Source organism: Amaranthus tricolor, chromosome 1, assembly GCF_026212465.1.
Source record: "Amaranthus tricolor cultivar Red isolate AtriRed21 chromosome 1, ASM2621246v1, whole genome shotgun sequence".
In the NCBI taxonomy this organism is placed as follows: Eukaryota; Viridiplantae; Streptophyta; class Magnoliopsida; order Caryophyllales; family Amaranthaceae; genus Amaranthus; species Amaranthus tricolor.
Genome location: NC_080047.1, coordinates 35,315,323 through 35,383,780, shown reverse-complemented (window position 1 = coordinate 35,383,780; position 68,458 = coordinate 35,315,323). Strand labels below are relative to the sequence as shown.

The following is a 68,458-nucleotide window of genomic DNA, read 5'->3' as shown; positions in this document are numbered from 1 at the left end:
GTATTCACGTTGCATTTTCCCCCGTAACCCACATTTTTGTGTCTTGGTTGATGTTGGTCACAACTATATTGGTGAGAAGGCAATATGGCCTTTGCCTCTTCATCATCATATTATCTTTTTTATGTCTTTGTATTGCCTTTACTCTTATGTTCTTAGTTAATAAGCATATTTATTTGTTTTATGTTTAGTTTAAGCGTAAGTCTTTATTTGATTGCTTTAGTTAATTATACCAACAAACACCTATATATACGTCGTTGAACCAACTAATTGATTGATCCCTTGATATACACCTCACTCTTTGTGAATTTAACCCATACTTGCTGCGTGTACTACGCTACTTCGTGCACTTACGGTACTACCATTGAAAGATGTAAAGTCCTAATCAGTGAATGAGGAGGAAAGTTTTTTGTTTTTCTTTTAACATTTTAAAATATATTTAAATTTCCTTTTTTTGGGGGTAAATTGATGTTAATTGGTAACCCCAATTTACCCTAAGCAAAGACTCGTCATAGTTAGGATTATTCATAGTTAAATAATAGATGGAATCATTGTAGGGAAATGAAAAAAAATGTTTTATTAGTATAGGCAATTTTTCCATTTTAAATTGGGCATTACCAAGACAATTGATTACCAAAAGGAAAAATTGTCCTAAATAATCCGACCTATTACCAATTTGCTGTGAATAATTCCTACTATTGATTATTTTTAAATAATCCGGTCTTTGAATTTTTTACTCACAACACCCCTTTTCACATTTTAACAGACTACTATTGCTACCTACCACCAAAGAGAAGTTAGCGTAGACCAACAAAGAAGCATAAGGAGGAATTAGTGAGCTTTACGGCTAGTAGGTATCTACAATAGTCGGTTAAAATGTGGCAAGGGGTGCTGTCAGCAAAAAATATACCAAGGTTGGATTATTTAGAAATAATCAATAGTAGGGATTATTCACAGTAGATGAGCAATAGGTTGGATTATTCAGGACAATTTTTCCTTACCAAAAATGTATTTTTTCCTATATCAAAACCAATCAATGATGTTTTTGCATGTGATTAGTGATGTTCAAAACAGACCAAACAACATTTATCCGATCTTGTAACCGAACTTGGCTATGACCCGCCTTAAAAGTGAAATCAAAATTATGTAGAAATCAATGTCAACACAAGACTGGATTTTAAACTGACCCGAGTAAACACCTCTACAAAGTAACCAAATCTATTGATTGGCGTGAGGTTCATTATCCTTCATATCCTAATTCCTATCCTATCATGTTCTCTAGCAGGTAAGTGTCACTTTACATTCAGCTTACTAAAACAATTTAGTCAATGATACATACAATGGCTTAAACGTGACAAGCATATGTTATCATACATTGCAAAATGTAAAAAAACATGGAATCACTCAAAATTGAATACAAACTATAGTTTGCAGTATGAGTGTTATGTAGAATAAGTACTGTGCAGCTCATCCTTTTCCACAGAAGCAAAAAATGAGCCTGGGACTGTTGTGTGCCTCAGGAAGAATCTTACATCAAATTGAGGTGAGCTTAATCTTCACAAATTTTGATTACTATTTTTAGTATTCAAGTTGTGGAGCTCAATATGGTCCTGAAGTTAGAAGCACGATCAGGCAGCAGGATCGTGATCAACTCAACCACTATAAAACGTCTTCAAGGACTCAGGAGGCTTCTCTTCCATTATACCAGCACCCGTGGTTGCCAGGTATTGACGAATGGTTGTCTGACGATCAGCAAGGTATGTGTGATCTAAAAAGTTACTGTAGGCTTCATCTCCAAGATTCTTAGCCGCCAAAACACTGCATAATACTTTTCGGATCACAATTTACATGGTGATATCTTAACTAAGCAGAGAATCAGTACATCTGAGAACAATGCCTTAGTGACAAGATGACATCACAAGGCCACATAAAGAGGTTTAAATCTATACCAATGGCGCAGATAATTTCGGCAAGGTAACACATCATCCCTCCAAATCTTATCTATGTTATATCGTCTATAATGCTGATGGTAGACTTCTTTACTTCCTGAATTGAACAAGAACGGAGTGTGATGAAGTCGTTAAAAATTAGAAGTATAGAAAGTTAAATAGATATCAATTTACATTCTGTTCCATTCAATTTGCTCCATTTGTCTCTCCAGTGTAAGAGCTTCTGATAGCAAATGTAGCAAACTAAAGATGATGGAAGGGTATGCCAAACAAACTATCTCTATACGGATTCAAGCTTTCTGCAGTGGTTGAGGGGATTGAATATTGATTCTTGTAGGGGAATTGGACTTATCCCCTCCATCTTGATTCTTGATTATGAATCAACATTGCGTTATGTCAAGGAAATCAACGAGGTAAAATCTCTAGGGTTACACAAGAGATTCACAAATCTCTCCGATAAACTGCATGATACTGCCTCCTCATTGGGGGGTATTATACTATTATGGAGATCAGTAAATGTTCAATTGAGGAGATTTGTAAATATTCCCACATCATATAATAATTTCGCTTTATGCTTGATCTAAATAGTTATTTCAACAGTGATTTACAGCGTCAAACAGGATATGGCTCAGTTAATCAATTCAGATAACTTGTTGGAGTGTTACTTTAAGAATCAAGCATGAGAAGTGGATCAGTCAATGAAAATAGGGGGAATGAGTCACAGAGCTACATGATTCAGTATAAAAATTCAGAACTGACATAATTAAGAAAATTACCTTTACATCTTTCATTAAAAAATTCTTCATCGCTGTATTGGGTACTGAGGACCTATATATATTTTACAAGAATCATAATCAAATTCCATCAAACCAATCCCTAATTTACAAGTTCACAACTTCATAACAATGATTTTGATAACTTCATTCGAAGGTTCGAACTCACCGCCGGATATTTGAATAGCTTGCCTTCTAATGTTTCTGGCAAAACCTACAAAATAATAGAATACGATAATGAGATAGGAATCGGACTACCAATAATAAGAAAGAAAAATCATGACAGTTTTTCAACTTACAACTAGAAATCGGAATTCAAGCTCCCTCTCTATAAAAGAAGGCACCTGAATTAATTAAGAAACTATGGTGATTGCAATTGATTGCTTAACCAAAACAAGGCAGGAAAACCAAGTAATTTATCCTAAATACCTCTGATTTTTGAATTTCAAACACAGTGACTCTGAGCTCCTCCCCTTCACAAGGCTCTACACTTAAACTTGAGATTTCCTGATTTGTTTACATCGTAGTCATAAATATGTTGTGCCAGAAAATAACAGAACAGAATGAGACGAACTACACAAACAGAATGAGACGAACTACACAAGAAACTATCGAGAAAGAAAATGAGACAGCAGGAAGTATATGTTCGGAATTGCTTCTTATAGTGGTACTTATGAAAGTTGGACTTAAACTGTGTTATAAACGTATACTCCCTACACTGGTAATCTACCGCTCATCTTGTATGATCAGTTTAATAGACTAAATGTACATGAGTCAGTCTAATAGAGATATTTTTCCTTCAATCCATCTCCACGGTTGTTTCAAAGGTACAACCTTTGTGAAGAAAGACCATCAAGTACGATTGACAGAAAAAAGACCCGAATTCAATGATCATTTACTTAGAATCATCTCTTAACGCTCTTAAACTTTGGAGTAACTAAAAAAGAATCTCCATTTCAAGGAAACCAGAAGCACATACAAGAATACTTTAGAACAAGATATGTCTTGGATGGTATCCAAAGGGAGAACTATAGTGATTAGATAACTCATAATCATCTAAAGAAAGACCAAATATTTCCAAATTAAATGAAAAGAAAGGATCAGAAACCTTGGTCTCAGGCTTGGCAATGCCACGTTCAAAGAAAATGGGAGCTACATGAGCAAAAACCCTCCTAAAACCTTTCAATCGCGCCACCCTAAAGCCGGACAATTCAGGAAATGTTCTCCTTGCACTCCGTTCTGCTTAATATTAACATCCATTGCACACACTGAATCAAGGATTAAGCAACCAATATTTGATAACCATGTAAGGTTCCAAGAAACCTGAAAATTAATGACTACATTACTATTCTACCAAATGCCAATACAGTTAATGAACCTTGCTCTAAAATAAAGACAAAATTTTCCCCTATATTCAAGTTATCATGCTTCATGATAGTACATACAAAATTGATGCACTCCTTGTAAGGCCTTAACATTTAGATATGCAAAGATTACAAGCACTAACAAGAAATGATTATTGTACAATAACAATTAACATTGCCAACACTTAATAAATTTGCTAAAAAATTCAATACTTTATAATTCATATGTATATTTAAATCAAATTTAATTGTTTGACATCATTGATAACACAAATTCAATGTAACAAATACTACTAATAAAGAGTCTAACATTAGTGTAATCAAAGCTTTTATAATCAGCAAAAATTTCATGTTTCAACAATGCTACTCACTCCTATTCACTTTGTGTCCTTTTCTTACACTATTCACCATTATATTTTCCTAATTTGTATATACAGTCATGAATTCTTATTTGATTCATCACAACGTATATTTTATTAATATTAATTTTTTTATAATTTTTAGTTAGTGGATGATTAAAAATATCTATAAAGATGCAATTGATGGCATGCACAATAAATGCACATGATTATGAGCTATTTTAACATAGTCCACTATCAAACCTAAATAAATCTTTTGTTCTATGGAGAATAGTCATAAAATAGCTCAAATGAGTTTAGTTTTCCAACAACCTAAAACTCCTAAAAAAATGATAACTTAGAACAATAATACTGAAAACATGGTGAGTTAGAAGACTAATAGATTTGGGTTTTTACCAGAAAGGAGCGATCCAAAACCGCAAATGGAGATGAACCCAAGCGGAGAGGAAATCATGAGGAAATCTGCAGCATCATCAAGCTGAAAAGGCTTGAATTGATCAACCGAGATAGGTAATTGACAGTCTCCTGATGTTGATGATGCTGCCATGGCCGTCTGATGTTTGATTCAAGTTAGTTGTATAGCTTATAATGGTTAGAGGAGTAGAAATTATTAATTAAGGTGCATTCTTTTAAAGGGGTTTGAGGGTTTTGAGCAAGGAATGAGATTTTGTTATGGTAATATTTAAATTTATTTATTTAATTAATTATTATTATGATATTACTTTGATAACTCTTGACTTTCTGTTGACCTTGACTCTTAGTTAAGGGGTTGTTACAACTTTTCGTTTACCTTTCTTAACCAACATATAAGTAACTTTCTAAAACCCTAAAGTAACTACCTACTCATCACAGTAACTAACCATGTCCTTCCTTCAACTGCCATGATACCTATGAAGTCCAATTTATTCTCTGCAATAACCGCTTCTTCATCTTTATTAATAGAAGCTGTCATCCCCATTTACAACTTGAAGAAAAATATCATACCGAAACCCCTACTCACTATCATCTTCATCAACCTACAAACAACCTCTATCCTGATATCTATATTCTTGCATTCAATTTATTATTGTTCATTCATTGATCTCTCATCTCCGATCTGACTTGAGCGTCGAAGGGGATTTCCGGGAGATCACTCCGGGCAAGGCTAACATATTGTGTTGCAGGACTTCAGGACACTCCTACGGAAGGGATACATCTCACTTCCACTTCGTTGACTGTTGACTCTGATAACATTTCCACTTCAGGTATTTTAAGTGTCTCTTGCACTTTCTCGTTTTATCACCAAAACAAAATTGAAAGTTGAATGTGAGAAATGAGAATATTGATCGTGTATTAGTGCTCGTCGTTGCACTACTTTGTTTGGAATGTAGTTGTAGTCTTTCTAGCATTTCCTTTTGTGTGATAAATATTTGATTTTTACTACACTAGTTGTCACAGCGTAAAAATAATTTTATTTTATAAATAAAATTATTTTCTTATAATTTTATACGATGGTTAAAAATAATAGTTAAAAATCTCAATTAAGTTAACAAGCTATATGCGAAGTGTAATTGTTTAACTGTAGTAACTGAATTGTTGTAGAAGAATATCAATAGAAGTCAAAATTTTCAGGAAAATCATCCCCAATTTTTGCTTTTACTATAATACTAAACTGTTGTCCAGCCCAACTCTCAACCTTAACAATCCAACAAGCCGCAACCATGAAAGTTGAGATAAAAGAAAAGAAAGTTGTTGCAGAACATTTGTTATTAGACTCCACAGAACCATTGCCTATTCCATTCTCAATGAGCAATGTGGCACATGGAAATACTTTGCATCTACTTAGTACATAATGGAGGAACACCGCTCCCCAAATTGACAAATTTATCGCGTTGCAAAACCATGGAATTGGATTAAGGTTTCGAATCTACAAGTATGTAAATGTAGTCACAATGATTTCGTATCATTAAAGTCTGCTGCTACTAATTTAAAAGCCTTTGATTTTTTTAGAAAAGTAGGGATTAACAAGGGTACAAAATGTAACCACATACGATTGTCAAGAATATAACACTAACAAAATCAAGACTGATCAAAATCAAAAGAAATGCTGAAAATATTGGACCTCAAAATGTGATCCAAATACACGGTGGAGACTCTTTCTTGATAGAATCTTGAACACAAATCTGTCAAGATTGACAGAATATAATTTACCCTTCCTTCAAAGTGCACAAACAGAAGGTGAATCTTCTGTATTTGGACAAAAACATACACAACTTCACTTGTTATGGCGCCTCTTCCTCATGCTTTCTTCTCAAGGTTTTACCCCCTTGATGTAGTGGATTGGACTGTGGTTTGTACTTAGTTTCACTCACCAAGAACAGAACACAGGATGGATTTGATTCTTCAAATCCTTTAGAGTTTGCAAACTTGAAAAATACCTGAAATTTTATTAACAAAAACCAAGTTTACAAAGTGAGAGGGAGGGGCCTTTTTATAGTTAATGGCCCGCCTCAAAACCTCTTTAAAACCGTCCAAACAAACTTAGAAAACTAGGAGCTAAACTATTACTAAATAGCTAATACTAACTGATAACTGACTACTTGTTACACCAGTCATTTGTAATAAGCTATTGGTCATGCTTTGCCTCTTCTTGTCCTTGATATACTATGGTGAGTAGTGTTCTGGCTCCTGAGTAGTTTGGGCCATGGATCCTTGTTGACAATGCAATTGCTTCAGCTCTGGGTGTCAAAGGGTCCAAGGTGTTGTGCTCATGATCCAGTATCTCATTAACATCAGTATGTAAGGGCGGTATACTTGGATCATCCCCTCCTTCTTTAAGCAGAATTGTCCCCAATTCTAAGCTGGAGTGAAAAGGTTTGAGATCCCCAATGTTGATGTATTGGAAATGCCATATTTAGCTGGAAGATCTACTTTATAAGCATTGTCATTAATTTTACTAATGATCTTGTAAGGACCAGCAGCTCTTGGTAGTAAGTTGTGCTTTCTTTGATGTGGAAATCTGCTTTTTCTGAGGTGTATCCAAACCAGGTCACCTTCTGAAAAAGTCCTTTGTCCCTCGATTCTTTTATTTTCCTTGAGTCTATATTTTTCATTTGCTATCTTGATGTTGTTGTGGATCTCTTTGTGTAATTCCATCAATTTAGCAGCTTGCATTTGAGCATCAGTATGTATCCTATCAGAACAAGGTAAGTCAATCAGTGTGATTGATAAGTAAGGGTTTATGCCATACACACATTCAAAAGGTGAATATTTTGTGGTGTAGCTAGGACTTTTGTTGTAGGCAAACTCTGCGTGACACAATTTTAGGTCCCAATCCTCAGTACTTTTGTTAACAAGAGTTCTAAGAATAGTGCCTAAAGTCCTGTTGGTGACTTCAATTTGTCCATCTATTTTAGGATGGTGTGAAGTACTGAACATTAGTTTAGTATCAAACAGTCTCCATAGGGTGTTCCAAAAGGAACTTAGAAATTTGCTATCCCTATCAGATACTATTGTTCTAGGGACCCCATACAACCTTACAACTTCTACAAAGTACAATCTAGCTACTTGATGTTCATCATCCACCTTATGACATACAATAAAATGAGCCATTTTCGAAAATCTATCAACAACTACCATGATTGCATCTTTCCCTCTTTGGGTCTAGGTAAGACTACAATGAAATCCATAGTAACATGCTCCTAAGGTCTGTGTGCTGTGGGTAAAGGTTTATACTCACCCCTATGAAATGTTAATTTAGCCTTAATGCAACTCTCACACCTTAGAATGTATTTTCCTACTGTTCCAAGCCTCTTTGGCCAGTAGAAGTTTTGAGCTAGCATATCTAAAGTCTTCTGTATGCCAAAATGTACTCCCAAGGTACCTTCATGAACCTCCTTGACTAAGAGTTGCCTTAAAGGTGTTTTAGGTATACATAGTCTATTTCCTTAAAAAGAAACCCTTGGTCAATATGAAAATGGCCTGTATTATTCTTCAGACAGGCTGCATATATGTCCTTTAGATCAGTATCCTCAGCATATAATGGCTTAAGCATCTCAAACCCTATGATCTTAGATTCAAGTAGTGTGAGTAGGTGATATTTTCTACTTAGGGCGTCAGCTATCACATTAATTTTTCCTGATTTGTATTTAGCTACAAAATCAAAAGTTTGTAAAAGCTCAACCCATTTGGGATGCCTACTGTGCTGCTTTTGTTGTCCATTTATGTATTTAAGTGATTCATGACCTGAATGTAACACAAAGGGTTAAATTTTCAAATAACGAGACCAATGTTCCAAAGCTCTTACTATAGCATAAAACTCTCTATCACAGGTAGAGTAGTTCAATCTGCTATGACTGAGTTTTTCACTAAAAAATATGCAAAAGGTCTCTTAGATGGAGTTAATACTGGCACAATCCCTTTTCCACTGGCATCACATTCTACCTCAAATGTTTGTGTAAAATCTGGAAGTTTAAGGACAGGAGCTTTACACATAGCATCCTTGATTTGTTCAAAAGCCTACTATGCACTGTCAGTCCAAACAAAACTCCCTTGTTTTGTGCATTCAGTCAAAGGAGCCAAACTATGAAAAGATCTAATTTGTGTTGTTGTAGTTGGTATAGGCCAATCCTTAATAGCTGTTGACTTTGTTAGGGTCTGCTTTAACTCCCTCAGTATTGATTATAAATCCTAAGAAACTCACTTCCTATTTTAAGAAATAACATTTTCTAAGTTGCCATACAACTTTGGTTTCCTTAGGACTTCAAATACTTGTCTGAGTTGAGCTACATGAGTCTTAAGGTCCTTACTGTAAATAAGAATATCATCTAAATACACAACCACACACTTCCCTAAGAATGATCTCAAAACTTCATTCATAAGTCTCATAAAGGTACTTAGAGCACCAGCGAGTCCAAATGGCATGACAAGCCACTTATATACTCCATACTTGGTCTTAAAAGCTGTTTTCCATTCATCCCCTTTTCTCATCCTTATTTGATGATATCCACTCCTTAAATCAATCTTGCTAAACCACTTAGATCCAGATAATTCATCAAGCATATCATCAATTCTTGGTATAGGAAATCTATATTTAATAGTAATGTTATTCACACTCCTACTGTCTATACACATCCTCCAAGTCCCATCTTTTTTTTGGAACTAAAAGAGTTGGAACAGCAGATGGACTTAAACTCTCTCTAACATACCCCTGGGCTAACAGTTCATTGACTTGTCTTTGAAGCTCTAAAGCTTCTTGGGGATTAGTTCTATATGTAGGTTTGTTAGGGATTTGTGCTCCTGGAATGAAGTCTATTTGGTGTTCAATACCTCTTACTGGGGGCAATCCTTCAGGTAGGTCTAGGGGAAAAACATCCTGGAATTCTTGGAGAAGTTCAGTGAGTTCAGGTGGGGAGTCAGTTTGAATTTTGTGTACCTCTTTAGCAAACAGAAAATAAACTATATATGCTTCTTCCATCTCTATTCCAGACTCTTTTCTAGCAATTAACTGAACTGGTTTCTTCTGTTTTTGGGGGTGGTATTGCCCTGTGTGGTGGTAGAGGCAACAAATCTTTCAACTTCCCTTCATGGTTAATAGTATAGACATTAGTATAGCCATTGTGTATGGTCTTTCTATCATGCTGCCAAGGCCTTCCTAAAAGAACATGGCATGCTGTCATGTCTAATACATCGCAAAGAACTTGGTCAGTGTAGATTCCTATAGATAGGTTCAAGAGGCATTGCTTCTTCACAAATCCCTCAGCCTTATTATCCAACCACCTAAGCTTATAAGGGTGTGGATGTACCTGTGTCTTTAAATTAAGTGTATCTACCAATTCTTTACTCACACAGTTTGTTTCACTCCCCCCATCAATTATAAGATCACATACTTTATCTTTGATTTTACACTTGGTCTGAAATATGTTTTCTCTTTGATTAGAAGCTTTGTCTTTAGGGGATATATGAAAATTCCTTCTAATGAGCATATTGACATATTCTTCTTCTGGATAAATTTGTTCTCTGTCATCTTCTACTTCCTCTTCTGGATTAGTTCTCTCTAAGGTCCCTAAGTTTGTGAAGATATAGGATCCATCAGGGTCATCTTTGGTTGTAGGTGGTAGTACCACTTCTTCCTGCCCATCCTTATACACTAACATGGCCTTAGCCCCTGTTCTCTCTTGGATAGTAGCCCATTCCGTAATAGTAAAAGCTCTGCTGTTTGGACATTCATTCTTATAATGTCCATGACCATGGCATTTAAAGCATATCACATCCTTAACTGGTGCCAAGTTTTTCTCTCTCACAGTTGGGTTCTGTTATTGTTCTTAATAACTACAGATGTGATGGTGTTAGATTTCACCTGTGTAGGTTTAAAGATTGTTGGACTTTTCTTCCTAGCATATTTCTCAAAAATTAGAGCACTACTGCAAGCAACTTCAAATGTCAGATTCTGCAAGATTTCCATCTTTTCTCTTAATTCTTCCCTTAACCCTCCTATAAACTTTCCTATCCTCATTTCCTCCGCTTCGTTCACATCACATAATACTGATAATCTTTACCATTCTTGAATATACTCAGTCACAGTTCTGGAACCCTGCCTTAATATGCTCCATTGCACAAATAGTTGCTGTCTATAGGTAGGTGGAACGTATTTACGCCTTAGATGTTTCTTGAGTTTAACCCAAGTATTAATCCTATTCCTTTCCTCTCTTTTTTTTTTGTTTCTGCACTCCCTCAAGCCATAGTGCAGCTAATTTTGTTAGTTTCAGTTTGGCCAATTTGTGTTGTTTTCTTCTTGGGTCTCCTTATATTCAAAATATCTCTCAATACTAGCCTCCCAATCAAGATAAACATCAGGGTTAATAGATCTGCCATCAAATTCAGGAATATCAACTCTTTGGGTTTTATCATCTAGGGTCTTTTCTGATGTTTGAGTATTCTCCCTATTCTGAACCTTTAATTCAGCCACAGTTTGTGTTAGTTGTCGAACCATTGTAGCTAAGGCATCAATTTTTTCTTCAGTATTCATATTTCCTTTCAGATTTATCAAAATACACAAATCAATGCAACAGGAAAAGAAAATTTCAGAAGTGATGATGATATAAGGAAATTTTCAGAAAATTGATCAACTACAGAATTATGAACAGGATGTACAAAAATCACGATATAACAGAACAATATACTAAAAACAATGTAAATAGTATGTAACAAAAAGAAATCAGAGAAAAATTATACCTGTGGATGTTTTTGTGCACAGTCTATAAAGAAACTTACCTGATCAATGATTGTTTGTGTGTTAGGAAGTTTACAACACTTACCTATCTTCCTGCAAATTCTTCCAAGATGTGTTAAACCTTACTAGTTCAGCTCTGATACCAAGATGATCCAAATACACAGTATAGACTCTTTCTTGATAGAATCTTGAACACAAATCTGTCAAGATTGACAAAATATAATTTGCCCTTCCTTCAAAGTGCACAAACAGAAGGTGAATCTTCTGTATTTGGACAGAAACACACACAACTTCACTTGTTATGGCGCCTCTTCCTCACTCTCTTCTCAAGGTTTTACCCCCTTGATGTAGTGGATTGGACTGTGGTTTGTACTTAGTTTCACTCACCAAGAACAGAACACAGGATGGATTTGATTCTTCAAATCCTTTAAAGTTTTCAAACTTCAAAAATACCTCTGAAATTTTATTAACAAAAACCAAGTTTACAAAGTGAGAGGGAGGGGCCTTTTTATAGTTAATGGCACGCCTCAAAAACTCTTTAAAACGGTCCTAACAAACTTAGAAAACTAGGAGCTAAACTATTACTGAATAGCTAATACTCATTGATAACTGACTACTTGTTACACCAGTCATTTGTAATAGGCTATTGGTCATTCTTTGCCTCTTCTTGTCCTTGATATACTATGGTGAGTAGTGTTCTGGCTCCTGAGTAGTTTGGGCCATGTATCCTTGTTGACAATGCAGTTGCTTCAGCTCTGGGTGTCAAAGGGTCCAAGGTGTTATGCTCATGATCCAGTATCTCATTGACATCAGTATGTAAGGGTGGTATACTTGGATCAAAATGAGATGGCTCTATCCAAAATTTACAGTAGTAGCCTGACAGTTACAAACTATTAGTGAGAACAAAGTAATTGAATATGTGATGAAGCTACTTGTATAGCCAATACAAACCTCCTCCTCAGCTCCTCCCTCTCCGCATGCCATGACCACAAATAGATTACTTAGCAAAAGCCGACAAACACGATGATGCTCAAATGGTACCTCAAGACACAAACTTCATATTACGGTGCACTAAACTAAAAAAAACTATATTTTAGAGTAAATCATTAGACGAAAGAGACAACACCCACAACTACAATAAATATAAGAAATCACATCAAAATATCTAATAATATTGTCATATTCTCTTAATTGAGCTATATAGTAAATAAAAAAAATACAAACAACACATCAGTCCACAAATAAGCAAAATTACATGTGTTAAAAGTTTTAATTATACACAAATAACTCACAGATGAAACTCAGACATCCTCACTATGCAGCCCGCCCACCAATAATTTTGAAAAATGACTTTGAAGAGATGGCAAAGGAAGTGTAATTGAAGAAGTAAGAACATAACAAGAACTCTAAATGGAAAAGAATGCAAGGTTCTAAGTAAAATCATTGCAAGCTAAGAAAGAAATGGAAAAATAGACTAATAGTTACAGTTAATCTAATGATAACGACCACAATATGTAACAAGAGACTAATCCTTCTCACATAAGCTAGAAAAGTCAAACTCATGAAACACTTCAACCAAACAAGGAACTAATACTTGAGCTAAAGTTGCACAGTAAACTTTAAAACATAATAAAAGCTATTAAAAGGCATAACATGAACAGAACCAGAAGTTGTCAAGAGTAATATGACCCCTTTTAATTTTTCCCATAGTACGACTACAATCAAACCATTCAATAAACTATTTAAATTCCTATGATGCTTCAATTATTCACAAGTTACCAATTAAGAGTTGAATATGTATCTATTACAAACCTCAAAATGAATAAAAGTAGTTTGGTCAATTCCAAACTTCTGAAGTGTAGTAGTAGTAGTAGTAAATTTGTAGCATGCAGCACCTGTTAAAGAAACCTAAGAAGAAAAGCAATAACAACTTTCAAATGCTAGTATCTGAATTCAAATTTAAGCCCTAGTATAAATGATACAACAACAATAAATCAACATAACCAAAGCAGCAACTACAAAATCAAAACAAACCTTTATGGAAACCTAGTTACTTGGTTTATTTTTATCTTTACTCATTCATAAAGTTTAAGCCAACTTTACCTACACTAATTGTTCTTGAGGATAACCAGTGTGTCTTATTCCATTGCTTAGACCCACCAAGTGTACACATTGGACTAAATACGAAGTATGAAATACGTTGGATGAGATCAATAATAATGGATTACTACCACATTGTAATTGCAAATGCTAACTGTCATCTGTTTCAACCAAATTCAAATCCAAAACAAGGTAAATTCCCATAAATCAATACCAAGCACCCAACTAAACATTTGCGGCGAATTCCTCCAAAATCAGTCATTAATCAATGTTTAAAGTTAGGAATTAAAAATAAAAAATTAAATCAAATAATGTAAACTCAAAGAAATTTTATCTTTATCTTTACTAATTCATAAAATTTAAGCCAACTTGCTCTACTTTCAACCATCAATAATGCGTACAACTCAAAACCCAGTAAATTGTGAGTTTTCAACATCATAAAAGCTATAAGGTAATATATTAACACAATTGTAATCTATTAACATTTACGGCGAATTTCCCGATGTTTGCTTTCTTCGTCAGTAAATTTAGCAATTAGAAAATAAAGAACAACCTCATCAAGATTTTGTTTTTCAAGAGAAAAAAAATAAGGTACATCAACGAAAGTAAATGATGAACCACAATATCATCACGCAAATTAAATTAACATAACAAATTAACCCAAATCAAACAAAACATACCCACAAGCCTCTGAAATCTTCCCTCAATTTCTTGAATCCACATGTAAAAGTCACTATCTAATGCAATTCGTGAAAACTTGAAATACTTAGAAGCAAACAAAAAAAATTAATTAAATAAACTAAGTTTTAAACTTATTACAGAAGTAAACTAACTGCAAATATCTATTTGACCTATTTTGACATGTTCGCAGTTAGTAACTGCGAACAGATCCAAACCTCAGGTTTGAAAATTTCACGCTTACTTTTGGAATAAGTTTAGAACTTAGTTTATTTAATTAATTAATTTTTTTGCTTAAGTATTTCAAAAATTCGCAATTTGTAACCTACCCTTAACATAACTAAATAATTATAAAACTGATACTCTCCTTGATTTGATGCAATTGTGTTAGACCGTCTCTTAAAAGATATCAAACCCAGCCCAATTTACAAGAATACTTACTGCGCGTACGTATTTTACAAAAACATCAACTATAAATTTTAATAGGTATTTTGAACTAGTATTAGTATTAAAGCATTTAAACTAGTTTTAGTATGTATTTTTGCATACTGAAGTATGCATTTTGAACCATTGATGTAGGCATTTTGAAATAGTCATTAGTAAGTATTTTTGCATACTGAAATAGACATATAAAGACCTACAGCACATAACATAAAATTCTACAACAAATAATCTAAACAACTACAGCGCATAATATAAAACTCTTATAACATATAACATAAGTACATACAACAAATAACCTAAACATCTACAACACATAACAAAAATACTTACAGTACATAACAAAAGCACTTACAGCAAATAACCTAAACACCTACAACACATAACCTAAACACCTACAACACATAACCTAAACCCTTACAGCAAATAACCTAAACACCTACAGCACATAACACCTACTTGAAAACTTCAGCAAATTAAAAAACCTACTTGACACATTGTAAACCTCTACGTGACGTATCCTAAATGCCTACTTGAGGTATCCTAAACCCTACCGAGTAACTGTGCAGGTAGATTACATTTTTTGTTTTTGTATTTTTAAAAAATCTAATGAGCCAACCAAATTGAGGGTCTCTCACGACAATTTGTGTTGTCTCATTGGTTTTTTTACTATTTACCGATCACTATCTATCGTTTCATTTGCTTTTTGTTACTTTTCTTTTTATTATTCTTGAACTATATTTATTTTTAATATATAAGATAAGCAATCAAGTGAAATCTTAATTGATCAAAAAACATTATGTAAATCAAACAAAATTTCACTTAACAACATTTTTACTTATAAATTAAAAATAAAATACAAATTTCAAATGATCAATGAATAGTAAAAAGCAAATAAAAGCATTATATTGAATTGAGGGGAACATTAATTTTCTTTTATCCAAACAAGTGGTGGAGTACTTGATCTTTATTGCAGCTAACTACTCCCGTGGCCAGTTGAAGCATTGTTGTGTACTTAGTCCTCTTTTTTATTACATATAATAATGTGAAATACAAATTATAATTTGAAGAAATTTGTAATTTCTCTTAGTTGATGGATAACAAAATAAACTTACAAATTACACTAAGAGAGCTTGAAGATGCTTTTGTAACAAATACCGTTACTCGGAAACTTAATACTAGATACTAGTTGCAGGCGTGTGTTCACTTTCCTTTTGTGATATTTCTCCCACAAAAGTACTTGGATTATGACTTAAAAATTCACATTGAGATACAAATAACTCAATATACCCTTAGTACTTAAGAATATCACTTAATAACTATGTGTTTAGATGAACTATAAACTTTGGAAGTCTTGACAAAAGTTTATAGCTCTTTTGAACAAACACAAGAGAGACCTCTATTTATACTAGTCTTAGTATACCAAAGGGTCAAGGCACACTTAATCACCATTGATTAACAAACATAAGCATTATTCCAACTTATTAACACACCTGTAACATTAAAATCAAGGTTGAATAAGAATAGAATCCAATGCCCATTTATCAAAGAAGACGAAAAGTCAAAAGAGAAGCTGGACAAGCAACCAAAGTCGAGTCGGCTTTTCCTACTAACTCGGTTTTCCAATTTTCCTTTTGTCCTTCCCTTTGACCCCCTTTGAACCTTGTGTTTTTAACACATTTTGTCCCATTATTATTTGTTGTACTTGATATTTTTAAGATCAATATACACTAAATATTCAACATCTTTTGCGATAACAAATCAGCTTTAGTAATCATTAACAAATCTAGTGTGTCATGAAAAAGATCATGTTAACCTAGATTGCCAAGCTTTAATGTGTACCTATAACATTCGTTCGATAGGAAAGAAACGAAAAATACAACACATGCAATGCAACACTAATTGCACAAGTACGTTATATAATAATATCCTCATACTTTAACTGAGATCAAGTCACAATCTGATAAAACTACAACAGATCAAGGCCCCATTGATTACAAGACTATGATCATGTGTTGTGTCGCTAGCCAACGAGTCATCGACAGGTAGACATTCTCTACATACAATAATGAATCAACATGTTTTATCAAGAAGAATTCTATTAACAAAATTATTACAGGAAAATAAATCTGTGTCCTTTCAAAACGAGTCAGAAACCAGCCCACCCAGCTGGTTGAGAAGTCGTAGTCTTGCTCGTGAACTTATTTGAATCCCCAAATCGCTGGGAAGTACTGCCTTCACTAGGTCTAGATATCCGAGAGCTAGTAGCAGGTGCTGCTGTGAATTTGTCATCACCAAAACCCCATGCGTCATTGGTCGATCCAGCTGAAACATCTTGCTTGCTGGAGTGACCATTCCTAGTCCTTACAGACTTGGGAGGATCAACTATAGATGTCGGTGTATTAGCATCATTGGCAAAGGCTTGCCGTGGCTTCGATTCTGAATTTGTGGAATACTTGTCCCACACAGTACTTTCGGTTTTTGCTCTCTAACATAATTTACAATTTAAAATCAGTCAATTGATTCTCATCATAATTACATACACAAAAGGAGTCGAATAATTTTACAATTAGTTACACTTTACATCACCACATAGATAAGTTGTGTTGGTTATTGTTTCACAAGTATATGTCTGCATTTGAGAGCCACATTAAAATGTTTGCACTTGAGAAAGAAACATGATCATTAAGATTTGGATTGCTTACAAATAGTTTTCCATGGAGAAACCATAAGACTCTTCACTAAACAGTTCCTATAAAGGGCATGCTTTGGAACGGAGGCATATAAGTAAGCGAAAATTAGGGGAAATAAAAGTCAAACTATGAAAATAAAGGTAAGTAGTTTGAGAAGCGAGATGAAGAACAGAAGATACAATTGTATGAAGAGGATGACGAAAATGGGAGATTATCATCTTATTTTAGGGAAGGAGGGAATATTTACCTCCAAAATGAGAAGACTAATTCCATTCCTCTTTCTCTATCAATTCACAACGATTTCTTACTCTTGACAACAAATATAGTTTCTTAAATTTACCCTTTAAGGGTGTGTTTGGATGGAAGGAAATTGAGGGCAAGTAAGGAAAGGGATTTAGAGGAATGAAGGACCCCTTATTTGAATAACAAAATGGGAGAGGACTTTAGAGGGAGGAACTTGAAGGGATTAAATGAATAATTTTTGTAAAGGATTCAATTCCTCAAAGATAAAACGATTTGAAGGCAAAACTCCCATCTCCCTCCCTCCCTCCCTCCCTTTCCTTTGCCTTCCCTTCCCTTCCCTTCCCTTCTAAATAAACAAGAGTTACTTTCTTTCAATTTCTCTTTCACTCCTTTTCCTTTCCCCCTCCCCTTCCTTTCCCTTTCATTCCCTTCTATACAAACAAGAATTACTTTCCTTCCATTTCTCTTCCCTTCCTTTCGCTTAACCCTCCCCTCCCCTTTCTTTTTTTCCTCTCAAAATTATATTCAAACATAATGTAATAGTCTTTTCTCCCAATACAAGCATAACCTAAGATGATTGAGGTATTTAGAGGTGTAAACAAGGGGGCTAGAAAGTGAAGAAATAGTCTTATGTGAGAGAGGAATATTTCATTTCCCCATTATTGAGACTACCCACCAGACAACCACCCCACTATGGTATATTCCCCCCCCCCCCCCCCCCACAACACCCTTAATCCCTTGTTCCACCCCTTAATAAATTGATTTTTAGTTCTTTATTTCCTCAAGTATTAAACCCCATTCCAAGCATGTCTCAAGAAGAAATTTCTAGAAATGAATTCTCTTGGGTAGTGAAGGTACCTGATAAGTGGCGGTTTGATTACTAGAAGATGATTGGTTCCTTACGACGTCTTTTTTTGGTGATGGAGTTTTAGCAGCCAAAGCCTGCTTCAGCTCCTGTAATTCTTGGCGTTGTGATCGACATATTGCAGTAAGCTTTTCATATTTTGAAGTGACCTCTGCTTTTTCTGCAATGGCTTGCTTCAATTGCTCCCGCAATCTCTCTATCTCAGCCTCCAAGGAATTATCCTTCTCAGATTTCATGCCACTGCTGGTAGCTGTTGGGCTCAATTTAGCAGTATCGAAATCAGCAACAAAAGTGTTGAAGGCTTCATTTACAAAAGTTGTACTACCAGATTTCATTGGATTAACCTGACTGCTTTCCCTCACAGAAAGACCAGTTCCTGGCGAATAACGTTTTTCCAATGGGCTCCTATCCTTTTTCAGGGTTGGAGATTTATCATCAAATATTGGTGCACCTCTGTCCTCCCGGACAAGAGAGTCCTTAGCATGCTCGGTTGACCAAAAAGAACCAACTGATGCTGCCCCTGTAAGCCCGCTCCTTGAAGGATTTGAATTTGTCCAATTAGATGGTTCACTTGATGGCACAGGTGGCGGGCTTCTACGAGGCACAGGATTTGAAGCCCGAGATGTCTTGGAGATTCCTAGTAGAACAAATACAATTAAATTTTTTAGTAATGAACTGCTATTACACCACTAATCTCATTACAATTTACATAAGCATTTGGTTGATACTATTTGTTGCATGCGTCATACATACTTGAACCTTCAGTCAAATTTGAAGCCGTCTCACACATATTGGGTGGCCGATCAGGTAGTGACTTTTGTGATCCAACTGGCAGTTGCTCATTGACCCGAAACCAGACCTGTAATTATGGACAGCGCGATCAGGAAAACCAAACTTCGCACACCAATACCAACAACTCCCGCAACTAAAAATTACAGTACCTATATTTCTAATGATATCAATGATCTAAACTAACCTAAGTTCTTAAGGATGAATGGCCAATGAAGCAAAGTTCTTGCCTGTGTAATGTCTGGTCTACACTCTGGGGAAGAGTTGAGCATGTCTCGAATTAAATAAATAATTGGCGCACTGTACTTTGGTACATCTGGGATGCGATAATTTCCATTCAGAATCTGTAGCTTGGACTCGCCATCAAATGCAGATTTAAGATAGCAAATACGGTAGAGTAAACAACCAAGAGCCTAACAGAAGATTTGAAACTCAGGTGACTTCATACAAATGCAGCTTGATGCTTATACAATATGAACAAAGAAGCGAAATATCATCTTACCCAAATGTCCACTTTCTCACTTATAAGATCTCTTCGGAACAGATCCCACATCTATTCCAAAAAGATACAAAAGTTATTTAATGTTTCACTATAATGCAAAGTATGAGACATGCAAGTTTATTCAACCTCAGGTGCTCTATAAGCAGGTGTAGTATGCTTCCTGATGATGTCTTCTTCAATGCCCATTTCTTCAGGCTTTTCAAAACGTTTGTGATTGGTAGAAGTACTACCAAAGTCGCACAATTTCCATGATCCATTTGAGCCCAGCAAAAGATTCTCTGCTTTCAAGTCACTGAACACATAATGACGGAAGAGTGAGCAACTTTATAATAGCAGAAAAGTGAACGTAAGATACTCTCTCCATCTCTTTGAAATTGCATCATTTAGTTTCTAAGTGTGAGCTTTTTCAGATATTAGGGGCAACTCAAAGGGGCGAAGGAGTTAATAACTTATGAATCCAGCCACTGAATTTCTTCCTTTTTAGCACCACGTCTCCAATAAACAAAAGTATTATGAAGAGACTTGTAAGATTTCAATAGTCATGATATTAAAAGGACAACAAAGAAAAAATAACATTATGCCTAGATGCAGAATGTTTGTATTTTCCTATTCATTCGTTTAAAGGGTTGTTTGAAGGTCAATCCGTAGCGAGAGGGGAGATCTACTCCTTGAATAGCTCGTCAAAAAGAATTAGTTGGGCCTAATAAGTGCAAAATAACTCATTTTTCTGGTACCAGCCTATCTAGTTTTCATCCCCAAATAGAAATACAAATAGAATATTTAAGCTTCTTTCAGCGAACACCCCCCTTCAAGAACAGAACCATTTTTCACTTCTCATTGCCTATTCTACAAGAATAATGGAATCAGGACCGCAATACAAAACTGTCTTCTACAGATGGATTCCAATGAATAACAAAACCAATAATATACAGTCTAAGTGTCCAAAGGATGCTCCTTACCGGTGTGCAATCGGTGGAGAATGGCAATGCATTGCAAAGACTGCATTACAAACATCTATAAAAATTGTTAGGACTTGTTTCTCATCAAAGAAATCAGCTCCTCTACTCTCCAAAACGTTTACCAGAGATTTCTCACAATATTCCATCACTAGAAGGGCTTCCTTTGTCCTACCCATGTCCAAAATAGTATGAGACTCAAGTGCAACTATATTAGGATGTCCTTTGAGAGATTTAAACACTTGGATCTCCTTCGTTACCAGATCCAATGACTCCTGGTCATTGCAAATCATATGTTTTAAAGCATACTGTTTTGATGCATTCAAGGCATCTTTAGCCAAGTAAACACAGGAGAATCCTCCTTCGGCGATGACATTCTTGACATGAACTTTGATGTTACCAATATCAATATAACGGCCCTCAAGTCCTGTTTGTTCCTTTTGCGTGAAGGGCTTAAACTTCCACATAATTGATTCTTGGTACAGGAAATAAAGCAAGCACACTGCAAGCAGCCATAGGGGTCAAAAGTCAGACTAACTATGAAATAATGTTTCAAACTTCTATATTTGAAAAAAAAAAAAAAAAAAAAAAAAAAAAAAAAAAAAAAAAAAACCGTTGCAAGGCATAAGTTGCTAAAGCAATAAAGTTCTTCGATCTTCATTTGCACCTTAACAGGTAACAATATAACAATCTCGAATCAAGACATACGTCAAAATATATCAAATATATCATATGAAGTATAATACATAACTAGTAACTCTGTTGTGTTTTATTTTTTCTACAGTAAAATCACTTACTCCCTATGTTAATCAAGTTGCTAAATTTTCAATTATTCCAATCAATTTACTACATTTCAATATTTGGTAATGGTCCTCACCATTTTCTTTAATTATCATTAACACATTTTTTCTATCTTTGAATATCATCCACATGATCAAAACTTTTTGTCTTATCTGCCCGAGCTTCCATCTGTTTCCTTAAAAGTCTTTGCAAGTGACAAAGTAATATTTTTATGATTAAAAATGACTTTTATAGTTTAAAGCTTATGTTCACGTATCATAGCTGATTTTTGCTGACATAAATTTTTACTGAATACTATTTGTTTGAGTTTAGAAGAACAGAAACAATGTCAAAAACATCATTGCAAGATTATTAACCTTATGCTTTACTCCCTCCAACCCTCTCAAGTTTCCCCACATTCCATTTTAGTCTGTCTCAATGATTTTACCCCATTTCTATTTTGGGACAAGACCCCAGCACCTTAACACATCTTTACTCTCTATTTTCCCTTTCTTAATTCACCTATTAACTCACAAAAAGACAAAGAAAACACCCAACCAAATTCTTTGAACTTTGTGTTGAAGGCTCCATGGTGCAATATTAGGGGCCACAGGAGTATAAAACTAATAACATAACGATAGAGACATAAAGGCAAGAATTGGTAATATCTAACCAGAAAAATATAAAATATATCCCAATACTTTGGCATTGGCACAGTATGAAAAAAGATCAAAAAAAAATATATAATACAACTAGCGCTTTCCCTTAAACATTAGTATTAATACTTCCACTTCATTGTTGCTAAACTCCTTGTTTTCACGCTATCCAGTACACTAATTTAAACTAGTTGTGCATAATTAAAAATAAAAAGTTGATATCATGAAAATCCACATTTAGACAAATCAAATAATATCGCATTTGACAGGGATTTTTTATACATAAAGAATAAGATTTATGATAATATTGCTTGACAAATAAATATAATTGTAGCAACAATTAAAAATCAAAGGCAGAATCTATTGGTTCAAAAATTAACAAATTCACCTTTCAATATAAGCTGAAGGAAACAAAAGCAAATACATTTTATTGTAGGCGTAGACACGGGAGTAAGGATATCTAAAGAAAAAAAATTAGCTCATTATGTCGACGAACTATAGTTATAAATTTATCCCCCCCAAAAAAAAAGAAAATATTCGCAAATAGCCAAATGTTTTAAGTCTTGTCGTAGTCATGTTCTTTTACTTTTGAACAAAATTAGATATGGAATCAATGCTAAAATAGAGATGCGGAAGCAGATATTGAAATCAAAAAGCTTTAACTAATTCGAAGAATAAAATGTTATTTTGGCACATAGAATCATATAACGTAGCTGTTGAAATTAGGATATGAAAGAACTCAATCCAAATACGCTTTTGTACGTTGGTTGAATTTTTCACACCATATATTAATTAAGATGTCAAGCATAGGATTTGGTAGCTCAAATGAAGAGTCGTGACTTAAATATTATGCGACCAAGGTGTGCCGCTAAAGTTCGAAAATTTCTATAAGACTACCATCAAACCAACATTACTATATGAGGTCAGGATGTTAGACTTCTAGAAGAAATCGTTGTGAAAAAATGGGGGTAGCTGAGATACACATGTAAAGATTGATGTACATACGCTAAAGGATAGAATTCAACATGAATAAATATGAAAGCATTTTGGTCACGATTGTAGAAATAATAACAGAAAATTGTGTATCATAGTTTGGTCACGTGCAAACTATAAAGAAGATCAAAAAAGCAATAGTTAATAGTAGAAGTTACTTTAAAGAGATTAAAAGAGAAAGAGGCAGGCTAAAAATGAACATGAGTGAAGAATGGCATGAAAATTTGAGATTTGAAAATGAAAATGGAATTCAAAGAATAAATGGAAGAGTGGAATATATGTACATGATTATTAGAATCAATTTTGTTAGTTGTAGATTAGTATTAGACTTGATGAATAAATTGTACTATTTGCTAGCAATGATTTCCTAAGTTACTATCTTGTTGGGGATAAATTGAGTAAGCGCATTTCTCCTTGCCCTTCCCTTAGAGAGGGGACACGGGTATGATCTGTTCGCTACTCTCCTCCCCCAACCCTAACTTGTCCGGGATACTAAAATGATGACTATGACTTTGACTCTGATTTTCTAAGTTAATATTATTTTGTTCATGAAGCAAACCAATAACGTTCAAATTAAGGCTTTGGCAAAGTAGTGTTTAATAATAAAGTAAATAATTTTGTTGAAATAACTTGTGCATGTCCTGAGTGTTTGTAGGACATATTCTCCCTTTTTATTAATTTCAAATTTTGATAAATTTGGCTCAAATAAAATAAGTTTTCACATTGCTTTCATTCCAACATTGTCACGAATTAATTTTATCCTCTTCTTTTTGATAGCTGCATTCTCCAGAAAATCTTTCACGTAAAAGAAGAGGTATAACTATTAAAGAAAGGGAGGATAGTACATACTAACAAGTTTAGTTCAATTCTAACAAATTAATTGAATTCAATCATTTAATACTAATAAGTGGGGAAAATGGGTAGTTAATTCTATCAACTAATAAAATCCCCATTGTTGGAGATGTGTACATATACAATTAGCTAAACTAATAAAAAAAGCCAATGCTACCAGCTAGAAAGCCAATTGCTGAAAATCCCCATTGTTTAAGATGTTTACATATCATACCTAAAGCATCACATGCCAAATCTCAGAAAGTAGATGCTTCTGAGATCTTAATTTTTTCTCACTTTTTAGCTTGCTTTTACGTAGTAAACTATTCACTATTTCAAAACCTTTCATTTAAGCTTTTTCTTCAAAGAGTGTAAAACAGAACCATTGGCTTACCTACCTTGCCTCTCATTTGGAATACCGCTAGCTAAATTCAGGGATTTTCTAAAAGGATCACCAAATCATACCACAAAAACTTATTATACTACATTCTCGTCACCCAAATAATATTGATACATAACCAAACCATAACATTAAAAAGAAGATTTTAAAAAAAAAATGAATCACAAATAGTTTATTGTTATGGCTTTATTTTTGCAAAGAACGAATCTAACCATCCTTAATACACACAAAACTTACACAATCACACAACGACCTAACCAGCTAAGCGACTACGCCTGCATCTACAACAAAAGTACATCAAAAAAGCTTAATAGATGATTATTTAAACAAGGATCTAAGTAATATTCCTTACAAGTTGATCGACCTAGTCATGCCAATGGATATCACATATGATTGAAATTTTTAGATGATTTAGATCTCATATCCAAATACATAACAATACATTGTGTAAACCCTGATAATCAAAATCTTATCAAATTAAAAATTATGAAAGAAGTAGAGGAGATGCAAAAGAAATTAACTAAGAGCGTGCAACTGCAAAGAATAACTTTACGGGGATTTTATTGAGGTTAAACAAAATAAGAAGATTTTGACATTGCCAACATGACTTAATATCATGTCTCATATATTGGTGCTAATCTAAACTCTTTGAGCAACATATTTCATGTTTTAAATCCTAATGTATCTCCTTGCTCCTCTAATATACATAACATAGATATCTTGATAATGATTGAGAATTCCTTCGCTGACCCTTGTAACATTGAATATTTAACGTCATCAAATCTTATCCTTATGTCATTGACTCATTGGTTGTTTACACCCTTAGATATATTGATGTATACTTCTATTAAGCATCAAGCCTCCATCTTGGATTCGAGAAAAAGAATTTGGTTTGGTCATACCACAATGTCAAGCTTTCTTACACCACTATAACACATACTTCCTTTATGCCATAATAATTGCACCTCTTCTACCTTGATTGTGAGCGCTTTCGAGAAGAAGTGATGCAAGTATTAAGATATAAAGGCAGTATAACCAAATTAGTTCCACAAAAAGAATCCCTACAAAATTTTACCACAATCAACTTAAAACGTAGAAGTACGTGATCCTAAATTCAAATTGGATTTTGATATCAAGTTAATTAGATATCTAAATTTTGATTGATAACTCAGCTAAAGTTCCCATAACAACTTCAGCTAAATTTTGATATCCCGAAGCACCAAAATTCATTCGTCCAATCAACCTGACGCCCCGCATTCAAATCTAATGAAATTCTAGTATGATCCATACATATTCAGCTGAATTTACTGAGAGTATTCAAATTTGATTAAATTATAATTCAGAAACGGCTAATTCTCACTTGAAAGCAATCATTAAACCCCAAACTAATCCTAGAATAAATATCAGCTGATATGAAGCATAAAAGTTCAGATCCAAATCATGAGCTACACATACTAAACTTCAAATTAATCACCAATAAAACTGGACCAAGTAAATGATGCACAAATTTCACACAATTTTCACACTACAGTTCACCAAATATTTAGATTTGCATAGCATCACAAACAATTAAAATTACATCGATAAAAATACGAAACATAAAAATCCAGAAGTATTTTTAAATGCACAACAAACATCAGAAGATATCTGAAGAATCATATTATAATAGTAAACAGCAACAGATCTGTGTGTACCTTAAAGCGGATCTGAAGAAATAAATGGGAGACGTAAAGCCAAAAATGAAGTTATGATGAAATTGGAAACAGTGATGATGAGTAATCTATAGAGTAATCAACAGAAAATGGAGATCAATGCAGCGGAATAAAAAAATCAGAAAATGGGAAGTGCGCAGAAAGTGAAAAGCATGAAACACAGGAAGAGAGAGAATACGTTGCTTGCTTGAAATTCGAGAACAACTTAAACCTTCGGAAATTATGCTCGGATGGAATTTCGAGTTAATTTTACGTGAGATACTTCCGACAATTGAGTTAATTTTAAGTAATTTAGATCAATTTAAAATTAAGTTTAATGTTTATATTGATTTTTAAATAATTTAAAATTTATTTAAAGGTCAAGTAAAGTCAAATTCGATTACAAGATATTATAAATATTATTAAATATGTTTTTCGCGTATGTCACGTAGGAAAGAGTATGTTAGTTTTAGGTTGAATGGTGTTATGCTTACTTTGACATTATAGGTTAAGTGTTTTTAAAAAATTTATTTTATTGCACTATTTTATACATAAAGTGTAAATAATATTTTATGATAGAAAATATTTTGTTATAAGAAAGAACCATTATATTGATTTATGGTTGCAACAATGAATGTTAACTCAAAAAAAAAATTAAAAAAATAAAATAAAAAAAACTAGAAAATATAATGAGTTTTGACTATAGGTAAATGATGATGTTGAACTAAAAAGCTTACAAAATCCACAAAATGAGTCAAATGATTTGATTTAAGCTAATTTTTTTCTTATATTTTTGCATTCAGTTGTGTTTGAATTAAAGGTTAAACTTTAGGTAATCATCCATTATGGATTGATTTTCAAGTTAATTTTGATCAGATCAAAGTGGTCAAAGTGTGATGGGGATTAAAAGAGGAGGTTTATTATTTTGGTTTTTTTTTTGTCGATTTTTTGGTTATTAAGGAGACCAATATCATTATATTCAAGCACTTTTTTAATCTCTTTCACTTTAAATTTTCACTTTATTATTTTCATCATTCATACTCATATAAGACTTATCGTTCAAAAAAAGACATATTTTACTTTTACACTTCATTTATAGTTATACCCACTTTAAATTCACCTTTATTTATCTTTAACTTGTGAGTTGTGACAAATTTAGAAGCCTATTCCACATTGAGATTTGCATGATGACTCATTATTTTTTTCATTTCACCAATGCTATCTTGTAAACAAGACTCAATATAAAACTAGCATTGTTGACACCCAAAGTGATATTTTTTTTCAAAAAACAAAGCAATAAGCGGGGTTTTTTTTTTCCAAAAAATAATGTCCTATATTGTACTAACTATATTTGGTTGATATTTGTTTTTTTTTTCCAGAAAATAATACCTTAAAGTGAGATGTTTTATTCCAAAAAATAATACCTTAAGTGAGATTCAATGATTCTTTTAAAGAATTGTCAGCTATAATTGTTGATATTTCAAAATGTTGATGGTTCATCAAATAAGATACTTTAATTCTCGGTGGCTTTTAACTGATTAAATTTTTAAATTTGTCTCTTTTAGATTTTCACAAAACGTCCTTCTCTTCAAGCGAGAATCTCATCTTTTCTCCATCGGTTGCTCCCAATCTAACTTTCCTTACTTATATTCACATACTCATCCTATTCACTCTTATGTGTTGTTGCTACGTTTTTAACTTCCTCGTCCCAAACCGAATATTTTTTCCTTTTTTGTTGTATAATTTGATGTTTTTTCTTGCTGCCATTATCGTGCATTGTTGTTGTTATTATAATTAGTTGTCATTCATATTTTTCGTCTTTTCTTTCATTTATTATTTAGACACTGTTCATTTAAAATAAAAATAATTTGGACATTATTATTGAAAAGTTGTAATATATTTTCTATAATTTTATGAAAAATAGTCAATTTTGACTAAATTAAAGACAAGTAGGATCAATGTCTATCCCTAAGATTTTTTACGATAACAAACATCTTACCTTAACATAGTTTTGAGCTTTGGTTAGCTTAGTATGTTCCATTAAAAAATACATAGCAAGCGGTCTTCAATACGTTTAAATTATGAACTAGAGAAAGTTTAAACTTGAAGACGCAAGAAGATGTGTCAAAGATGTTCGACATTTAAACCATGTAACCTAAGAAATAGATGAGTAAACTAGTGGGACTAGTTTAAAAAAAACGGGGGTAATTCAAATGGAATACTTAGAAAGAAAAGAAATGTGTTTGGCTTAGAAAGAAAGATGGTAAGAAAGTAGTATATGTGTAGCTATTTTATGGAATTACGAAAAACACAAATTTTTATTTGGATTAGTTTTCAAGACTTTGAAAACGATTCCAAGGATTTTCTGAACATGAATTCAGATATTTAAAGATATGGAAAAAAAATAAACGAACAATTGTGTTTGATAAGGAACACTCACTTGAATCAAACTAGGGATATGTAAGCAAGGAACACTCACTTAAACTTACTAGATTGTAATATCAATTTAAGGAACACTCAACTCAAATTAGAATATTACGAATTAAAAAGTATGGAACTATCACAAACACTTTAATCTCATTAAATGTAAGAAAAACTCATAATTTGGATAAACTTTTGATACTTAAATATAAGTATATGAATGAGGAAAAGTTTTACAACTTTCATTGAAATTTCGGTTAAATCTTGTATTATGCTATATTTTTCATTCATCAACTACGCCTTTATATAGGATTACAAAGCATATGAAAAATCAAAAATTAAAACTAAACATTTATTTGAATACAAACCATTCAAGTAATTACATAAAGACAACTAAAATCCTATGTAAATTTACCAGAATCCTAAACACTTAGGATGCTAAATTAAACGACCCTTACATAACCATAAACGATTCTTATTATTGCTGATAAAAATCAGAAATAAAAGACCTTTAACTCTTATAATTGAATGGCTTCATTTATCCCTTGTCGATGATAGAAAATGTAGCCTAAAAATATATGATCTTTGGATTCTTCTCTAAACCAGTTTAAAAGCCTTGAATGTCCTTTCCAACAACCATATGAATAAGCAATAGAATGACTTAAATGTTTACCTTGGATACTCTTACCCATATAACAACTTTGATGAAATATAATTACTCTTGAACTAGCCATATTAAATTACCAAATGAATGATTGAAATTAAAGAGAAAATCAACAATAAACCCTCATAAAACCGTGAGCAATTAATCCCGTAAAAGAATGAAACGTTGCCTTATGGATGCTCTTCTTAGTGATTATCACAACCAAATGAACGAATAATATTACTACAGCCATTAAAATGAGAGGAATAAACGCGTGAATCAAGACAAAAACTATAGAATAGTCAAATCAATAGTAATTCCCCCACTCAATCCTTTGATGGACAACTTTAAATGGAATTATTCTGTTTTGAAAACTTTTCATATTCAAGGCAAGATAATTTGCCACAATTAATTCAGACTTATTCCATTATAAATTACCCAATGTAATTAGCAACTTAATCACCAAATTACCTTTTATCATGTATACTAACTTAGGTACCTTTTGTGGCTAAAATAACACCTCAGAACCATGTGGCATCCTTAAGAAAAAACATGACTTTAATAATCATCAAGGATAAAATTAATAAGCTAACATTCTTTGCCATTATTCGAGTAATCCCATAACCATGCAATTCGAATGGACCATGCAAGTACCTTCACAAGTTACTTCAATAATATAACTATGAGTAGACCAAGACTTTGACCACAATTTTGACCTTCTTGACTTTGATTTCGAATAATCCCAACGTAAATGAGTTTAGTTGGACCATTTTTAGTCATTCTCGTCGAACCAAAGTACTAGAAAAATTTTTCCATGTAAAAGGAAAAAGATTTCATGATGGACATCATACTCTCCTTCTTAAAAGGAATTTGTCCTCAGATTCAAAAGGACCAAATGAAGAGTTATACATACCATGAATTGATTAAAATAAGCTCTAGGATCGAATACCTTGATAACTCAAAGGCTTTGAACCCTGTAGTAAGGAACTTCATCACCATCTCCAACACGTTGGAAAAAAAATTTCAGCAGCTCCAAGATTTTGAGATATAAAATCAGCAACTTAAGATTTTGGAACTTAGAACATTGAACATGTGAACACCTGGTTTGATTCGCTTAGGATACAAATCAAAGCAAGATCAATATAATCTCCATGGAACTTTGAACATAAAGAAACTCCACATGAAAATCAAGAGAATAGCATAGCTTGTACGATGCACACCAAAATGAGATTTAGATCCAAAAGAGCCATTAATACCATGATAATTCCACCCATGCTTTAAAAGATAATTGTACCCCTTCTTAGCTTCACTTGGACCATCCCAATTAAGATCAATAAAATCATGTGATATAGTCGAACCAAGTGACCAAATGTCATAATCAAGCTTACTCATTAGTGCACTTTCACCAAGCTTCAAGATTAATTCATTTGATAATGAACTATTGCATGGATAATTGGACAACCCCTTTGACAAGGCATTGACATCATCAAAAATAATACAACTAGCATTATCAATCATCTCCAATTGCTAAAAATAATTATGATCATAATTATAAATCAATAAGATTGTGAGCATACCATCGAAACCTACTAGAGCAAAGATCTAACACCGTAAGGAGAAAATGAAATGGACATGTCATCCAAATATACTTCAATGCCAAATCTAGGAAATGATAGTTCAAACCCAATGCTAAGATTGCATTATAGAGAATTAGTAACAACGTAATCATCAAAATTATCTCCATAAACCACCATAGCATTATATAAATCATCACCACTAGATTTGTGTGTAACCATTATTGTATCATCATTTAAATCATGAATAGCAACAATAAAAGGGTAATGAGATACCTCAAGTGATGGACTGATGGTATAGAAATAGTGTCACAACAAGAATCATTGTAAGGAATATAGAATTCTTCATCAAATATAGGAGGTATTGTTTCATCAAAATGCAAAGAACAATTTGAATCATCTCCTTCTTCATCATCGAAAATTTGAGGCATATTCCTTGATCAGAAGGAATGATTTGAAACGATTTAATTTTGAATCTGCAAATCCTTCACTTGGCACACCATCATTCTTTTCATCAAACTTGACATGTATGCTTTCCTCAACAATGTTATTACGTTTTTTAAAAATACAATAAATTAACTATTAAGAGAAATAACAAAGAAAAATAGCTTCATTACTATGTGCATCTAACTTTCAAAGACCATCCTTACAAATGTTATGGACATAAAACGTACATCAAAATACTTTGAAATTAGAGATATTGGTTTTTCTACCTTCAAACGCTCATATGGAATCTTTTTCAAGATGGGTCATTGTAACACCCGAATTTCCTACCTTCCTTCACGATTTCTGGTTTTGTTTAAGGGGTTGGAGATTCAGGGGTAGGGAATTCGGGTGTTACAGTCATATTAAGCACATGTTCTATATATAGTTTGCAGTGTTAATGGCTTTTCCCTAATTCGATTTTGGCAAGTTGTTTTCCAAAAACATAGTTCTTGCTATATCCTTTAAAGTTGTACTTCTACGTTTAACAATTCCATGCTGAGTAGTATAGGGAGCAGAAAAGGTATGAGAGATATTATATATAGCACAAAAAGTCTCAAAGCCTAGTTGATCAAACTCTTTTTCATGATGATACTATTGGTTCATTCTTTTGAGACTGTGACTCCTTGCACAACTTGTAGAATTCTAGTGAAGGTTCAGATTTTTCACATAAAAAGGCAATCAAAGCATATCGTGAGAAATCATATACAACAAGTTGAATATTTCTTACCCTTAGGAGTCTTGACATGCATGGGACCACAAAGATCCACGTGCAAGAGTTCAATAAGTCTTTTAGAACAATTTTATTTTTTTTGGTTTTAAATGAATTACTTATTTGCATACTGAAACAGTTATAAAAGCGTCTTCGTTTAAAATTATTATTTTAATAAATAAAATGAGTTTTTCATTTTAAAAGTAAAATTTTACTACGATTTTTGGATAATAGTTTTATTATTTTTGGGAACAAAGTAAATTATACGACAAAAAATATGGGTATATAATAAACCTCACATTTGATAAACTTAAATAAGAAGCTAAATCCCTCCTAATTGACACCAAAAACCTATGACTCAACTCAACTTTATGACTCTCCAAAACCAAGTTCACCCCTAAGCATAGAAATCAATATAAGATAATTAATTATCACCTATCTCCCTGATTATCATCTTCTTCCATATAAAAAATCCTAAATCTCATCTCCTCTTATACATAAAACTAACCCCAAAATCGAAACTTTAACCTACTTTTCCATCCTAAGTTCATAAATCATCATGAAATAAGTAGTATGTGTGTATAGTAGAAACCCTCAATTTCAATTTAGGGTTCTTAAAAATTCAATTAAGGTGTCTATAAAATTAGTGAGAATTATAGGAAGCTAATTGGGAGTTTTTTTGGGGATTGGATAATTCTGGGATTAAAGAAATCATGTAGATCATCAATCCACTTTTGATAATAGTAAGTTTATGCTCATCTTCATCTTCATTTTATGTATGTGTATGTTAATTAAGGTTAAAAGATTCTTCAATTAACATTAATGTGTTTAATTGTTAGGGCGTTTTCGTAGAATCTTTTTTTGTTAATTGAGGTTAGATTCTGAATTTTGATTGAAGAAATTTGCTCATCAAGGTAACTCACAAACTATTCTATTAAGTTAAGTATAAATTGGATGTTTTAAAGTGTTTTTAAGATTTTAAGAATAAATAATGGTTGTTGAATTTCAAGTAAATTCAAGTAGTATAGTATTTATGGTTTCAATTTCGAGTTTTGGTTTATGTTCAATGTTGAGAGTAAAGTTCATTTTATTTGAACCAGTTTCTGTCCGTTTGTTTATGGCTGTTTTCGAGACAGTTCGAGTCATTTATGGGTTTTGGTTTATGCATAAGATTTGTATTGCTTCGAGTCAAATTCGTGTGGCCACTTAAATCACCTCAAAATGATATTGTAAGAGAGAGATAACAGGGTGTTCTAGAAATCCGAGAATAGCATTTTGAATTTACTTGTTAATAATTAAAGTTGGGGTTCAGATTGAGTATTCCTTTTATCAAGTGTTAGGGTTATTATTCATTCTTCAATTGGGTTTTATTGATTGGTATTATTCAGTTATAGGTTCTTATTTGATTAGTTGATATTATTTGGGTTTGAATCAAAATTGGGTATTTGGGATTTAAGAGGATTGGTGTAAAAATTGGTTAAACTCCATTGATGGTAACTCAAGCTTTTACATGTGTTGTTGATGATGAGTCAATTAGTATTCCAACTAATTAGTGATTACTTTGTTTATGTAATAATATTATTATTATTTTAAAATGATTTTAACAAAATTAACCATGTTATGGAAATTTTATTTAAATAAAATAAAGTATGTTAATATTGTATTTAGAGAGATTACAAAAGTATGTTTTACTTAATATTTTGTATAAAGTATTAGACGTTGTAAATTGTCCCTTTTTGGGAATTGGCAACGAATATTTATATCTGGAATATTGTAAAATCCTAAAGCTTGATAATAGGTAATGGTTTTCGGATCGATCTCGAGGTATTTCCGGTTGTGACGACCACTCGTGTTCTCAGGATTTAGATCAAGCCTACTCCCTAACGATCCATATATATATTCCCATGTTTAAAAGTGTTATTATATCGCTGTTTTAGTATGAGTTTTGAATAAATATGTTTGGTATATAAAGTTTTGTCTGTTTTGCAATGAAATCGTATGTTTTCATTTGCCGTATTAATTGGCGATTAACTTGTAAAGTTATACCCGTGACATAACTCACTATGAACTAAAGGTTCTTAGTCGTATTTATTTCAATACCACACGGTCTATTAAAAGAGTTTGGGTGTTGATAAATTCATGGTTTATAAGGAGTTACCAAATGAGCTAAAAATTAAATTGGAGATGTTTGCTAATGACTTATATATAAATATAATAGTTTGTTGGATTACTTAACAATTCAATTGTTGACAGTCTTTGATGGGGCCTATCCCTTACAGGGGATAGATCCACTTTCAGGTCAACTTTAGTGCGGATGGATGTGCTGCTCCTCTTATATGTTATGTACTGCGATAGCAAGGACATTTTAATGAATTATCTGTTGTAAAATTAAAGGATTTAGATATTTAGTAATGTATAAACTTAGCTCATAAATGGTTGTAATTAATTATATTAAAGTTATGTAAAGTTTTTAAATACTCTGATATTGGTTTGCTGTGGTTATCGAATCATAGGTCAGATTCTGCCCAGACTTCTATAATGCTTTCGCTGTGCTTTTTAGACAGTATTACGATACTGTTTACGCTGGTTTGGGTTGTTTCACTTACCAATTGTGCATGCTTTACATACCTCATCAAGTTGAATTCTTTTGTAGATAGTTTCTTTAAAGTATGCATTTTTACATGTCTAAGCCTTTTATGACACAACTGTGATTCTTCTATCAACAACCTAAGACACTTAAGAGTTGTCTTTTACACTTGGTTAGTGCACAAGGAATAAAATTTCCTGCAAGAGCTTTAATAATAATATTTATGTTTATAACATGACATTCATCTTTGTTAAAAATGGCTTCATTACCTTTGTCATATAATTGTAAAATACTTAATAAATTAAAATTTAAAGCTTTAACCAAATATACATCTTCAATAGTTGGTGAGCTTTCATCTCCAACCTTGCCAATACCAACTAAATTACACTTAGCTTTATCACCTAGTATAATAGCTCTTGATTGTCTATGAGCTCCGAAAATAAGTAAGGTTTGTCTGACATGTGCCTTGGACATCCACTGTCTAGGATCCATTTGTAACTCTTTTAAGATATCTCATTTGATCTCTTCTCTGTTGGATTTAACTCTTAGGTTATGAACCATAATTTGCTTGTTAACTTTGATCAAAATATGAATCACTTGAGGATTCTTGCTCACATAGCTTTTTTTGTAGTCTTTTCTTTTGTACGCTTTTTTTTATCAAATTTTCTTATAAGTCTTTTCTTTTAGCCTTTAAACAATCCTTAATAAAATGATCTTCTGAACCACATTCAAAACAAATATGCGTGAATTACTTTTTGAAGTTTCGTGATAATGTTTACCTCTAAGAGTCTTAAAAGATTTAGGGTACTCATTTTTCTTGTTCGTGATAGTAATTTTGGATTTCAGAACCTATCTAATCTAGACAGTAAGACTTAATGCTCCTCATCGTTATCTTCTTCATTCTCACTATTCTCAAAGTCTGAGGAAATTTCCTTCATATTTGAATTTATTGTCGTATACTTTGATAATGAAGGAGGTTCTTCTATATTAGAATTAAGAGTGAGTTCATTAGTTTCCGGTTTACCAACTAGATCATAAAATGGTAGAGTTCTAAGGTTTTGTGCCTTCTCGATTGTAGTGACCTTAGGACCTCATCTTTCTATTGGAAGGCTTCTTTGGATTTTTGTAGACTTTTTCTTGTTCTTTTGTTGTTTTGTCATGGGAATTATGATTGTTTACAAAGATTGTAATCCTCTTGAACATATCTTTCACAGCTTCATTTGGTTGTATAGAAAATAATCATATTGTTAAAGGTAAATGCTGATCCTCGTCTCCTTGATTTGAGATGTCCCGTCAGAGGTGACTATCAGTTTGTTCCAAATCAATCTCCTTTGCATCAGTGCATGAGAAGATCCTCTCAAACTCATTAGAATGTAAACCACAATACAACATATTCAATGGCACTGCGGTTTTTTTAGATTTTTTCACGATCATCTTGGTTCATCTCATTTTCAGCCTTTGGAACGTCTTCCTAATTGTCATTTTTTTCTTCATGGCAATATATGGACCATTTTGTGTTCCATACTACCAGATCTTGATTTATGATGAACATCTTCCTAAGCTTTGCTAATGTACAAAATTATCTCCACAGAACATGGTGAATGATTAGTAGAACGTCCTTGAATGACTCTTCCATTAGAATCATTCATCCTCACAGTTTGTTTTAGATCAAAGGTAGGCTCTTATACCAATGAAAGATCGATTTTAATGCGTAGAAATACTCTAGAAGGGGTGAAATACAATATTTTTCTTTTTGACAATTTTTCGTTTTAGAACTATTGGAATGGTTTTTGTCTAGAATCTTGATTGCTTTTAACTGAATAAATATTACTTGAAATAAATTGCGGAAATAAAAATAAGCACAAGTAGTTACGGAGTTCAGTCCTCAAGAAGCTATTTCTCCACCTTTGGGTTCTCTTTAACCCTTAGAATTTTGAATGTCTTTATTTTTATTAATCACTTTCCTAAAATTTTAGATTATAATGAAGAAGGTACACATATTTTTCTATTCACATTAGATTTAGAAAACATAACAAAAAGTAATTCAAAATCTATAAGAAAAATTTTCTTATAACTTGGTGATTAGCTTTTTACATAATATATGAAATTTAAACTCTAGAAATTCACTTCTATTGATTATTAAAAGTCAAGATAAAATTCCATGAATCATCTATATGTAAATGTATTTGTTTTTGAAATTCGCTTGTTTATATAAAGCAGCCTAAGCTTCATAGTCGTTTGATCTTGATTCAATCTAGAATAACCTTATCAATACTTAACCACACTTGAATTTCATCATTCTAAAGAAATTAAATTAAACTAAACCAACAAGTTAGTATAGAGTAATACCAACTAAATTTCAAATTGTTTTGTACGGTTGTTAGAAAGTCTTTTTTGTAGTGTTTTGGGGGCAATATTTATGCTAGTGGAATAGTGCGGAAATATTTCTCTTCTTCTCACTAAATTAAGGTATATCATATTTAAAATTGAAGAACTATGAGCAAAATAGTAATTTAATACTTAAAAATTTTGAATGTCTCAAAATTGTATATGTACATATTTATATAATCATCAAAATTTTGAATTAATTTAAATAAATTTAAAAAGTCGGGTTTACACATGCATGTACACTAGTATTATATATTTTATTTATTTACGCATATGTTATGTTATAGTTATTATCATCATTCATACTGTTGGCTTTCTTAGGTTTTGATGATGACTACACTTTATATAAACAAATGTATTTTAGAAATTGTATGGAGCTCGATATCTGGTCTTGTTAAGGATCGTTGATAGTGCCTATGACTTAGTCTATAAACGTGTACTAGTTAAAAGAATCCAATGAAGTTAGATTAGGTATGTCGCTTAGGATGTCAAATGTAGACAGGAGGTCCATTGTTCCCAAGTTTGATAATCTAACGTTACTGGAAAATGGAGACAGTGCATTGTTCCCAGACAGAAGTCTGGCAAAGTTATGTCTGCTGGAAAATTCTGATTAATATATTTTCTGATTTTTTAGTTGATGTATTAGTTAAAATTACTTTGTTACATTATTTATTTAATAAGTTAATTGGCAAAATATTTTTTATAACCACCTTAAAATAACTGTGTAATTTCTTAAAGAGTGGAATATTTTTCTCCTTAAAAATAGACTTTTATTTTGGATCTAATTAAGTAATAAACTACTTTGTCTATTATTACGTATAAGAAACCGTGGCTTATTACTTTAGAATAAAGCTTTCACATATTTATTTTTATTAAGAGATTAACCGTGGGTTTTTAATCTTTAGATCTAAGATCCACTTAAATCTTCTTTTTATTAGGAATAAGGTAGGAATTGGTGGTTATTCCCTTTTTACTAGCTACATAAATTCCTATAAATAGAGGACTTGTTTATTCTTAAAAAAGTATGCGTATGAGCCTAAGAATCCATACGAGGGAGAATAATATTAGCAAGAAATATTTGTTCCAAAAATTTTCCAATTAATTTATAATATTTTCTTGTGCAATTCTTTAATTTTATCTTTAGAGAATTTATCTTTGTAAAGGGTTTTTGAAAGAATTGTTGTAACTAGACTTGGGTAAGTCTAGGGGAGAATTAGAAAGCTATGAGTGAAGCTAGAGAATTGGAGAAGCTTCGAGTGAAGCAAGAGAAAGAGAATTGGCCTAGTTAGAAAAGCTTCGAGTGAAACAAGTTGAGTTTGTTTTATGTAATTGTAACGAATTGCCTAAAACATATTGGAGAGTTTTGAAATCCCGAGGAGTCGTGGTTTTTCCTTTTATTTAGGCCTAGCAGGTTTCCACGTAAAATTGTGTTGTCTCTTTTACTTTTTCGTTTTAAGTTTAAATTTTAATTCCGCAATCTAATTTGTCTCTCTTGGAAGACATATTCCTACCGATGAACAAGTCAGGAAAATTCTAAGGAGTCTTCCTCAAGATGAACGTTGGAGAGCCAAAGTCATAGCCATCCAGGAATCCAAAGATTTCACAAAGTTCAATCTGGAAGAGCTGGCTGGTTCCCTTATGACTCACGAATTGCATTTGGGAACAATAGACAGTTCCCGAAACAAGGGTTTGGCTCTGACAGCAGCTGATCTAGAAGAGTCAGAATGTGATGAAGAGGAGGCTGCCATGTTGGTATGAAGATTCAAGAAATTCTTCAGGAATAGCAGATACACCAATCAAAGAAACAGCAAAGAAAGAAGATCTGCCAATTCCAAATCCAACCTAGAATGCCACAAATATGGAAGTACTGATCACTTTATCAAAGATTGCCCTATGTGGAAAAATGAAAAGGGCAAGGAAAACAGGAAGACTACCAACCAAAGGAAATCTCAATAAAACCGACTTTCGCAAAGCCATGATTGTTGCATGGGGAGAATCCGAGAGTGATGCTGAGACAGAAAACCCCGAAGAGGAAGAAACAACCAATTTATGTCTCATGGCTTCACACGAAAGCAAGATTGAGAAGTCCAAAGGAAAAGAGGTAAAGTCTTCTAATTCATTTCCTAACCATCTGTTTAAATTAAATAGATATATATTAATTGAGTTGCTAATGGAGACACAAGGCAAATTAAAAGAAAGTAATGATAAATGTCATCAAATTGAAAAAGAGCTTAAGATTAGTAAAGACCATGTTTCCTACTTAAATACCTTTAGATCCGATGTCTAAAATGGATATTTTTAATCTGCTAGATCAAAATATCATTTTAAAGGAAACAATGGAAAGAGTAAAAAAGGAGAATATTATTCTTAATGTTGAATTGACCCAATATAAATTACTAGGCTTAAACAAGAAATTAAACGACACATCCATTAATGATGCATGTACTGATTTTCAAAAATTAAAAATCGACCTTGAATCCAACAGAGCCGAAAATGAAATATTAGAACTTGAATTAAATTCAAGAGGAAAAGGGAAAATCAAAAATGTTCCCAAATGGATTCTAAATGCTAAAACTAAAAGTACAGAAGGCCTAGATTACAATAAGAATAATAAAAAGAAAAAGGTCTATGTCGATCTCCCAAGTAGCAAAGTCTCCAATAGAAACTATGTTGATCGTATTTGGATTAAGAAAGTTAATTCACGTCAAATCGACAAGGAACACAAGAAAGAATGGGTTCCTAATTCTAACAATTAATTTGTCTTGCAGGTTCTAGTGAGGGGGAACAACTCATAGTATCTCGACAGTGGGTGTTCCAAGCACATAACAGGTGATAAATCAAAATTTCTCTCACGGGAAACCTATGATGGGGGAATTGTGACTTTCGGTGACAACATGAAAGGTGAAACCATCGCCAAAGGAAAAGTAGGAAGGTCAAGTTCCCATGCAATTGATAATATATTTTTGGTCGAGAATTTAAAACATAATTTACTAAATATTTCTCAGTTCTGTGACAAAGGTAACTCTGTAAACTTCACTTCTGAAAAGTGTATTATTTCTAGGAGTGACACAGGAGACACTGTTCTGGAAAGGATCCGAAAAGAGAACACTTATGTTGTGGACATCAACACTGTTCCCAAATCGAGTCTAACTTGTCTCAGTGTCATAGAGGAAGATCCTCTTGTTTGGCACAAATGTCTAGGTCATGCTAGCTTTTCCTTGATTAATATCTTAAGATCAAAAGACCTAGTAAGAGGATTGCCATCCATAAAATTTCTAAAGGATGAGATTTTTGATCCTTACGCCAAAGGAAAACATGTGAGGTCGTCCTTTAAACCAAAGAATGTAGTGACCACCTCAAAACCGCTTGAATTAAGTCATATGGATCTTTGTGAACCTATGAGAATTCAAAGCCGTAGTGGCAAACGATATGTATTTGTTATTGTTGATGATTATAGTAGATTTACATGGACTTTACTTTTAGTAAGCAAAGATGAGGATTTTAATGAGTTTGTTTCTTTTGCTAATAAAATACAAAAATCTAGAAATAATCAACCTGTTCACATAAGGTCAGGTCATGGTAAAGAATTTGAAAATTCAAGCTTTATAAATTATTGTAATGAACATGGCATAAGTCATAATTTTTCCGTACCTAGAACACCACAACAAAATGGTGTGGTAGAAAGAAAAAATAAACATTAGAGGAAATGGCTAGAACCATGTTAATTGCTAGTGGTCTTCCTAGGAATTTTTGGGCTGAGGCTATAAATACTGCATGCTATATCTTAAATCGTGTACTAATCAGATCTATCACTTCTAAGACACCCTATGAATTGTTTAAAGGTGTAAAACCGAATATTTCCTATTTTCGTGTGTTTGGATGTAAATGCTTTGTTCATGTTAATGGAAAACGAAACGTAGGAAAGTTTGATGAAAGAAGTGATGAAGCAGTATTTCTTGGTTATTCATCTCATAGTAAAGCTTATAGAGTTTACAATAAGAGAACTATGTGTGTAGAAGAATCCGTTCACATTATTTTTGATAAAACTAACTTTATGGCAAGTGAACAGGATACAAATAATTTCAAAATAGGACTTGCAAATTTGGAAGATGATGAAGATGTAACTAAAGAACAAGATCAAAGAACAATATGAGAACAACTGACTCAAGAAATAACCAAAGTACCTGACCAAGCAGAACAACGGGCAAATGAGGACCAACAAGATGTTCCCAATCCAGCTGTTCCCAGAGATGAACAAAATGATCAGGTTGAAGCTGAGCAGAATAACAATTAAGTCAATAACCCTGTGCCCACAATTGTTTCTACAAGAGAATTTGTGCCCAAACCATGGAAATATCAAAAATGTCATCCACTTGATTTGATAATTAGTGATTTAAACAAGGGCACACAAACCAGATCCCAAATGAGAAATTTCTGTGCACACTTTGCGTTCCTCTCAACATTAGAACCCAAAAATCACGAAGAAGCCTTAAGAGATTCCGAATGGGTTGTTGCCATGCAAGATGAATTGAATGAATTTAAAAGAAACAAAGTGTGGCACTTAGAACCGAAACCAAAACACAAAAAGGTGATTGGACTAAAATGGGTATTTAGAATCAAATTGGATGAACATAGAATCATAGTAAGAAACAAAGCAAGGCTCGTGGTTAAAGGGTACAATCAACAAGAAGGAATCGATTATACAGAGACATTTGCTCCGGTAGCCAGGTTGGAGGCTATCAGAATACTAATTTCTTTTGTCGCTTTTATGAATTTTAAATTATATCAAATGGATGTGAAATGTGCTTTCTTGAATGGTTTTCTTGATGAAGAAGTCTTTGTGGAACAACTCCCTGGCTTTGAAAATCCTTCTTTTCTAGATCATGTTTATAAGCTTGATAAAGCTCTTTGTGGGCTAAAACAAGCTCCTAGACAATGGTATGAAAGATTATCAAAGTTTTGAGTGAAAATAATTTTCTCAGAGGTATAATTGACAAAACCTTATTTTTCAAGAATAGAGGTTCTGATATTTTAGTTGTTCAAATTTATGTTGATGATATTATTTTTGGTGCTACCAATGAATTGCTATGTGAAGAATTTGCTAACCTAATGAGTACTGAATTTGAAATGAGTATGATGTGAGAATTAAGTTTCTTCCTTGGTTTGCAAATGAAACAAACCGTCAATGGAATTTTTATTCATCAACAAAAATATATAAAAGAACTTCTCAAGAAATACGGTTTAAACAATGCTAAAACAAATCACACACCTATGGTTACAAAAGTTAGATTAGATGAAGATTCAAATGTTATTGATGTTGAACAAACTATGTATAGAGGCATGATTGGTTCTTTATTATATCTAACCGCTAGTAGACCCGATATTGCTTTTAGTGTTAGTTTATGTGCTAGATTTCAATCAAATCCTAAAGAATCACATCATATAGTAGTGAAAAGAATTCTGAGATATTTGAAAGGAACAGATAACTTGTCCCCTATTTTATCCAAAAAGTGATGTCTATGATTTGAAAGGTTATAGTGATGCAGATTATGTAGTAGATATTGTAAACAGAAAAAGCACTTCAGGTATGGTACAATTCTTTGGCTCTTGTTTAGTGTCTTGGTGTTCCAAGAAATAAAACACCGTTGCATTATCCACTGCAGATGCAGAATATGTGGCAGCAGCAGATTGTTGTTCCCAAATGCTGTGGAATAAACAACAGCTAAGAGACTTTGGTATTAAGTTTGAATGTGTTCCTATTTATTGTGATAATACTAGTGCCATATGCATATCCAAAGATCTCGTGCATCATTCTAGAGTTAAACATATTCATATAAGACATCATTTTCTCAAGTATAATGTGGAAAATAAAAATATAATCGTTAAGCATGTTAGTACTTATGAGCAAATAACAGACATCATGACTAAACCACTTCCAAGGGAACACCATGAAAAGATGAGGTTGGAACTTGGCATGATCAAGCTCCACTAAAGTTTATGACAAGCATTCTCCTCAAGGCAAAATAAAACTTGGAAGGTTGATTCATTCACAAAAACCTTGGTTAAGAAGTTAACCATTAAAAGGTTCAGGTATGCAGTTATTTAAAGTACGTGCTGTGTTTGCTTTCTTGAATGCATGTTTAAATTGATCAAACCATAAGCAACATTTGTTTTACGAATGATAGTCCTCATATTAAAAAAAACGAGGACATCTTCATTTATTCTCTCAAATTTTATTCCCAGCATCATTATCTATGTAGATGGTCAACATAAAATATTTATTAATGAGAGTCTGATTGAAAACCGTTACTAACCGCCAACTCCATGAACCTACCCACTAACTATTCATCATCCACCTTGTTCACACATACAATTAAGTAAATTAATTATAGTACAACCCTTCAAGTAATTGTCCTTTCACCTCCTATAACTTCTCTTATTTACACACTCACGTCACATCACTCACTCACAAACCTCACATCTCTTTACTCACCTTACTGACTCTGAAACCGTTACTCTCACTCAACTTCTTCAATACATCTTCTTCTTCACCGTCCTTACTCACCATGAAAACACTAAAAGCTACCTCCTCAACCAATAAGAAATCAAGCAAGAAAACACCAAAAGTGACTCAACCGAAGCCATTAAAGTCGTACACCCATCCCCATTGATCACTGCACCACCATCCTCTTCATCTAAACCAAAACAATCTGACCCACCTAGTTCTTCAACCATGCACGGCGATACAAAACGCCAAAACACAACACGCAAAGGAAAATCATCATTAAGACCATTGAAGAAAACTAAGACTGTGGATCCCAACAGTCCTGAGGAAATTGCAAAAGAAATGTCAGTAGGTTTTGGTCTCGATAAGCACTGGTATGTTTCTACACCTTTTCTCCAACTTCACGCTATTTTAAAAAATCAAAATTGGGAAACCTTGATGTATGACTTTTATTGCAACCCAATTTACCCTAACCTTATGCGTGAGTTTATTTCAAATTTTTTTCAATTGAAAATGGGGTTTGTTCAAGTGTTGTTAAGAAGGTAGAAATTGAGTTTAATTCCATGATGTTAGGCGAATGGTTTAGATTTTTGCTGTAGGTTTTGATACATATCACGTTGGTTCTAAGATCGTTTTTTCAGGGATTAATGAGAAAACAGTGTTAAAATTTTTGGGGATTAATGAAAAGAAAGGCAGAATTAGTCACAACACATTGTCTCCTATTCACAAATTACTTTATAATATAGCCCGATGATTTATTTTACCACGCATTTCCAAGCATAGTGAAGTAAATCTTCGTGATGCCACCTTAATGTATTGTTTAGCCAACCACATCAAAATTAATTTTCCTTCTTTGATGATTTCATATTTATCCGATTGTATTGAAAAGAAATTTATGGTAGGATATGGAGGTTTGTTCACATGGATTTTTAAGAAATTTGGAGTCCTTTTGGATGGCCCACAGTTCCCTATGAGTGCTAACAACAAAATAGGTGTAAAATGTCTTGCCAACTTGCACCTTAAAGTATCAGATAAAGGGATTTTGGAGGAAGCCACCATTGAGGATGTGGAGAATGAGGATTCTGATGAGGAGAAAGAAGAAAAAGAAAAAGCAGAGGAGGATCAAAAGGCTGAATAGGAGGACCAGGAGCCTGTTTCCACTGCCACTCATAAAGAGGCAGAAATTAGTTTCTAAAGGGAACAGGGGGAAGCTGTAAGTAAGGGGTAAGCCTCAAAGGAAGAGGAGGGTGAGGCACTGGATAATGATGATGATGATGATTATGATTCCAGTGATGAGGAGGTTCAAATGTCGGTTCAGAAGAAGCCTATTGTTACATCGAGGAAAGTAGTCGGCTCGCTTCAAAGGGAAAACGTTCAATAGTTAGTTTGGATGATGACTCTTCCTCACACACCACCCTTGAGCCTTAACCTACTGCACCTCTTTCACCAAAACCGGCCACATCACCTTCACACCACATTCCATCACCTCCACCTTCACCTATTCCTGCTACACCGCCACCAACAACCACCACACCTATGTCACCTGGCCTTAGTTTCACTGGTTTTGCTAATCCTTCCTCAGTTCCTATAGCTCTCTTAGAACCTGTTCTCAACAAATTACAGGATCTTCAGTCCCAGTTCTATTCTCTCCAAGATGAAGTTCGTGTCACCTTCGCATCTATCACTGATCAGCTCACTTAAATGGAGGCCTGTCTAGGTGCTAAGCTTGATACAGTGGGGTGCAGATCGAATTCGTGGATGAAGAAGAGCATGCTGCTTGATTCCTCTCCTAATTATCTTTTGTTGGTCCATTTATCAAACAAACAATTTATTTTAGTTCTAATGTACCAAGTTGGGTACAGTATTTGAAAGTTTATACCCTTTACACATTGCTGCTCATTTTGCTATGGTTAGTGATATTAACTCATTGCATATTTTGACGGCATCATTCAGTATTTGCTTGTCATTACTGCTTTTACTTGCTTACCTTTTAAATTGCTATACTTATATAGTTAGTGCTGTGGTATGAAATCTCCTCTCCTTTTTGAATGATGTCAAAAGGGGGAATAATTGCACTAACTTAAATGGTATGCTTGAGTTATGAATTAGTTTAGAACCATCTTCTTGTTTTGCCTATGGAAAGTAGTATGCTTTGATGTTCTGATTAACTCTTAAACTTTCTGTGCTACATTATGAAAAATCTTTGATTAATATATATATTATGATGTTCTGGTTAATTGAAAAAAGAAATGCTCTGATATTACATGCTCTGATTAATATACTTTGACAATATACTTTGATGTGCTCTAACTTAGTTTGAATGCTATGCTCTGAAACTGAAACTTGTTAAAACAGTTATAATGCATTGATAAGGAAGTATATATATGCTTTGATGATTTGATTTGATAATATTATGTTCAGGCTTTATGCTTCAATATATTTATATTTAGTTTGGAATGTATGCTCTGATAAAATTCTTGAATATATGCTCTGATCAGTTATAATTTTGTCAATTCTAAATTGGTAATACTAAGTATCTCAGTAACTTTAGTTGTTTAGTTTTAGGTTTATTAAAGACATAAGCTATGAACTTTTATGAATTAATTTGAATACTATGATTATGCTTATGTTGTTCTAAATAGTAGAGTAATCTGTTTGTTATATGCTTGGTAAGTTATATCATAACGAGTTGATTTACTAAGTTATGTAGAGTAGCTTTAATCTCGGGCATGCTCTATGACATTGGTTTTACTCTATTTTGTTTAAGTTTGTTTAAAAGTTTGTCATCATCAAAAAGGGGGAATTTGTTGGCTCTCTTAGGTTTTGATGATGACTACACTTCATATAAACACATGTATTTTAGAGATTGTATGGAGCTCGATATTCGGTCTTGTTAAGGATCGTTGATCGTGCCTATGACTTAGTCTATGAACGTGTACTAGTCAAAAGAATCCAATGAAGTTAGATTAGGTATGTCCCTTAGGATGTCAAATGTAGACAGGAGGTCTATTGTTCCCAAGTTTGATAATCTGACGTTACTGGAAAATGGAGACAGTGCATTGTTCCCAGACAGAAGTCTGGCGAAGTTATGTCTGCTGGAAAATTCTGATTAATATATTTTCTGATTTTTTAGTTGATGTATTAGTTAAAATTACTTTGTTACATTATTTATTTAATAAGTTAATTGGCAAAATATTTTTTATAACCACCTTAAAAAATAACTGTGTAATTTCTTAAAGAGTGGAATATTTTTCTCCTTAAAAATAGACTTTTATTTTGGATCTAATTAAGTAATAAACTACTTTGTCTATTATTACGTATAAGAAACCGTGGCTTATTACTTTAGAATAAAGCTTTCACATATTTATTTTTATTAAGAGATTAACCGTGGGTTTTTAATCTTTAGATCTAAGATCCACTTAAATCTTCTTTTTATTAGGAATAAGGTAGGAATTGGTGGTTATTCCCTTTTTACTAGCTACATAAATTCCTATAAATAGAGGACTTGTTTATTCTTAAAAAAGTATGCGTATGAGCCTAAGAATCCATACGAGGGAGAATAATATTAGCAAGAAATATTTGTTCCAAAAATTTTCCAATTAATTTATAATATTTTCTTGTGCAATTCTTTAATTTTATCTTTAGAGAATTTATCTTTGTAAAGGGTTTTTGAAAGAATTGTTGTAACTAGACTTGGGTAAGTCTAGGGGAGAATTAGAAAGCTATGAGTGAAGCTAGAGAATTGGAGAAGCTTCGAGTGAAGCAAGAGAAAGAGAATTGGCCTAGTTAGAAAAGCTTCGAGTGAAACAAGTTGAGTTTGTTTTATGTAATTGTAACGAATTGCCTAAAACATATTGGAGAGTTTTGAAATCCCGAGGAGTCGTGGTTTTTCCTTTTATTTAGGCCTAGAAGGTTTCCACGTAAAATTGTGTTGTCTCTTTTACTTTTTCGTTTTAAGTTTAAGTTTTAATTCCGCAATCTAATTCCGCAAAAATAGGGCTAAAATACTTAAACTTATTACAACAATAATTCACCCCCTTCTTGTTGTCGTTCACCATCTCTATCAGTTTCTACACATACAGAGTTAGTAAGCTAGTTATTATAATAAAACATATCTTTTTATTTTATTTCCAACCTAAAAAATAAATTTGGTCCCACAAGAAGAGGATCATTTAGAATCAAATATCATCCATCAAGGAATAAGAGCATTTTTACAAATGCTCTATTTCTTAAAGGTCATGTCATTATTCATGACTTTTCTCTCTTCTATAAGTTCTTCTTTCAACATATTCATATTAATAAAAACTTCTTTTTAAAGTTCATCATCTTCTCTGTTGGACATTTAGAGTATGTTAAGTTCTAGAGCTCATTCCAAAGTACTATGAAAATACTAAGCCAAAATAGTATGAAAATAGTGGGGACAAAAGTGTAAAAACTTAAGTCCAAAAGAAAAAAATAAGTACTAACGCGCACTGCAACAAAAGTTGCATATAACTATACTTAAAATTGCAATTTGGCACGCTTAGATATTAAGCTAATGCATTTAGGTATGCTTAATCAAGCATGCTTCTAACTTGTATGGGTAAATTTTTGACTTGCTTAATAAACGTGGCTAAGTTTACTATTTACCACGCTTATAAGTGTGACTAATAGTAATTATTGCCACGCTTATAGGTGATCCGAACTCTCCTCACTTAATAAGTGTTGCTAAATGGTTTCATAGTCTATTATTTTTCCTCCTTTTTCCACACAAATCCGTAAGTAATAAGCATAACTAACTTTTTAATTTATTTTTGCAGTAAATTATTATTATTATTATTATTATTATTATTATTATTATTATTATTATTATTATTATTATTATTATTATTATTTTGGCAACAAGTTTGTTATAAGTAGAGAAGGGAATAAAGGCTTATTTATCTTCGGTCTTCAAAATGAAGGATATGGGGGAGAGAAATGTTATTTTGAGCATAAAGTTATGAGATTAAACAACCATATAAGTTTAAGTCAATCTCACTATGTTGAGAAGATACTCCAGCATTTTGATATGCTTGAGTGTAGTCTGGTGTAGACTCCCATGGATGAAAGCTTAAAATGGGTTACCTCATGAAGTTAGTCCAATCTCTCAACTTTCTTTGGATGTTTGATGTATGCTATGACTTCAACTACGCCCGATATAGTTGGAAAGCTTAGTAAATATACTAGAAGTTCGAGTCCAGTGCATTGAATAACTATACGGAGAGTACTAAAGTACCTAAAAGGAACAAAGAGTCATTGGATATGTTATAGTGGAAAACCTTCGATACTTGAAGGGTACTTAGACGCAAGTTGGATCACTAATAAGGAAGATTCATCTTCAACTAGTGGTTGCCTATTCGTGTATCGGTGAGGTGCCATATCATTGTCTTCCACGAAACAAACATGTATATCAGATTCTATTATGATGTTAGAATTCATTGTTGTAGCATCGGCATGTTTAGAAGAAAAATGACTTTAGAATCTCATGTTAGAGATACCTCTATTACCTAAACTTATTTCACCGGTTGTTAACATTATGATAGCGATTAGGCTTTGCTAAGGGCTTATAGTGAAGTTTACAAAGGTAAGTCGAGACATATTTTACTAAGGCATGACCTTGTGAAAAGAGTTATCAAGAAAGGGGTCATAACTTTTGAATATGTTAATACAAAGATGAACTTGACAGATAATTTTACAAAACTATTGCCAAGGAATCCCATTGATCACGCATCAACAGAAATTGGGTTACATCCAATTAAAACCAATGAGGGATCCCAATCTAACGCTCGGTTAACTCCGAGTCATATGATTCAATAAGGTTGAATTTCTTGTTTGATGTTGGTACTTAAATTTAAGACCCAAAGGAGATACTTAGGAAATTGTGATGTTATAAGATTGCATTGATAAAAAGTTCTTCAGCTCTAGAGTAGAAGAGCTCTAGTTGTATGTGTCAGATAAAAAAGGACAACAAATTTATGTAGAGGAGAACCTATCTATGTAAGTTCAAAGTTAGTCACTTTAGGGAGTCAAGATGGACATATAAACTTCCATACACTTATGAAAAGATACGGACACAAGCTTTAAAGTGTCGAGATGAAGGTAAAAGAGAAGGTTTCTTGTATGTATTTCACTATGGGTGGATAAATATATATCTTTGATTCAATCACTAAGGGACATCATTCATTTATTTCTATTTGTAGTTGAGAATGTACTAGGTGCCAATTCAATCCATAGGGACATTGACCATTGATGTACAAGATAGGAGTAATCCAAGATTTTGTAAAGACAAAAGAAAATATTCTAAGTAGGGGAGGATTATTGGACATTTAGACTATAATGAGTTCTTAAGCCTATGCCAAAGTACTATGAAAATTAAGAGGCAAAGTACTATGAAAATAGTGGGACAAAAGTGTAAAAACTATAAATCAAAATGAAAGAAAACAAAATATAATAAGTTATAACGCGGGTTCGAGATAAGCGATAAATTGCTGGGAACAAGCGATGGGTCGTCTCTTATCTCTAAAAAGTGATATTTTGGATGGAAACAAAAGCCGACTCAACATTTGGAAAATTTGAGTCGTCGCTTTCTTCTAGAAAGTGCGATTTGCTTATTCTTTCTTTAAGGCGGTTAGGGTTTTGAAGTAAAACTAATTTATGCCATAAACATGTCATTACTTGACATGGGAAGGTGGTGAAAGACATGGGAAAGAGGGTTTTATGTTAAAGCCCTATATTAAAAGATAAAAGGATTAGGGTTTCACATATAATTAAGCTATAATTTCTGATTTTGAGTTTTCTTTCTCCATAGCTTCTCCCATATTTTATCTACAAGGTTTTTTGAGTGAAAAAATCTTACAAACTCTTTTACTTAAGTTTCTTAGATTACTTTATTCAAGCTATTGTTCTTCACACTCTAAATATATAGTGCTTATATTTAGATGCAAATCGTTGTATCTCAAAACTGTATTTTAAGTTTAAGCTTGAGCACAAAGTACGTGGAATAATGCTTTTAGGAAAATTAGATATTGCCTCGATTTGGTATCAAATTTCTAAAAAACAGTATTGTTTAAAAGATCTTTGTTTTAGAGTCAATTTAAGTGCAAGTTTATAATTTATTATAAGTTTGTTTTCTTAGAATTTTGTAATAGGTTGTTTAAGACTTGTAATATTCATTTTTAGTGCTGGTAATCTCTTTAAATTTTCCTATTAATACAAAAATATAACATTTTTTTCTCTATCCCACCATACTTTCTCTTTCATTATTTATTTTTTATTTTTTTTATTTTTTAAGAACTATATTTTTCATGATCAAGTTAAATTAATTTTGTTTTAATCGAACTAAATTTAACTTTTTTTCATAAAGTTAATTTTTTTTAAAAAAAATTTAAATTTTAAGTTGAATAATTTTTATTAGGAAAAATTATTGAGAATAATCCTACCTTTTGTCGTTTTGTTGTAAATAACCCCTATTATTCATTATTTATAAATAATCCAACCTTTCGGCCTTTGTTGCTCACAGCACCCCCAATCAGAATCTGACTGGCTATTGCAGGTCAAGATAGCCCTTTGCCACCTTCTCCTCTTCCTTCTTTTATTTTGCCATCATCTTCTTCCTTCTTACTTCATTTCCCCTTTTTTAACCTAAAAATTAGGTTTAGAAAATCATATTTCACAGTATATGATTCAAATATATTAATCTAAACATGAAACAAACAAATTTGAAAATTCCAAAAAAAAGTTATAAACCTTAGAATTTGGGAAAATACTAATTGTTCGAAATTTTGATGAAGAACAACAACGGGATTTCTTGCAATTTGAAATTTTGCTGAAGAATACAAGAACTTCGAAATTTCAGAAAATAAATTCGAATATCAAAAAATAAATTCAAAAATAAAAAAAAATGAACACACTTACCATTTTGATGAAGAACAGCAGCAATACTCACCAAATACGACCTTCCTTCTTCTGATTTGGAGGAGAAATTATAAACCCTAGAGTTTGAGGGAAAAATCGAATTGGGGAAAAGATTAATTGGGAGATGTTCATAAATGCATGTGAAGGGAGTAGAAGGATTTAATTGAATATTGCTAGGTTAAAGGAGGTTAATTGTGTGAAGTAACTAAATGCAAAGTGCTTGACCTGTAGTAGCCGGTCATTTTTGTGGTTCGGGGTGCTGTAAGCAACAAAGGTCAAAAGGTTGAATTATTTATGAATAATGAATAGTAGGGGTTATTCACAGCAAAACGCCAAAAGGTGGAATTATTCTCAATAATTTTTCCTTTTTTTTTTATTAGTTAAAGACTTAAATAATAATTATGCAAAATTGATCAAACTCAAATAAAAATTACAATGCATACAAAGAAATTAAAAATACAAATTAACATACCAAAACTTAAAGCCCACTTATGACGATTATAGTTCTGAAAGTAGTTTTAAGTTTAACCATCATTTCAACTTTTAATGGCTGAAGAATTTTCTTTTGGCTTAATGCTTGATCAGATGTCGTCAAAGAGACAATTAATGCTTAATAAATATCCCATTTCATTTGATACACTTCCAACTAATGCTGATTTTTTTTTTTTTTTTTTTTTTTTGCGAGCTTCTTTTTGCCTTTGGAGCTTCATGTTCTCCATGTAACTTTTTTTCCTTACTTGAAGATTTTCTCTGAATGATCTTAATACGTAAGTTGCTTGATCTATTACCATTTTTTAGTAATGAGAGCCTTAGTCTTCTTCACGTCCTCGGGGAGAGTAGATACTCCTCCTTGATGTTCACCTGTTGTTGTATCTGAATCATGAGCATCCTCGTTTCTACAACTTCCATTACTAACACTACCAATTGTTTGACGACCGCTTGGACTATGTTCGATACTTTTCACCACTTTTTAAATTTCTTTAAAAGTTTTCAATTACTCAATCAAGTCAAAGTTACCATATTTCTTCGGTGGATTATATACACTTCTTTAAGCATATCATTGTCTCTAAGCGACTCCTCTTCCTTCTAAAAGTATCATAATAGCTTCGAGCCGACTTTAAACATGTCGGACCAACTCTAACCCAACGAATTTTAAGCATATCGACGGTACTTGGCGCAATTAGATGGGGTTGTTCCACCCTTGCTTCTTCATAAGCAACCTTAATACATCACTCTTATCTTTTGGTTGGTGGCCACAATTGAATTTACATTGTTCATAACTGAGGATATGATAGCAATATCTTCAATCAATTCACAAGTTTTCTATTATCTGAAGTTATAAGAATCGATTAAGGGTACTGTTGTGATGGTTGAATTAATTGAGGGAAGCTCGATGGTTGACTAAATTGTGCTAGCAAATCTTGGTATGATGAATAAGAGGGGAAACTACCATCGAAATCTTCTTCTTCTTAGTTATGAGGAACAAATTATCCTTAATCTTAATCATATTTCATATTGATCATCTTGATCATTTTCATCATTTTCATCATTTTCATCATACTCAATCTCATTTTCATCTAAACTTTCATCCCTTATCAGAGTTGAATAGAGCTTAAAATTAGAGTTGTTTTCATGAGATTAATGAGGGTTTTGATACATGATTCGAGAGTTGTGGGTATTTGAAGGAGCGCTATATGAAAATTTTTAGGTACTTTAAGGAGTATAATAAGATGAATATATTTGAAGTATTTTGTGAAAATGAAGGATTTAACCTAGAATTTTGATAATGGACTTGAGGATTGTGATAATGGGTTTTAGGATTTTGGTGATTTCTTACATAATTTGGATTATTTGAATATGTAATTTGTTTTAATATTAATTTAGAAGATTTTTGTGGATTTTTTAACAAAGAAAAAAGGTAGAAAATCAACAAAGAAAATGAAAATTTATGAAAATATTTCAAAATAATTCTCATTTTATAGATCTCGAAATACTATATTCATTTGTAATTTTTTAATTTTTTTAATCGAAACACAACATAGCAATTTTTAGAAGAAATAAACCGTTTGCAAGAATGGGTCATCTCATGACCTTTCCCCATGCATTTTTGGATGACCAAATTAATTGGGGTTATTATTAATAGTTGAAAAAACAAAGTTTGTTCCTATAAACTTTAAAAAGGTCATTATTAATAATGCTATAAGAAATTAAGTTATCACGTAAATAGGTAGTTGTATCACATGCTTTGTGCTAAAATCAAATAGAATCAGTCATAATCATAGTCAAACTGTAGCTAAAAAACGATTATTAACAAACAAAAAGGAATCTCAATTTTGTAGCTCCTAACCCATAATTAGAATCCAAACAACTGATAAGCGTCAACTTCCAAAAATTCTAGATTTGGTTTCGCTATCTAATACTTCTATCACCTAACTTTTAATAAATGTAGGATTATTGAAAATTAAGTAACTTTTATTCCATTTGTTGAAAATAAATTTATAAATCATTAATAATATTTAACTTTTCAAGAGAATTAATAATAATTTTAACTTGTCAAAAAAATCTAATTCAAAAATTGAAAAATAATTAATATTTTATATAATTATTTTAATTTCCTGAGAAAGAATAAATAGTAAGCTAATAAATTACAATTAAATTCTTTTCAAAGCAAAATAATATTAAACTACATAAATAAAATATAAGATTTTTTTTATATACAACCCTTTAAGGCTGTATGTAACACCAAAAGATTTTTATAACGTTATTAATTGTGATTTTTATTGTGAATAGTAATAATAGTTGTTATAATTGAGAGTATTAATCACTAAAAGTAGTGTTAATTGTCACTTGTATTATAAAGATGATGGTAGATATGGTTTGTATTATCAAGTATTATTGATAGTTAATTGTGGTGTGATCGTGGTTATTAGAGTTAAATATATTGTAATGTTAATAGTGGTTAACTGGTTGATTCTCAGTTGTTGTTAGTGGTGAAATTGTAGTCAGAATTATAAATTTCTACTATTAAGGTTGTGGTACAAGTGTTAGTAGTCATGATATCACATGATGGTGTATTTTTATGACTTGAATCTCGTGGGTGTGAAGAAATGATCGTAGCTAGAGTGCACTTTGTTTAGTGGGTGTGAAAACTTATTCGATTGCTGAGTTAATGTCACAACTTAGACACAAGCATAAATTAGTAAGGTTAATTGATTAAGTGCGTATTAGAATAATTGAAAGTTACTTTGAATTGGTGAATGATAGCTTGTTTTAGCTTTTAATCTCTCTTAAATGGAGAAAAATAGGCTTATTAGTTCTACTTTAAACTTGTATAGGTTCCCATCTCATAAGAGGAAGGTAGAACCTTAGTTGGTTGATTTTTGTGACTTTTGGTCGTGCAGTGATGCTTACAGGTACGTACATGTAGTATCTAACCCTTATATGCAATTTTTCCTTAAGATATCATTATTTATTGTGATAATATGCATTGTATCGAAACCATGAGGTGCTAGTGAGTAGCCCTTATATGAAGAGCTATCGATTATGAAACCCTTGAGCTTAGAATAGCTAGTTAGAGAATAAGAGTGTCAGTAGAAGGCGGGGACCATCCCCTTATCTATTTAAGAATTGGATTATGCCTTACTCTGAGTTAGAATGACTCCTTTATAGGTGGATTTCGTATTTCATTTGAGTTGTTTAGTGAGTTTTGGCATTCTGCTATCCCAAGGCACTCATTAATAAGTGAAAGCGGTTATTCCATTTGATTAAGCATTAGATTATAATTAGTTGGTGTGACTCAACTAGATTATATCCGATTGATTAGTAGTCCCCTAGGTGAGATCCGACGGGATGACTGTATGGGGGGTATGAGCATACTTTTGTCATTGAGTGTCGGGTGGCCGATACCGCCGCTTGAACGAGGTGTTACCATGAGGGCTTTGCAAACCTCAATATGGTGGTCTCTTCACTGGATTGTACCCCAGTGTGTCTTTTTCCCGAAGGTAGGATCCGAGAGGGTCAGCTGGAGGGGGTATGTAACACCACAGAATTTCCGACCCCTTAACGAAACCAAAACCGTAAAGGACGGGAGGAAATTCGGGTGTTACATAAAAGAAAAAGGAATAGAATTTAGATAAACGTTAAATATTAACTTTGAAAAGGTGAGTGGAAATTTTGGCAGCATCTGCCTTAAAACTGTGCGCCTTTGTAGAAAAACAAAAGTTAATTAAGAAGCTAATAAAATAAAGGCACTAACGGCCTATCAAAACTATGTCACGATGGAATGATTCGTCGCTGGCTTCTCAATATGCCAAACATGGATCGTGGTTCCAGTGTCGACGTTTGCGTTTTAAAAAGACTTAACTCCTTAAAACCATAAAGAGTTATAAACTACGCAGCGGAAATACAAATATACGAGGGAGGACACAAGGCCTCATAACAAAATATATACAACCAAAGTTTAAAAAAGATAACCAGAGCTACAAAATCGAAAGATAGCGGTATGACACAGGTTATGCTTCGCCCTCATCACTCTCCCCAATGCAATGCAAAAGAAGCCCCAGTACCTGTTACGCTTGTCTATGATCCTCCTGCTGCTCGACATTAGACCAAAGGCCAATGTGTCATAGCAGGACAATCATAGAAAGTCATCAACAATCAAACATAAACACAAACACGTACACGTCAGTAACTGGCATCAAATATAATGAGGCAAACTACTAGATAGCATTATATCATAAAACAACATAAGATGATTTCATAAAACGCAAGCACAGATAGTTATCATTTATCGACCACTTATACCTCTTAATTCATTACGTGCTTTCCAACCCGAACCATGTGTTTTTGGGTAGAATGCAGGTCTTCACGCTCCTCTTTTCAAACATAAACTCTTGCAAAACACGTGTAGTATCAACTCAACCAAGACATTAACAGAATATCTAACACATGACCTTATAGAGCTTGTCTATCTTAAGGTAAGTGTGATCATAGTTTGTAATACCCTTGAAGTAACTTAACTTAGGCACACTTCTCACTAGCATAAACTACTCTATCAAGAAGTAGATGTTCTATCAATGAGTAAATATTCTATCAAAAAGTAAACTTTTTATCAATGTATAAAATTTCTATCAAATAATGAACCTTCTATCATTAAATAACTTTCGATCAATGAATAAATTTTCTATCACTGAATAACTTTTTATCAGTGGATCTTTCTCTACTTCCTGGCATAGTGACACGGCCAAGGGCGTTATCGGCCATCCGGCGCCCATGGCATAGTACGAGCTCATACCCCCTCCAGCTGACCCTCTCGGGTCCTACCTTTGGGGAAAAAAATAACACACTGGGGTACTAAACCAGTGAAGAGACCATCATATTGGGGTTTGCAAGGCCCGCATGGTAACTCCTCGGTCAAGGGGCGGTATCGGCCATCCGGCGCCCAATGACCCAAGCATGCTCATACCCCCCTTACGGTGGTCCCGTCGAACCTCACCTAGGGGACTAATAAATCAACCGGACATAATCCAGTTGAGTCACGCCAGCTAATCATAATCTAGTACCTTATCAGATGGGAATAACTTCCACTCTCAACTATTAATGAGCGCCCTGGGATAGCAGTGCGCCAAAACCCACTGAGCCACTCAATAGAATATGAAATTCACCTATAACGGAGTCATTCTAACTCCAATTAAGGCATAATCTAATTCTTAAATAAATAAGGGGGTGGTTCCCGCCTTCTATTAACACTCTTATTCTCTAAACTATTCTAAGCGCAAGGACTTCATAGTCGATAGCTCTTCATATAAAGTGTACTCACTAGTACTTCATAGTTTAGATACAATGCATACTATCAAAATAAACAATAATGTCTTAAAGAAAATTGCATATAAGGGTTATTACTGCGTGTACGTACCTGTAAGCGTCACTGCACGATCAAAAGTCACAAAATCACCCAACTAAGGCTCTACTTTCCTCTTACGAAATGGGCACCTATATAATTTATGAGTAGAACTAATAAGTTCCCTTAACTACTTTGCCATACCAAACTAAATACCAAAGTAACCGCTATCACCCATTCAACATGAGTTTCCGATTACTCTAGCACGCACACAACTCATTCAATACAAGTCAAAATCATTAACTCAACACAACATAAGTCTTTCCATCAATTTAAAGTAGAAGTATGTGTGAATCGTTTCTTTACATTAACTAATTTTGGGCATATCGGCTCGCGTTACCCAAAAATAACTAATCACAACTAAATCTTACAATTTTAATATAACATTAATATAACGATAAGGCAAATCTTAGAGTTACCATATCGGGATATCATTTGTTGCATTCTCCAAAGCTATTAAGAACTATAATCAAAACAACACGACAAATAACTTTAGCAACCATCGACGATAAGTTGACATTATGCTCTTGGCTTACCAATATCATGTATCTATAACTTCAATAACAACCTAATAAGGGTATAATTCACAACAATCAATCCACAACAATTAGTAACTATTATTCTCAATTTAATCAATTAAAATCACTTTCATAGTCAACTAACATCATCACCATTACTAATTATTCACAATAATAACCAATCGACCAAATCTTAAAACAACTTTTAAAGTTATTTAATCAATCATCACCAAAATATAGTATAAAACACACATTATTAGTAGTTTCATCTCTAAATCCAAGCCCTAATTGTTTCGTCTTCAAAGATAACATATTTAATTCCTACCCATACTAAGATTCGAAGAAAATAATACAAAATCAACACACAACCCATAATTTCAATCACACTTCAAACCCTAAGTCATAAACATGTTCAATTCATCAATTAAATTCTTACCCACAAAAAGATTCAATGAAATTAACACAAAACCAACATCAAACTCAATACACTTAAAAGAACTTTAATTAAAACTAGAAAATTAATTAGAGAATAAAAGAGATGGCTTACAATGTTAAAACTAGCAAAAAGGGGAAAGAGGTAAGTTAAGGTTGTGCTAGTGGTGGCACGGGACCGAACCGACAGGAGAGACAACCCCAAAGTGGCCACCGTGGCTGGTGGCACGCGCAGCAAATGCAGCACCCTAGGCTGCTGCTGTCGTGGCTGTTTAAAGGGGAAGAAGCAGCTGCGTAGCAGGGAGGAGAGAGGGAAGACCGATGGTATTGTGGGAGATCGGTTGCCACCGCAGTTAGGCTGCTGGTTGGTGGTTTCGTGGCTCAGCAGTGAGGGAGAGGGGAGAAGAGAGAGAAGAGAGGAGGAAGAAGCGTGACGTTTTTGGTGAGTGAGGGAAGGAGTACTCACAACCCTAACACATCCTTTTATATTATTTATCTATTTATTTATTTATTTATTTATCTAGATTCATCTTCTTACGAGGCCCAATTAAGAACGCACCTCCGTATGCTCACACATTTTAAATAAAATAATTATTTTGATTCGAACCCCTTTATATAGAATCGTAATTGTATTTTTAATATAAATATATGTTAATATTTAAATTTGTATATGAAAGGAATTTATTAAAACTACTTTAAAATTAATTTAATATAATTATAAAATACCCAAAAGTCATTAAAATGTTAATTGAAATGACGTCAAAAAATCTCGGGGTGTTACAGGGTATGAGATCATATTTTGCCATGGGCGCCGGGTGACCGATAACGCCCTTGGCCGTGTCACTATGCCATGAATAGAGAAAAGATCCACTACTTTTGAATATACGTCGAGAGATTAGTAGTTGAAAGAGAGATCATGAGTAAATATAAGTGTTTAGACAGATGAGTATATTCGTTATTGCTGTGCTATGTCGTCATCTATCCCCTTGTTTTATGACTCTAATTGTTATAAGTTCAATGATTCCTGACGTGTATGTGTTTGTTTTTTTTTTGTTCATGACTCTCTATGATGTCCTGCTATGATACATTTTGCTATGGTCATTATGTTGAGCAGCAGGAGGATCATAGTTTGACATAACAAGTATAGGAGCTTCTTTTGCATTGCATACAGGGAAAGTGAGTGAGAATCTTGAAGAGTACAATAAACTTATTGACTATGTGTACTTTCTTTTTAATTAAGTTGGCCATGTCTTGAGTTTGAGGCACATGTCCTCCTTTGTATAAGTTATCTCCGCTGCGTTGTTTTTGTGGCTTGTATATTTTTAATGGTTTATCATTCTTGTTCTTCCTTCAAACCCCAAGCGTTTACATTGGAATCACGATCCATGCTTAGTATGTCGACCGAGGATTAGGCAATAATCATTCCGCCGTGATAGTTTGTTACAAGGCCGATGATGCCTCTTTTCTATTGTGTTTTATTGATCGTTGCTTTCTTTTAGTGTGTCAAATTTTAGGGCAGATGCTGACGAAATTCCCTCACAATCTTGTTTGGATTTTTGTAATTCCTTTAATTAAATCATCCAACTTAACTTTCCTTTTTCTTTCTTTCGATATTTATTTTATATTTTATTTTTAATATAACATCCGAATTTCTTTCATTCCTTTGCGATTTTGTTTCTGTATATAGGGTCGTAAATTTAGGGGTGTTACACTGTATATATCATTTTTCTTATTTTTAAATAAATTCACAAATTATTTATTTTAAATAAATCAACATATTAGGTATACACAAATTCTTGTGAAAGACTGACTCTTTGAGAGATCATATCTAAATGGGCCGGCTCATTATATATTTTTTTTAAAGTATTGTAAGTAGGCATTAAGAATGCTGTAAGTCACCATTTAAGATATTGAAAGTAGGCATCAAGGATACTATAAGTAAGCATTAAGGATAATATAAGTAGACATTAAGAATATGATAAGTAGGCATTAATCTTTAATGGACTGAGCTTGAGATACGTCTCTCAAAGAGATAGTCTCAAAAGAGACTAGCTGTTAGGTATTTTGTTAAAAAAAAAACTCATCTATTGTTTATAATCATGTTTAAATCTTTTTTTTAAGTTGTTAAGCAATTAGGAATAAACAATAGTTAATTTTATTTTGAACAATTATATAGAATATACAAATTTATTCAAAAATAAATAATAGTTAAAGTTATTTTACAGATTGAGTACATATTGGTTTCTTTTTGTTTTTCCTTATTTATAAAGACAACTATCTTTAGAGACCATCTTTAAAAAATTTTTGTAGAATAGTTATCAACTTGATATAAAATAATATTATAAAACCAAACTTAAAAGAATTTAATATTCTCTCCAATTTAGCGCAAATGTCCCATTTGGAATTTGCACAAATATTAAAGTAAAAACGAACAATAGAAAGGTGTCTATATCTACAAATTAGGAGGGAGTTACATTTAAAAGACTTACACATATACAAATTAAATAAGGAACACCACATAAAGGTGTCCACATGTATAAATTAAAAAAGGGATCACCATGAAAAGGGGTCCACATGAGTCAAAAATCATTATTTAAAATAAAAATGAAATATTTGCTTTGGACTAACCTGAAAAAAATAAATGTTTACTTTGAATTGGTGGGAGTAATAATTTTGAGTATTTAATAAATTATTATGAATGTCATTTCTGCTAAGTGATAGAAATACATCAATAAACTAACGGACATGTAAAAGTAATTTGTAATAGTGCTTTATAATAAAACCAATATTTTTAGGTTATATTTGAGAATAAGTATATCTTTTAAAATGTAAATTTTAATTATAAAATTATAAAATAAATATATTAGAATGATAAAATAGGAAAGTTATTTTTTAATTTTTAATTTTTAATTTAACTCATCATCATCATCCTACCCAGTATATCCCGCTCTTAGAAAACTAAGGCCAGGGTCTGGGGAGGGAAAGACGGCGGCAACTCATACCCATAAAGGAGAGCGCAGCCAAAGGAGTCCCTCGGCTCAAGGAAGATAACGAGACGTGATTACATGTGAAAGATAACATAGAGACCTATAAAAGGTAGAACCACTACAAAAGGAAAACAAAGAACTAATAGAAAAGAAACGATACAAGCAAGAGGTTAAGGACACTGAAAGGTAGACTGAGAGGACATCAGTAATCTAAGACATGGATAAGGTGTCTCCAACTGCTCCTATCCCTAGTCAGGTCTGCAGAGAGACTTAACTCATGCAAATCAACTTTTATTTGGTCATCCTAAGTTTTCCTGGGTCTTCCTCGACTCCTCTTACCCTCTACTATGATGCTTTCTACCCTCCTCATAGGGGCGTCGAAAGTCTTTCTCTGCACATGATCGAACCACCTCAATCTATTTTCTTGTATTTTTCTAGATATAGGGGCCACCCCTAGTTTGTCCCTAAACTCTTGGTTCCTAATTTGATCCATCAATGTGTGCCCACACATCCACCTCAACATACGCATATCTGTAACTTCCATCTTATATTCAAAAATCTTCTTTATTGGCCAACATTCGGTCCCATATAGCAGAGTAGGTCCAATTGCCGCCCGGTAGAATTTTCCTTTTAACTTGCTTGGCAATTTCTTATCATATAGCACTGCGGTGGTTGCTCGCCACTTGAGCCAACCCGCCTGTATACGATGATTTACATCTCCGTCAATCTCCCCATCCCTTTGAATGATCGATCCCAAATACTTGTACTTGGTTATACTTTTAACAATTGTTTCATCTATGGAATGCTCTGGTTCACCTACCGGTGATGTCCCGCTAAAGTCACAGCGCAAATACTTGGTCTTCATACGGCTAATGCGCAATCCTTTGCCTTCTAAAGCTTCCCTCCACTCATCCAATTTGTTACTAATCTCCTCTCTAGTTTCTGCTACTAGCACAATGTCTTCCGCGAAAATCATGCACCACGGTACCGTCTCCCAAATAGATTTAGAAATCTCTTCCATTATGACAGTAAAAATGAAAGGGCTTAGAGCCGATCCCTGATATAGTCCCACTTTAACCGAAAAAGGCTTTGTTATCCCCACCGGTGTTTGAATGCTAGTCAAAACTCTGTCATACATATCCCGCATTGCTTCAATGTACACTGAAGAAATACCTCTAGCCTTGAGGCTATCCCAGATGACACGTTGTGGTATGCTATCGTACGCTTTCTCCAAGTCAATGAACACCATATGCAGATCTTTCTTTCGCTCCCTATATTTCTCCATCAGTCTCCTCAAAACATGAATTGCCTCAATGGTTGACCTTCCTGGCAGAAAACCGAATTGGTTCTCTCTGATCACCGTTTCTTGTCTGATTCTCCCCTCTATCACTCTTTCCCATAATTTCATTGTGTGGCTTAGAAGTTTAATACCTCTATAGTTGCCGCATACTTGCGCATCGCCTTTGTTCTTAAACAGAGGTACTAGTGTGCTATTCCTCCATTCTTTTGGTATCTTATGTGTCCTCAAAATAATATTAAAGAGGTTAGTGAGCCAACGAATGCCCTCTTCTCCTAAACCCCTCCACACCTCAATCGGAATGTTATTTGGCCCGACTGCCTTTGTTCTCCCCATCTTTTTGAGAGCTTCTCGTACTTCTCCTGTGGTAATATCACTCGTTGACCCATATTCTAGTGGTCTTTGAACGTCAAAAATTTGATTATCCGCTTCCTTTGGCCCCCTAGACTCATTGAGTAGCTGGGAGAACTACTGGAGCCATCTGGTTTTGATCTTTTCTTGTCTCAGGATAACTCGTCATCCCTCATCCTTGATGTATCTTACTGCCTCTAAGTCTTGCCGCTGTTTGGCCCTAGTCCTCGCCAACTTCAAATTTCGCTTCTCCCCTCTTTGGTATCAAGCTTCAGATAGAAGTCCTCATAACCACGGTTTTTTGCCTCTGTTACCGCTTTCTTTGCCGCCCGCTTTGCTTCTTTATAGCTCACTCTCTTTTCAATCCTATCCTCCTCTTCCGTACATGCTATAAGTTCCTTAAATATCTTGTTTTTATCTTTTATCATCTTTTCCACCTCATCGTTCCACCACCATGACTTTTTGAACACTTTTGGTTTACCCGACGACACACCCAGTCTCTTTTGCCACTTTTCTAAAGGTTTTTAATTTATTTATTTTTAAAATAATGGTGAAATTAACTCAAATTTAATTTTTTTTTTCAAATACTAAATTTGAATCAAGATTTCAAAATAAAACATAGCTTTATGGAATTATAATTGTAAAACCCTGGTTCTCATACCATGACCTAGTTTGTGAATATTTCACACTTTAACATTAAAGGCTAAAGGGTTCATCATATAATTGTAGTTTATGTTCACAATTTAAATATAATTGAAATTTTCAAAGAGTTAGAGCAAACTACAAAATATTGGATAAAAGACATTGAAATGAAAGATTTTGCAAAAATAAATTTTTTCCTTGGTTTAAAGATAGAACAATTGAAAAGTAAAATGTGTCGCAACTATATAGAAAAGGTTTTAAAATGATTTTATAAGGACAAAGCTCATCATTAGATGCAACAAGTGGCCGATTTCGATATGTGAAGAGGACGAGAAAATTCTTTGCCCTAAAATGTCATACTTAAGCACGTGTAGTGCTTTAATGTATTTATCCAATAATATAAGATTTGACATTGTTTTCTTTGTTAATTTATTAGCAAGACTTAGTATTTCATTGGCAAACAGACATTGGAATGACATAAAACTTTTGTTACATTACATTCAACGAACTAAAGATCTTGGATTGTTTTATTAAATTAAAGTAAGATATAACTTTTTGGTCGGATCTTCCTAATTCATATGGCTTATATTACCATCTTCCATTCATACCCATACTCTAATTTTGGTTTCTATGACCGAGATTAACTGGGTATGATGATGATGATGATAGTAGCACTTTCATTATACAAGTTAGTGAAGGAAGAACACAACTAAAGCCAAAACTTTTCTTCACAAATGACCTTCAGAAAAAAGAATAGATAATTGTCCAACTATTTCAATAAAATGAAAATCTTACATACTTATTCACAAATTCCTATCCATCGAAGAACTTTGAGCAAGTTGTATGCAAAATTGAAATGTATCATCTCCAAGATATATGTTGAAGTCAAATGAAATCTATCATCTCCGAGATATATGTTGAAGTCAAATGAAATGTATCATCTTACATACTACAATCTTTTTTTTTTTCATTCAGAATTATTTCCCACTAAATTGTTCTTAACAAGGTTGTTAATGAAGCAATGTAGAACAAATCATAATCATAAATACTAATAAAATTATACATAGTAATAAAATTGTTGGTAAATGACAAATGTCATCTTCAGTGAGCTTTGACAAATGGAATTATTTTAGTAGATGATAGTTTATTACATAAAATATTTACCTGATTTAGAATTTGATTTTTATTAAAATCATACATACTAATAAAAATGTTAGAAAATCATATCATACATATACTAATAAATACATACTGATAAAATTGCTGGAAAATGACAAATGTCATCCTTAGGGAGCCTTGATAAATGAAATTATTTTAATTGATGATAGTTTATTATATAAAAATATTTACCTAATTTAGAATTTAATTTTTATTAAAATTGAAGCTAAATTAGGTAAAGTATTTATATATTTTTATTAAATCAATTCTATATATCTAACTTAGACTTTGATATATTTAATTAAATGAAAAGGCGATGTATTCGATTAATAAGTTTTAAAAAATCAGTATTTAATTTTCATATATTCGATATATTAAATCACGATAACGTATACTTGTATTATTCATTAAAGTTATATTTTCATATATTTCATAATCATCGCACGAGTTTCTATATTAATCAATTATAATATCGTTGTAGTCTTATTCCTAGCTAAGTTTTTTTTCTAAATAAGAAAAATATAATAAGGCAATCCACAATCCGCCTCAAAGAGGATTATTGAAAATCAAGACATCTAACATCACACACAAAAGTGAATGTCAAAGTAGCTTATATAGTAATATTCATGGCCGTCGATAGTATAGTGACCCCGTTATCAAAAGGAACCTAAAAATCTTTTTTAATATTTATTTGATTTATTATTTCAATTATCGCGATCATATATATACTATTTTACACAAAAGTAACTAAGTAATAAGAAATCAAATATTAATATTTTATTAAATAAACCAATTTTATCATATACTAGTATTTTATTTTTCTTTCGAGTAAATTGACACAGGGCTACAAAATTTATTAAGACGACCATGATATAATTTATCGGTAAATCTTTCTATTAATACTCGAGTTCTTGTGATATCCAATGCAATAAGCAAAAGTTTATATCTTACTTATTCTTTCTAATTTCCACTTTATCTCTATTTCTTAACAAAGTACACCATTCTATTCAATATTTCATTTCCACTCTTAATATATTTTATATTGTTAATCTATAAATTAAAATATAATTAATTAATATATTATTTAATTCGTTTTTATGCAAGAAATTTTTCTTTATATATAATAAGAGATACTAAACATTAAATATACACGCTAATCAGGAGAGAGCATAATTTAACACTTGAAGAACATTATGCAATACTTCCCTCTATAAGACAGAAATTCAGAAAAAGGATACTTACTTGGAAAAGAGAAAGAGAATGCACCACTCACATGCCAAATTGCCAACGCATGTGACAAAAGATGGGCCAAACAACCTTTTCAATATCTCAACTTTTTTTTTCTTTTACTTTCTGGTTTCTTAAATGACAAGAATGACAATAAACGTTCAGGAATCAGTACACTTGAATGAACCTTTGTTACTACCCATTTATACTGAATGATTCCCCTGTTTTTTTTTTTTTTACTACTACAAAAAAAGTTATACAATTTTCTTTCTGGTAAATACTATTCACCAAATAAAAACAAAATACCCATGTTCATAATCCTTAGAGAAACTCCTCATTAGTATTGGGTAATTGATTTGCAAATCAATATTCTCTCACAAAATCATAGAAGTAGATTTAAGTTTCAATTTGAGAAAATTACTAGTCAAGCAAGAGGATATTGATTTACAAATCAATACCCGATATTAATGTAGAATACTCTGTAACTTTTTTTAAGGGGTAGGCCGAGAAAAGAAGAGACCAGCAAGAATCAAACCCAGGTTCCTGCTGGAAAATGTGGTACATAATCCAACTGAAACAAGACCTGATTCTTCGAATATTCCTAATTATAATAGTTTTGTTTCATTTGAGAAACAAAAATTCACAAAAAATGGTACTTCCCACCTTCAAGAAAAACAAGATAGTAGTCCCTTTAAGAACCAGCTGTTGTCCTCAATAATCTGCAAGAAAATAACAAAAAAAGGTCTGTGGTATGAGAATCAAGAACATGAAAATGTTCCCAAGTAATACAAAACAAAAAACAAATACATTGAAATTCTCCCAAAAAAAGAAAAATAAAGGAAGAAATTGCAACTATCATACCATCATCCTTCTTCTTCAACCCTCTAACAAAAAGAACCAAAATAATTAAAAATCCCACTCCAGCTGTCACTCCTACTATTATAGCAACAGTCTTCCCAGTTGATTGCCCGGATCCTCCTACATTCAAAGGAAACATATGTTCAAAAATTGAGGAATACTCTATGGAGTAACAATTTACATGTATCAGAAGTATACTCCATCTACAATGAACATGTATGATAACTTTGATCAAGGATATGTTTTAGCTTTTAAGACTATTTAAAATTTTGATTTTTCTGTTAATCTCTCATTAATTAGCTGATAGCTCAAAGTAGGGATGTTTGATGTACATCGAGCGAACCCATCATAATTTTGTCAATGCTCGACCCATCTTACTATAGTTAAGCATAGTGTAAAAACAAGGCCGCACCTACAACGCATCGCGTCGGCCGCGTTATAAAGGTTTATAAAATCAACGAACCAATATTTCTTGCATTGTAAAAGTGTTAAAAAAAATGCATTTTGGGTAATATTAAGGGATATCTTTTGGTTTCAACCCATATTTAGGCGTAACGATAAATGCATCACTCAATACCGCATTTACCATTTCGTTACCGCATTTTTACTCTATGGTTTCAAGCTGTAAGTAGGGGTGCCTAATCCATATAGAGCATATCCATAACAAGTTCATCAATGCTCGACTCAACTTATTATGGTCTCAAGCTCCGAGTAGGGTGCCTAATGCGTGGACTGACTATGGTCTCGGGTTCAGCTATTCCTTATTGAGTCTGAAATTTTCATGCTCGACTAGACTTGATTAGAATTTGAATTGAGTGGGTATTCAAATAAATAACTTAACTCATAAAGCCATTCAAGAGTAATTACCAAGAATTTATTTAATACCTAACCCATAGAAGTTAGAATTTGGATTAAATTCAAAATCAATTTGATTTAATGCTGCTTATCAACTACTCCACTAAAATTGCATGCCTGAACTCCAAGTACAACCTACCCCAACCTCATTAGTAAGTTTGACCATTTTTGATGGCGCACAACCTCATTAACTAAGTCATATTCATAGTACTTGAGACAGTTCTCAACTAGGCTTGCTCTCAACCATTTTTGATCAAAATTGCAACATTCCCATCACTTATACAATTATAGTAAATATATTTATACAAAGATAAATGATAAACTTCACAAATGGCTTCTATATATGGTTTTTTTTGTCATCAACAATACTACCAAGGGTCAATGGGAAATATCCTCAATGTTTAGCATACACCCAATCCTCCAAAAATCCGGCCTGGGTAGGAGCCACTTAATGGCACTTCATGGTATTGGGTAACAGAATTACAATACTAATTGCATTCTAGAACTATCAAGCAAAACTGAATTTACATTTCATCCCATTGATTAAAAAAAAAAATCAATTATTGAATATTCTCATTTTATTCTACACATGCCCACACTCCAAAATCACAATCCTCCTCAAAAAAAAGGTGAAGAAAAGGAAGGAAAAAAGATAAAGGAAATAACTTGCTAAGAAAGCTATGGAAAAAGAACCCAAATTCATCAATGTGAAGGCC

General features: G+C 32.9%; 3 protein-coding genes and 1 long non-coding RNA gene across 6 annotated transcripts in view; all 4 read right to left on the bottom strand.

The window, feature by feature from the left end:
* Positions 1-1,649: 1,649 nt before the first annotated feature.
* Positions 1,650-5,400, bottom strand: LOC130809836 (uncharacterized). The gene is made up of 9 exons (XM_057675668.1): positions 5,293-5,400; positions 4,839-4,995; positions 3,828-3,958; positions 3,149-3,226; positions 3,019-3,063; positions 2,889-2,933; positions 2,723-2,774; positions 1,947-2,043; positions 1,650-1,815 (listed from the first exon to the last, which is right to left on the bottom strand). The coding sequence occupies exons 1-9, from the start codon at positions 5,398-5,400 to the stop codon at positions 1,650-1,652; spliced, it is 879 nt and encodes a 292-aa protein (XP_057531651.1).
* Positions 5,401-12,097: 6,697 nt separating this feature from the next.
* On the bottom strand, positions 12,098-14,493 carry LOC130820728 (uncharacterized). The gene is made up of 2 exons (XR_009045249.1): positions 12,604-14,493; positions 12,098-12,528 (listed from the first exon to the last, which is right to left on the bottom strand). It is a non-coding gene; the product is annotated as an uncharacterized LOC130820728 (long non-coding RNA).
* Positions 14,494-16,773: 2,280 nt separating this feature from the next.
* Positions 16,774-26,545, bottom strand: LOC130818977 (uncharacterized). Its single transcript, XM_057685275.1, has 8 exons — positions 26,274-26,545; positions 20,923-21,421; positions 20,090-20,255; positions 19,964-20,014; positions 19,692-19,874; positions 19,426-19,531; positions 18,666-19,309; positions 16,774-17,359 (listed from the first exon to the last, which is right to left on the bottom strand). Exons 2-8 carry the CDS (start codon positions 21,384-21,386, stop codon positions 17,021-17,023), a joined length of 1,953 nt encoding a protein of 650 aa, XP_057541258.1. The 5' UTR covers positions 21,387-21,421; positions 26,274-26,545; the 3' UTR covers positions 16,774-17,020.
* A 39,575-nt stretch (positions 26,546-66,120) lies between these two features.
* The window catches only part of LOC130824203 (plasmodesmata-located protein 2-like), a 3,683-nt gene continuing 1,345 nt past the window's right edge, over positions 66,121-68,458 (bottom strand). For 2 of the 3 annotated variants that reach the window (XM_057689116.1, XM_057689124.1), the window contains exons 2-3: positions 66,891-67,007; positions 66,121-66,748 (exon numbers count right to left, since the gene is read on the bottom strand). In XM_057689116.1, coding sequence (XP_057545099.1) covers positions 66,741-66,748; positions 66,891-67,007 — 125 coding nt within the window. In that variant the 3' untranslated portion in view covers positions 66,121-66,740. Of the gene's footprint in view, positions 67,008-68,458 lie in introns of all 3 variants that reach the window. The other variant, XM_057689108.1, reaches the window with a different exon arrangement.

Coding starts and splice junctions, on each gene's coding strand:
- LOC130809836 (XM_057675668.1), bottom strand. CDS start 5,400: ATGGGGATGACAGCTTCTATTAATAAAGATGAAGAAGCGGTTATTGCA. Junction 3,959..4,838: donor TTTTGGATCGCTCCTTTCTG/GTAAAAACCCAA, acceptor AATATTAAGCAG/AACGGAGTGCAAGGAGAACA. Junction 3,064..3,148: donor TTGAAATTCAAAAATCAGAG/GTATTTAGGATA, acceptor TAATTAATTCAG/GTGCCTTCTTTTATAGAGAG.
- LOC130818977 (XM_057685275.1), bottom strand. CDS start 21,386: ATGTGGAAGTTTAAGCCCTTCACGCAAAAGGAACAAACAGGACTTGAG. Junction 19,875..19,963: donor GTGAGAAAGTGGACATTTGG/GTAAGATGATAT, acceptor ATCTTCTGTTAG/GCTCTTGGTTGTTTACTCTA. Junction 19,532..19,691: donor GTAGACCAGACATTACACAG/GCAAGAACTTTG, acceptor CCATAATTACAG/GTCTGGTTTCGGGTCAATGA.